We start from the raw sequence: 72089 nt of genomic DNA on the forward strand, positions 1-72089 counted from the left end.
ATGTGAAAGCTGGATTACTCACATTATTAGGATCAAATAATTTGGAAGATAAACCTAAAGTATTTTTTTCGCATAATAGCTCAAGTGAATCAGCTATAACGCGAATAATATCCGTAACGAAAAATATAGTTTTAAAGAACAACAAAACAAAAAAAAACAAACAAGTGAATCATGATGAAGGCTTATACCAGTGTTCCAGAAATAAATTTCGACCATCCACCTAAATCGACTGCGGTCTCCAATACAGGCTTGTAATCAGCATCACCAGTGATGAGTGCCAAAGTAGCAGGCACATTGTTAAAAAGGACTTGATCCCGATTTGCATATCGACCATTTTTTCAAAGCCTTGATCATTTCGAGGAAACGTTTTCACATGGAATCCTTCGGCTCGGACAAGATCCCATAAAGAATCGGCTGGTGGAACGGATCCAACAACAATTGGATCACTGCCCAATGTACGACCATTTTGAATTCTTTCGTGGTCAAACGAACCCATATTTTCATATTCAGCGACTACATACTTCCCTTCGATGTATAAATTCGAATCGTCAACAAAAATGTATAAGTTTTCCTTGGAACCGGACAAAGTCCTTACTATAAGAAAAGGTCTCCGTATTAAGATTATAACACGACGCAAACAAGAATAAAAGAGTGACTATGCCTAAACGCGTTCACTCGCGTTGACCAAATTTATTATGACTTCACTTACCAGTGGTACCGGGTTGATCTGCGATAACGTAAATGTGTTTTTTGGGCGGGTTTGACGATAAAAAGCAGGAAAGAAAAACACAAGAATAAGTAAGCATTCGGTATTATTGGCGAATATGACATGGTGTGAGCGAGAATGAGTTTCACTTAAGTTGTACGATAATATGTGCATGTTGTAGATTTTGCTGAGTGACAAATTCATTGTTAGACATCGAAATTGTTGGCAGTTCTACACCACCAAGTTCGCCTCTGATATTAATATTAACATTTGTGCATTTATTAATGAGATCTAGTTTTTGTTCCTCATTGATACCGATAAGGGGAAAATCAACCCTCCATAACTTGACTTCTTTGGTTGCAACGTTAAGTTTCTGACTCGTTATGATAGCATCCTTAAGTAACCCTATAGTCTGGATTTTACTAGTATCAAGATAAAGCTGAAAAATTTTTTCGAAGGGATCCTCGCCTAACACAAATCAATTTAGAATATAAGACATGATTTATTTATAAAATTTCGTACTGCAAAAGAAGAAAAAAAATGGGGTATATATTTAAGCAAATTGAATCTGTCTGTTGATCCAATTTTTCCGATGCACAAAAAATTTTGGCAGCACTATAATTGAGTCACTGAAATGATCGGCAAAATGATCGGCGATAATGTGATCGTGATTTGAATAACGCGAACGCGACAGTCACGTGAACGGTGACGGTTAAAACGGCACATCCCGTTTTAGTTATTGAAGTGTATGAAAAAAGGGATGCTACTTATTGATGATGCACGAAAATTATTTCTTACATGTATCTTATATTAGAATAGTTCTTTTGTATTTATACCCTATCAATGTATAGATCTCTGATCACTTCTCTTTATGAAACTATATTCAGTAGAAATTGTCCCAATTGGTGGACTAGAATCACGTTTTACAATATTGCATATAAAAGATCGGTCACAATTTGACATCACAGGTGAAAATCTTTATGGTACTTTATTAATATATGAAAAAAAAATGAGATTAAATGATGACACAATTGTGAACTTGACTTTAATGCTTGAAGTATTGCAGGTAAAACAATATTCCAGCTTATCTTGGAAATACAGTCGCACCTCCATAAGTGCACGCACCTGGGGCCCGACTATGCACATGCAGTTAGGGAGGGTGTGCACTTAAAGAACAGCCAATAGAAAAATCAATATTAGTAGTTTGAGGGAATATTTGTTAATTCACTTTTATTTTATATTTTCATTTTAATGAAAGAATTGCATGATCTGTGGTGTAAAATAATTTAATAAAATTAAAAAGATTGAAAAATATTTTTTATTAAATTGTCAAATTTATCTATTTTAAAGAACCAAACAGCTATCGATGATTGGTCAATATTATATAGTTATCACGTGAATGCATTTATGGAGAGTGTTTTGTTATACCCGGAATTCAGAATTACATGCACGTGTAGAACATAGAGAGTGTGCACTTAGCTCTAAGTCCTAACTTGGGGCCAAGCCATGGCGTGCATATAGCAGCGCACAAAAAGTTTTTAGAAAAATTCCAGAAATCTTCTGAAAAATACTGAAATCTGCAGTAAAATGTCCGAAATCATTCAAGATTTAAAAAATTTTACCAGATTTTTCAAAAACCTTTTGGAAAATCTGGCAAAATTTGAATAGATTTTGTGCGCTGGCATATAGGGAGGAAATGCACTTATAGAGGGTGCACTTATAGAGGTGCGACTGTACAACTTTGCTAATTCAGGATCATAAGGAAGCTGGTTTCCATTTTTGTGATACTATGAACCATGTAATCTATAATTGCAAATAGGACATGGTGAACTCTACAGTTGAGGTAATGCAAAATTATAATTATCAATCCCTCTAAAGTTATTTCTGGCTTCGAAAGTGATAGACTTGAAATTAGAGGCTTGAGATTTTTCTGATATACTATTATGACTTCTGATAATTGCCATAGCTTATTTTCAGTTTCTTTTTTATATCTTTTATATAAATTGGAATGAATATTATCTATCAAAATGCTTGGTAACCCACTTAATTTGGCATTCCAATTCAAATATTCAGCAGTTAGTATTTTATCAGACTTGATTATTTTCCTTTTATATGACTGCAAACAATTTAAATCCTTTTTTGCTTATCAATTCAAAAAAAGATTAAAAATTTTCAGATAGAAAGCTGTCTAATATTTCTTATTATACTTCCAAAAAAATAGTTAGATGACTTAAATCATATCTCATGCTCATAGAGCAGGAAGGACTATGCAGTTATCTCAATTTCATGCTGTTCATATTTAATAAAGTAAGATCTGGCTTTATACTTACCTTCTATTTCTTTATCATTATGACTTAAATTGCATAAGGGCAGATAGTCTTTCTTGAGATTCTACATGATGTCTCATCAATAATTCCATAATAATCAAAATTTTCACTACTACATTCTCTATATAGACTAGGATATTGATCTAATATCTTTTTGTGAAAATAGGATCAGTCATAAGTTGGTTTAATTTTATTTGCTTAAAGTGTAACTGATAAAATCATTTCTGGTGAAATATTTATCTTGATTTCTTTTTTATTAGATGAAGATCAGCATTTAATGTAATAAAAACCTTTTATGCGTCGGTCAACTATCTTTTCTTTATCATGCTCTTTTTTACATTCAGAGTATAAGCCAAAATTTTTAAATTCATACTTATCATTATGTCTGTCACTATTGAACAAGAATAGGTAGAGATATTCTTTCAAGGTTACATTAATGTAGAAAGCACGAGTATTATATGAAATGACCAGCATATTTTTATTTGGTTAAGAGAATACTAGTACTTCAGCTGGTGTAGTTTGAAATACATTTATGATTTTTTCACTAGTCATACAATCCAAGCTTAACGGTGCAGTAGTAATCATTTCTAAAGTTACACTATGTAGTAAGATAATTTTTAATAATATCAATTTGCATATTAGTTAACTTTGAAAGTTTATTTACACTAAAAGATTTGATTTACATAATCTTATCTTTTCTAATTTTGCTAAATAATATATATATAAGCTTAGTTAGTTGGTGTTTTTTTTGCGCAAATTTACATGAGAAACTCCTGAAAGATACTGTAGCATTTCATCATAAATCTGCCCACTTGCAAGTTTATAGGCTTTTTTGTTCATAATAAGTCTATTCTTTAGAGTTCCAGGTAAAATCTCACTGTGTTTTTTTTCAAAATACTTTCTATAACAATACCAGCTCATGATTTTGTCTTATTTAGCTTATATAATCCTAATTTTAGCAAATTTCATTCTTTTATATACAGTAGCTTCCAAAAGTAACGTAACTATACTTTTCATCAAAATGACAAAATACTAATTAAATTTATTTTAACAGACGTAATTAAAGTTCCAAATGGGTTAGGTTAGGTTAGGTAAATTGATAAACCTGACCTGAAATTTTTTTTCAGGTCAGGTCAAATCAGATCATATCAGGTTATCTATTTGACCTGGCCTGAACTGAAACCTGAAAATTTTCAGGATTTATATTAAAAATATCAAAAAAAATGGTGCAAAACATTTTTTTTGAAATATTGCGATTCAGTTTTTTATATTAAAATCATATAAAAAGGTGAATTGCAATACCGCAACCTTTTTAAATATAAAATAAATATAAAAAAGTGAATTCTGATACTGCAATTTACTTTTTATATATAAAATCAATATAAAAAAGTGAATTCTGATATTGCAATTCAACTTTTATATATAAAAAAGTGAATTATAATACCATAAACTCACTTATTATATAAAATCATAGTTTCAGGTCAACAGGTCATTCAGGTTATATTGATGTTACAACCTGAACTGATGCTGAATTGCAATTGCTAAACCTGACCTGAAAAATTCAGGTCAACCTGTCAGGTTATCTGAATTTGGTCAACCTGTTTGGAACTCTAGACGTATATAATTCATAGTAATTTTATAATAAATAGTAAATTAGTCTGTTCGCTAAAATACGACGTAATTAATTAGCGAAGAAATATAAACGCAACACCTGTATTGCTGATCATTAATCATGCATTACTTTATCATATGATATCTGATTAAAATAAAATTTGGTTTATAATTAGCTTATTATATGACCTTACAAAATATACAAAATTTATATATTTTTAATTAATTAGATTATTTAAAAATTATGTAATTTTAATAAAATTTAGTATTGCGTTGCTTATGGCACTTTTTACAATATAAATTTTATTGAATAAAAAATCATATAAACTTTACTAAAAATGGCCAATTTTTTGAAATGATTTTGTAATAATTTTAAAATACTACAAAAATACATTTAATACATCAAAATGTTTTTATTATACTTTTGTTATTATTTTGTAATTATATTGTATTTAGGTCTATAAAAATAACTCAAAATAATATCACAATAATTTTTTTAATGTATTATAATATAATTAACTTTGATATTATTTTAATATTTTAATCTCAAAAATACCTCAAATATATCTTGATATATTTTAAAAATTTTACAAAATAATTGCACAATTGTTTTGAAAACCATTGTATCTAGGTCTATAAAAATATTTCAAAAAATTGGCCATTTTTAGTAAAGAAGCTATATAAAAATTATATAAAATCATATAAACTTATATAAAAATATAAAAAAATAATTATAATAAAAAAAATAGTCACCATCATATGTAATTCCCTTTTGTTTTTAATATATTATTAATTCTTTGCGACATAGTTTCAATAAAATTTGTATATACCTCCAAAGGGATTTCATTCTATAACTCAGTAATATATTCCCCAAAGTTGTTCTTTACCCCTAATTTCAACATTTAACAACCTAAGCTTTCGATCTATATCATTCCATAGATGTTCGATCAGGTTTAAATCTAAAGATTGTGTAGGCTAAGATAATACCTGACTGTTATTATCAGAAACTACTTTCAAGTTAGTTTTGCAGTATGCTTCAGGTCATTATCTTGTTGAAAGATAATGTCCTGAGCATTTAATTCATAAAATTCCAACGTATTTAAAAATTCATCATTAAGTATTTGACGATAGAGATCTCCATCTAATCCTTCCTCAATTTGAATAAGATATCCAACACTTAAATATATAAAACATTCCCAAATAAAAATACTTCTACCTTCAAACTTTACCATAAGTTTCATATATCTATCATTTAGCGACTCACCATCTCTTTTCTAACAATATTTCTTACCATCAGACCCAAATATTTGAAATTTGGATTCGTCTGACCAAATAACTTTTTTCCAATCTTCAACAGTCTAGTTTTATATTTTGTTGCAAACTCTAAACGTTTTTTTCAGTAAGTTTTAGATAATAGAAGTTTTTTGCACTTTACCCTTGAATTTAGACCATTTCTTTTAAGAGTTCTTCTAATTGTATTAGCACTAATCTCTATTTTTTCATTAACTTTCAACGATTTTTGAACATCAACGGCCGTTGAACATTCATTTACCATAATTTTATGTACAATTTTTCTCTTATCTTTTTCTGTTAATAGACAAAGTTGACCTTTAAGTAGTTTATTTTGTACTGTACCTGTCTCGTCATATTTTTTCTTTAATCTTAGTATTGTTAAAGGGTGAACATTATTATAACCTTAATGTAACAGGACCTTGAACAATACTGATACTAAGGTTGCCTATCTAAATCTCTCCAAAATTCTATGATTAGTTTCTCCAAAATTTTACTATAGTTTTATTATAGTTTTGGCAAGGTTTTAGCAGTTTCAGCATTTATAATAAGTTTTGTTAGATTTCGCTTTTTTCCAGAGTTTCGCCAACTTTTTAATAAGACTTTCATATAGTTTTAGCAAAGTTTCACCATTTTGGCATTTCGCCAACTTGCCAAAACCTTCTAGTTTCTCCAGCAACCTTAACTGATACAACTCACATTTGAGTTTGCGTAGAGTTTATATTAAAATTTTTTAAAAGTTGCGTATTATAGGAGTATTTTCAAAATTTCGTTATCCTACATACCTCTGTTTTTAACATTCAATTTTAACAAAATTTATATTATTAGATTCGTCTTGATAAAAGGATTCTAATGATAGTAAAATTGAATTTTTACCTTCAATATTGATAGAGTTATGTTGTAAAATGTATTTTTACTTTAGTATTTAAAGTTTACTTGTGAGTTATATTAGTATTATTCGGGATCCTAATGCAACTTGACAATAGCTATAGCCTTCTTCAAGTAGCGTAATGGCCTTAATTCTATCTGGATAAATTAAGATGAGTAATAACAATCGGCTAATTCCTCAGCAAATATGATAGTAAAATGTTGGTTTGAAAATCAAATTCAATGTAGTAGAAGGTGGTTAGAAAATCAAATCATTGGCAGATGATATATATATATATAGTGCTACGTATAGCTGGAAAATGAGCAGGGTTTTACAAACAATATGCAAGTAATTAAACTTGAAGGTTTGATTTATTTTTCTTTATTTTAAATGTTTTCATACTTTAACAACTGCTTTTCAAATAGAATGTTTTAAAAACTTTCTTAGTAGAGAGGCGAAAGGCATAACTCATGTTACTCTTTGTATGAGATATCAACATGGCCGGCCATTAGATAATACACTTAATGAAATCATAATTTTAGACCAATATATCAATAAATTTTGGAAGCTCTCACTAATTTTAGTTGTTGACTCTAAATGTTTTAATATATGTAAATTTGAAATTTAATGCTCATATGTAATTTATGATAATTTATGATTAATTAAATGGTCACTTAAATTGGTTCACAAAGATAGTATAAGAAGGCTTAATCAACTGTAAACTTTAATTACAATCTCCTCAGTTGAGAACTTAAAATTATAATGAAAAGGATCTTTGTCTTCTTGATTAGTCCATTTCTTAATAGAATCAATTGTGATTTGAAAATCCGAATGGTTCTCATTCCATCATGCAACAAATTTTCAGAGTGGTAAGTACTTTCGTCTTGAGATCAAACATGTATTTGGGATCAGGAAATTCATGAATTTCTTCGTACATTCTCTTGAGCGAAACCTAATTTTAAAACGAAATATGAACAGTTAGTTTAGCAGTCTTCAAGAAAACTTTCTGAATCAGAATCGATCAAATACAATACGGATGTTATGTTTAATTGTTAACGCTTTAGACTCTCCAGAATCACTAAATCATCGTCAGGCAAGTAGTAGGACAAATCATCCTCTAAAAATCAATTCTAAAAATTTCAATATTTAATAACATCTGAAAAAAAAACTATTGTACTCTCAATACCTTGTATCTGATTCTTGTTAGTTAAATCCATAAAGTTATTTTGATCAGTTTCTACAGATACAGTATATTTGAGCTTTGATGTTCATTTTCACGTTATAAGATGAACGTACAACTTGTGGCTTTGTGTAGCATCAAATTGTCTTCGAGGCTGTGCAATAGTATAATTACTAGGGCTCCAAACTTGGAGAATTCATCGAAAACGACTGGTCATTATATGATGATTGGAGAAAAATAATAAAAAATCAATGTATGTTATTTTTATTTAAGCTGAAAAAACTTAGATACTAACAAAAGGTCGATTTCGAAAAGTTAAAAGAAAGCGCACAGCTCAGGCCACATTCATGCTCAATTAGACAATCTTGATGTAAGGGGTAAGTTAGTTATTTTATCGATTTTCTTCATGAGCAACAATTGATATTTTTTGCTTGCTTAGAAACGAACTGATGAAACCTTGTCAGTATTCAGTAATACCGAACGAAGAGGCCAGAGTAGTAACAATAATACGTATCAGCAGGGAGGAAGTAGGAAGGGAAGGTGTATCCGTTGGATATTGTTTCCTGTATAGGAAGGACATTATTTCATCATCTAATGTTGGTTTAGCTCATTCATAGATCTTCGGCTAAGTTCAGAATTCTTATTTTCTCTGGATCAAAATTTACAGGATCATCATAAAGTTTTTGAAGGGATAGACAATGATTATGTTATAAATGAAAGGACTTCTTTAATGCTGACCATGGACATCAAGGATGGTGCGAAGTGGTTCGAAGTATAGTAATTTGGGATAAAGATTTAGAACGTTTAAAAGATACGTAGTGGTTGTTAAAGGAGACACTGGGGCGACTGTAAGTTGGAAATTATAGTTAATTTTATTCCGCAAAATTCATTTCAAACTACTTATACTATAGTGTAAACTGTAAAGGCCTTTGTTAGATTCATTGAACCCACTGAGAGATCAACTTTGGATAGACCTCGTTTACACTGAAATTATATTTTTGCAGCTGACTCTCTTTAAGAAATAAAAGATATGTTTAATAGTAACCTATAATTTATTTATATTATTTTCTTTTTTTGTTTGTTTTAGTAAAATGATATTAAATTATTAAGACAATTAAGACAATTAAAATTTTTATTAAAAAATACGTAGTTAAAAAATTAATACATTTCTTTCTTTCTACAATTATAAATTTAGTAGTAGTAACAATAATAAAATAACATAACTTTAATGTTTTTAAGATAATCTTAGGCTTTTCTTTCGACAGAACGTACAGTAGGATGCATCTGTAATCCTATTATTTCTGGATTAAAACTTACTGGATGCATCTTTCTTAAAAGAAGTATCCTAATACTAGCATGAATCAATATATATACACCAAATGCAATAGGAATTAACCAAAATAAAGGACTAAGCGTATAACTTGTATTAAATGCAACGTTAAATGGTTTAATATACACAATGCACATGCCCAATCCTGCACCAAAAAATATTCCAATAAAACTGCGAGGATTTGAGAACATAAATTTACCAAATGGAAACCGGTGTCTAGCTTTACAAGCAAATAAATTGAATATTTGTTGAATCATGATAGATAAATATACAATAGATTGTGCTTCGAAATAAGCTGTAAGTTGCTGATCCTTAGTTATTACTTGATTATGAATAGTTGTATAATCTTCTGCTCTATCTGTAAAATAATATTTTTCAGGTACATCTTGTTGCATTATTCGTGCATCATATGGAGTAATACCATGATGATTCAAAACAACAAAATATGCGACCAATGCACCAATAGCTTCTATAACACCAATTTCTAAATATGCCCAGGAGAGAAGATTTCCATCAACTAATAATTCTTCATCAGTACTTTCAAATAATTCAGCCCAAAAACTTGCTGTAAAAGGTTTTTTCATATTGTGCAAGAAAATTGAAAGCTTTGAAGGAGGTATGGGTCGACCTTCTGAATCTCTAACGGTTGGCGTACGGTTAAGAGCAATACGACGCACACGTTGTATTGAACTAGAAGTAACAGGCTTTCTAGGAGGTAAACTCATAAGACCTCTCTTGCTTTCAGGTTTATCCCAAGCGAATGTAAGAGCTAAAAATAATTCAAATCCTAAATCTGTTACTAAGATAAGGATTGGTGTTAACGGTAATGGAACGGGTACTACAACGAATAATAATGAAACAACAACTTCTGGAGTTGAATGAGAAATAGTGTATTGAATAGACTTTCTAAGATTTGCAAAAATGAGACGACCCTCTTCAATACCCTTTACTGTAGAAGCAAAATTATCATCCATTAAGATCATAGCAGCCGCTTCCTTAGAAACATCAGATCCAGATTGATTCATAGCAATTCCTAAATCAGCTTTTTTCAAAGCGGGAGAATCATTTACACCATCACCAGTCACGCCAACAATATGACCTAAGGATTGTGCATGTTTAACAATTTCAAGTTTATGTGAAGGAGAAGTACGTGCAAAAATAATTTCATCTTTAGAAAAGATGGTATCCCAATCATTTTCACTTAAAGAATCTATTTGTTCACCATGAATTACAACCGCATTATATTCATGTTCACGAATTGACTCAATAGGTCGACCAGTTCTTTTAGCAACAAGAGGTTTGGTGTCTGATATCATTAAATTAATTTTTCGACCAATTGACTCGGCGGTCAAAGGGTGATCCCCAGTCACCATCATTACTCTAATACCAGCACGACGACAACTTCCAATAGCTTCACGAACACCATGTTTTGGAGGATCTTCTAGTGAACATAATCCAACAAAACAATAATCTCCAGTTGGATAATTTTTATCTTCTTTTTTAAATTCATAATTTTCAGGATATTTATCACTTGGTAACAATAATCTTGCAAAAGCCAAAACTCGATGTCCTTTTGAAGCCATAAACTCATACATTTCATCATATTTTTTTTTATGTTCATCAGTTAAAGGAATTGCATCGTTATCTGATAATATCGTAGAACAAAGTCTAAGAACTCGCTCTGGTGCTCCTTTAATATATAAAGTTAAATCACCCTTATCATGTTTCTTTTGATGAATCGTTAATGCCCATTTTGTTTCAGAGTTGAAAGGAATTTCAAAAACTTTTGGATATGAATTAATAAGTCCATCATAATCATCCACATTTTGATAGGCAAATCTTATTAAACCAGTTTCAGTAGCATCACCAAGAATTGCACGTTCATTAAATGGAATATCAGTACGATCAAATTTAGCACGGGAACATAAAGAAGATATATGAATAACTTCCTGAATACCCGTCACACTTGGATCAAAAGGATTATTTTCGGATTGTGCACTTCGAAATGCAGAATACAAATTTAAGGAAGTCCAAATATAAGTTACAGTCATTTGATTTCGAGTTAAAGTTCCAGTTTTATCTGTAGCCAAAAGGGTAATTGCCCCAAGTGTTTCGACACCCTGAAGATCCTTGACGAGAACATTTTGTGCTGCCATCCTTTTTGCTGCTATAGTTAAAAGTATAGTAACAGTAGCTGGCAATCCTTCGGGTACCCATGCAACAAGTACAGAAATAGCGAAAGCCACGTTGGCAGTAAGATTATTTGGCATAATCCTCATACCAATTCCGAAAAAAATAACACCGCATAAAATGGCAATAGTAGCTATAATTTTTACGAATTTATCAATTTCTATTGCTAAAGGTGACTTATTCTTTTCTTCCCCTGCAGTAAGACCAGCAATTTGACCCAATACAGTATGATCTCCAGTTCTGATAACGATGCCATAACCTTCACCTGATACTACCAATGTACCATTAAAGCAAAGATTAGTAGCTTCTAATGGGTTGCTATGAGTATTAGTTTTCACTCTTTCTTGTGGTTCTGATTCACCAGTAAGAGAAGAATTATCTACTTTCATATCAGTTGCTGAAAATATAAATAAATCTGCGGGAACTTTATCTCCCATCCTTACAAAAACTAAATCACCAACGACTAAGGTAGATGCTTGAATTTGTGTGAGTTTACCTTCCCTAATAACATAACATTGTTGTGGGATCATATTTAAAAATGACTCTAAAATTGCGGCCGATTTTTGTAATTGATAAAATTCAATAAATGCGTTCAAAAAAGCCACTCCAAAGAAAATAGCACCAAGGTAAGTCTGAAAATAAAGAGAAGAGAAGATTGTTATTATTTATACAAATCCTTTTGATAATTAAAAAAAATATAAATAAATAACTAACATTGGGTTGATTATTAGCTGGATCAATAGCAAATAAAATATACATCAGAATACCAGCAAGAATTAATAATATGTTGAATAAAGTCATTAAACATTCAAAATATTTCAATATGGGATGTTTCCTCTTAGGAGGTGAGAGAATATTTGGACCATGATCTTCCAATAACTTTTTAGCTTGATTAATATTCAATCCTCTAGAATCTGATGGTTTATAAGTATTAATATCAACATGATATCGTTCGGCGACTTCTTCGGGCTTAAATAAATGTTCATCCTATATTATTGGAAAATAAATGAAACGATTAAATGATAAGAATAATTGATAAGAAATAAATGATAAGAACGAATTAAAACAAAAACCATTCAAAAAGATGGATATTTACAATGTCTACATGTTTCTTTTTAGAATCGCCTTCTTTGGTTTCTTTCGTAGCAGGTGGACTTCTTGTAGAAGGTTCTACAGTAGATGAATTCGCCTCGGATTTAAAATGATCTGGTTTTTGTTGTTCAGTGAATTGAATCTTTGGTTGTGATGAAATTTCACTAATCTCATTATTAGATTTTTCAGAAATTTCAGGATTATCCTTTTTAGAATTATCTGAATTATCATTTGTATGGGTTGTCAAGGTTGTCTTTTCGGTAGTCTGAGCTACAGTAGGAGCTTCGACAATTTTACCATCTACTGGCTTCTCTAATACAATACTTTGCTCTGTAAGGACACTTGGTGATTCTTCATAGTTAACAGAAGTAGGAACTTCAGTTTTCACTGTTTCAACAGTTATAGTGGTTTCGGTAATTTCTTCTGGAGTACTCGAAGTTACCACTTCCTGATGAACGGTAGGTTCTGAAGTTGAGTTTCCTGATTCGCCCGACATGATATAATTGATATTATTTCTTATATGAGAAAAACAAAAAGCTTAAAGAAAAAAAAAAAATTTCATATATTAAAATACATCAGTACATATTTCTTTTTTATTAAAACGCGAGAGGAGAAAGCGTTTGGACTCTTAAAAAGCAGGGAGGAAGAATGATTTATATAAAATTTGACACATGTGGTGTAATAATTAATATGTCGGCGAATTGAATCGTATCAATTATGTACTTTATCTATACCTCAAATGATTTAATGATAAAAATGTCGTACAACATTTCATATAAACTAACGATAGCATTTGAAAATTTCGGGTTAATTTCTTGATTACAGATTGAGGGCGTAAAAAATTTGGCAAAAAAAAAAACTTTGTCCGACAAATTGATAAACGGAAAAACTCTTGGCAGTCCATTTTTATCAAGTTTTATGCAAAAAAAAAAAATTTCGGATCAAGTTAACAAATTATTTTTTTTTTTTACAAGTAAAAAAAAAAAAAAAAAAAACGGATTAATTTAACAACTTAATTTTTTTTTTACAAAAAAAAAAATCATAATTTTTAATTATGTAAATTTTTATTATTATTTTTTACTTTTTCCTCCCTCTTAATTATTAAGTAAAAAAAAAAAGAGTATATAAAATAGAATAAATTTCGATTAATCGATTGAAAAAGTTTAATTTTTATGGGAAGAAAAAGAAAAAGTTCAGAAAGGGTATTTATGAATAATTGGATAATGACTATATACAAAGGTTTTTAATTGTTTTTTTTTAAAAAAAAAATTTGCAAATAAAAAATCATAAAGAATTTGAATTATTCCTCATAAGTTTGTTAAAAGACCAAAAATTTCTTAATTTTTTTTTTTAAATATGCGGTAATTTTTTTTTCGTTGTGTTGTTAAAAAAAAATAGCACCTCACGAAAGAATGAAATAATAATAAAAAAAAATAACTACAAAGAAAAAATGTACAAAGAAAAAATAATATAATATAAAGTTCGAGAGGTGAAACGAAATTTATAACGAATTAAAAGAGTAAAATAAAAATTAAAAATGTTCATTTTAAAAAAAACGAAGATCGGAAGTTAAAAAATTCGAAATCGAATGAAAATATTCATGATTATGAAAATGAAACGAATAAAAAGGAATATTTTTTTTTTAATATTAAAAATAAGTGAAAAAAAGAAGAAAATAAAGAGATTTTAACATTTTCATTATAATGAAATAAGTTAGCCCAAAAATAAAAAAGTTGAATCATTTCAAGGCCAGACTTTTCCTGTCTTAAATACTATACCATCATTACGACTAAATAAAATAGGTCTCCCACTATTCACACCAACAATTCTTCCATGAGAAAGAAGATGTAAGTGACGACCTTGAAGACTAGCATTAACAATGTCTCGGTTGATATTGTTGTGACGGTCCAGTTCATACATCAATTCTTCAGGTAATAAGCATACAAGACAGTCTTTAGATCTAAATTCCACCCTTGGGCTTGGTAAATCTCCAAACCATACCATGAGATCACGGGTAAAATTTTCCCCATATATAGTTATGGTATTGGGGGTAGTCGAATTTTGAATTTGTGATGATGTACCAGTTGATGGTGAGGATGTAGCTGTTATTATATTTGATATAATAGGAAGTGGTGTGACTGGGGAAGATGATGGTAATGGTGGAATAATATGTGATGTTGAACTAATTGGACGTCCAATCATATTTTGCGGAGAATAAAATGTGTATGAAGCACAATCTGCGTAAAAAAAAAATAATAATAAATAAATAAATAAAAATGAAATAAAATAAACAAATAAATAAAAATCATCTTTATAAAAGTAATTTTAATTTACCCGTTCCAACAATCGTCCATACTGCGGCATCTGTAACATCTTCAGTCCATAAAGCTCCAGCATTATCATGACCATTACGATGATGACCACTAATTGCATTTCTTGTTGTAGCAGCATACTTAGCTAGATCAACTTCACTAGCAACACCGCTCAAACTATTTACTCTTCTCCTATTCTTAGCCAAAGTAGATTTTGATAATGTAGTAGTAGGTCTGATAACAACTGATGATGAAACTCTACGCTTCCTAATAACTTTCCCACCTTCAGTAGATACAACTGCAGACTCAGATAATGGTGTCGAATCAAAAGGAAAGTTTGTTTGTGAATTTGCTAACGCTACAGCAACAGCTGGAGGAATTTCAGAAGTGGGAGAAGGTATTGGTGAATTAACTTTATCTAAGAAACTTGTATTAACTGGAGTTGTAGGTTGACTTATTATCTTTCGACCTTCATTTGCTCGTTGCATTCCAACTACATCACCTAAACAGGCCAGGTAAGTACCAGGACCTGGTGGATGAGCCTGACTTGGGGATTGGAATGTGGGTGAAGTGGTAGGAGTCATATTAACATCCTTAATTTGAAATGCGACTTTATGTAATTGTGAAACTGGATCACCAAGAGCTGTTTATATGAATAATAATTGATTTAATATTCTAATTGTTAATTTTGATAAATTTCATATTCAAAGAAAAAAAAAAAACCAACCTTCTTCACCTTCACCATAACCGTTCAATGGTTCAAGGATACCTCCGCCTATGACCATACTACCTTTATCCACTTTACGAATGATCATAACTGGACTAGTCATTCCAGTACTCAAACATTGTAAGACGATTGGTTGATTATAATGAATTGGTGTAGGATTATTAGGATTTGATTTTATAGCAGCAGGTGGTGGACGAGGGAAATTTGGATGCGGTGGATGTTGAGGATGATCATCTTTACCCTTAATGTGATGTGGATCTACAATCCAAATGATGAAAGGATCCCAACTTCCCGTTCGCGCAACAAAACATGGATGTGGTTGATCGTTTGGATTCGATGATGTATTACTATTATTTACATTTCCATACCAAGGTCCGAATGTTTGATTTGCGTTTTGCATTGATACACCAAGATATTTTGTCGAAACAGTTTGTGAACGGATTCGATTAAATAATGAAATAGTAGTTCCATGGTGTATACACACTATAAAGAAATAAATTATTAAATAAAAATTGAAAAGTGTACATTTTTTATATTATATGTTTAAAAATTGTTACTTACATTCCATGTTTTTAACGCTTTGTCTTTTTTTACTTGGTTTACTAATAACTTTGATAGGTTTACTAGCAAAAGTACCAAAGTTATGACCCATTGGACTGTGAATATTAACTAAAACTTCTACTCTCTTTCGTTTTTCATCAGCATCATTAATATATAAATGTTTTGAAACACATTTTCCACTAAATGCCATCTCGGAACATGAAGTAGGATCAAGTGGATTACCAGAAGGACTAATCCATTCAAGAATTCCTTGTTGGTGACCTTGTTCACCAGAAATACCCACAGAAATTTTTGGAGGACTAAATGTAGTTGAAGATGAATGTCCTATACTATGTGGTGATGGACACCACCAATTTGATCCCAAAATCAATGTAGTAGGAGGAGGACATAAAAATCTAAATGATAATAAAAATCAGTATAAATGTTTTTTTTAAAAAAAAATAATATATATATATTTATTTATTTATTTATTTTAACCTTTTTTCCGTTCCATAAGACTTTTGAGCAACCTTTGAAGTTAAAACCATTACGGTTTTTTCTCCCAATGCTGCTGGGTTATTAGAGTTCAAGTATTGTTGAATAATAGGTCTCATAATATTAACCGCAGTATTTCTTGGATTAACATTGGAATTAATGTTATGTACATCTGAAACATAAGGTGAAGGAGTAACCATTGGAATAGGTTCTGTCGTGTTAGAAGAGTTTGATCCTACAGTTTCCTCCTCTTCCTCCATGATAGTAGGGCTAATTGACATTCGACGCATATAATTTGGTGTTTGAGGAGGTGAAGGAGAAGGTGGAGATGATGAATTAGAAGATACAGAATCTCCTGGTGATTCAGGTGGAGATAAAGCTGGAGTTCTTGGTTCAGATTTAATATTTGGAGGATTGGATAAAGTTCTACTTCTCGTTTTTCTTACGGTATTATTATTACTATTATTAATATTATTATTATGATTATTAGCTTGTTCACAATGATTTTGACGTCGATGTTGTTTACTATTAAAATAATCAGTTTCCATATCAATAGTAGATGAAGAAGTAGATTGAGAAAGCATTGGAGTAAAATCAGGTTGTGTAATTGAAATAGCTGCAGGAGTTACAGTTTGAGGATTTTCAATAATTTTCTCAGAAGTAAAAATGTTATTTTGTTGTGAAGAAGAAGAAATACTATCAAAACTATGAGATCTTGATACAGAAATTGAATTATCATTTTCTATTAATTGTTCTGAAGAAGTTAAAGTAGTAGGATTAATTCCAAAATTAAACCCTTCTGACATAGTATTAGTAACACCATCAAGAAATTCAGGTTCAAAAAATACAGGAGTTGGTGGCATGGTTACAACAGGAGAAGGGGAACTTGCAATAGAATCGGTAAAATTAAAATCTGAACCCAAACGATACACATTAGATTCCGTAGTAGTAGTAGTAATATTTAAAGGCATTAAATGAGGTCTATTACGATTATTACGAATATTACCCTCATTTATTGAAGAAGTTCCCACACCAAAAGTAGTAATTTGATCAGAAGATTTATCATTACGAGAATCAACAAGAAAAGCGGCAGCAGCGGCCAATTGACCAAGATTATCATAATGAATACCATTCATAGTATTTTTACGATCATCATTTCCATTCGAATTATTATGATTATGATGATGATGATGATGATGATGATGATGATCATTAATAGAAGAGGAATTATCATCATAACCAAAATTGACGGTAGGAGTATAATCCGAAGTAGTATTCATTGGAATTGTTGTTGGATTAATAGAGTAGGAATTATAAAGAGCTTCCAAACCAAAAGTATTATCAGAAGTTGATAAAGCCAAATTTCCAGCCAAATTTTCAGTCATAAGATAATCATGTATATTATAAGTACCATTAGAAGAACCATCATTATTATTTGAATTTGCATCCACATTTGGAGGAGGAGGAGAATTTGTTGGTGTTGAAGGGTTTGAACGAACAAATTCTGACCATTCAGATTGATTTAACATAATTTGATGTTGATGATTATGTTGATAAGATACATTAACTAAATGTTGTTGATGTTGTTGATGTTGTTGATGGTATATCAATTGAGGTTTTTGATGTTGATTAGATAAATAATAATCATGAGATATTGGATAATGATATTCTGGCTTTCTTTTCTTGTTAATTTTATTTTCGGTACCGTTACATGATTTTGAGGACATGTTATCAAGATTATAATTGTTTGCCAGTTGAGGATTATGTACTACGGGATAAGAACTATAGAAATCTGTAGATAATGGAGAATGTACCATTCTTTATTTTTATTTCTAAAAAAAAATAATTGAAATTTAAAAATAAGTAATTATTGAAAGAATGGGGATTGATTTAAAAAGATATTAAGAATAAATGGTAAATGAAAAAGGAAATGGAGAAATATAATAATATTTTATTTAAAAAAATATGAAAAGCAATTTAATATCGATACTTACCTATTTAATAATATATATTATATATATAAAAATATAAATATAGTAACAAATTTTATCGGTCGATTTCTTTTTTCTCGTATAAAGTTTGATTTTTTTCACAAAAGAAGAAAAAAAGGTCAAGATCTCAAAAAAGTATTATTACCTTTTATATATATATATATATATCTTTGTCGGAATTTTACAACGTTAAAAGGAAGTTTTTTGAACTTTACGAAAAATAAAAGATATTTATGTACAAGGTAGAAATTCCCGAATAGAGAAGATATTATTGGGTCAGGAATAAGTAATTTTGTTGGGTGGTTAATTTTTATTTTTTTACTATAATTTTTTTTTTTGAAATGTAATTTTTTTTTTATAGTAAAAATTAGTCGTTAAGAGGGGGGATAAGAAATTTTTTGTTGATAAAAGTACCGATATATATATAATTATATATTAGTGATTTTTAAATGATTTATACAAAATTGTGTATAAATAAATAAACAAATAAAAAATAACCGATAAACAAAAGATTTAGGGGATATTAAAAGTAAAGTGAGTAAAGTGACCGAATATGTTGAAGTAAACGTGTAAAAAATACGAAAAAGGAGGGGTGAAAAAATTTTTTAGGGTAATAAATTTTTTTTAGTGACAATATAAAAAAAAAATAGTGATATACCGAATAATTACCCAATATATCAAGTTTTTTTTTAAAAAAAAGTGGCAAAAAAAAAGTGGAAAAAAAACTAATTCAAAAAAGAAAAAAAGCGAAAGTTTATATATAATTAAGGAAAATGAGATAATGATAAAAAGATTATGGAGATAATTTAAGTTCTGAAATTTTGTCGGAGGCAATTAAAAAAGAAAAAACGAAATTTTCTTAAATAAATTCGTATGTTTACCGTTTTTTTTTGACGTTTGATTTGATGCTAATATCGTATGATTTCAATAGTCCGTTATGAAAGCAATTTTCACGATATATAAAAATAAGCACTAATAAATTTTAACAAATAAAAAAAAATAATAATAATAATAAATAAATAAATAAATAAATAATAATGTTAGACATATAATTCGTTACAATTGTACAATTTGTAACAAAATAAAATAATAAAACGGGAAAAAAAAAGAAAAATAGGAGGAGGAAAAAAAAAGAAAGTAAAGTAAAAAAAAATAACATACCATCAATAACGAAGAAATCTTCCTCGGTTAAGATATTTTTAAAAAAAGAAAAATAAAAATAAATTTCTGAAAACAAGAAGTTTTTAATATCTAAACCAAGAGAAGGTTTTCTCGTAAAAATTTCGGAGAACTCAAAGAAAAAGTGGAGATAAACTTTTTATTTTCAAGTACGATTTCTCAATTATTTTTTTTTGACCAGAAAGACGACAATTTATAAAAAAATTTATTTTATACAAATCCGGGCTGGTTTGATTTACAATAGAAACAACAATATAAACCACTTTAATAATACTATAAATATGTAATGGAAATCACTCAATTTCTAAACTTTAAATTTTTTTTTTATGCAGGAATTTTATGGGTTTTTTATTATAAAAAAAAAATATTTAATTTAAACTAATTAATAATGACTTTTTAATTTTTAGGGACTTTTTTTTTTATATTATTATCTATATTATAAAAAATAACAATTTATATAGTATGTTGTAATAAACAATTTACGTTTACGTTACATTACATTTTTAACATTTCTACAATATAAAAAAAAAAAATTATGGGATAAACAAAAAAGCTGGGGAAAGTAATTATCACTAAATGTAATCGCCACTTTTCAATTGGATGAACGCCCAAAAATGGTTTTCAAAAAAAAAAAAAATTGTGGCTTGTGGCAACGATTTTTCAAGGGTAACTATTATGTGACCAAATATTATATATATTTTATAAAGGGACCGGATATACCAAGAAATCTTAAAATAAAACATAATAAGAAGACAAAGGAAATTTGAAAAATGTTTAATGTTTAGGGTGTTACACAATTGTACGGACCAGCTGATAATACAACACTACAACTGTAAGTCTTAACTTAAATTGTTATCATCATGTGTCAATTGATTTTAAGTTTATCATTTTTATGGTTTAGTTAAATTTAAAACTTGTTCATGAATGTAAAGAGATGCAGAATCCGATCATTAGAAACAAATATTTCGTAAAAAAATATCAATATCACGCAAATTTGAATCGCGATGTTATCATACTATGACAATATTATAATACGCGTATACTGTATTTACTGTATTCTCGCCTAAATGGAACTTTTATCGTATTTTAATTATAAAATTTATAAAATTCTTTACCTTTTATTATATATATAACCTTTGATTACTTTTATATTACCTTTATGTATTTTATGTACCCTTTTATTATATATTTTTATTAAGGTGATATTTTTGGATGGGAGATCTAGAAAAATCCCGGATTCACTCGCTTAAAATGATTGACAAAGATGTCACTTTCTCCTTTTTTGTAATAATTTACCCAAATTAGACAAATGGTTTTTTAGACATGTCATTCGATTCTAAAAAAGTAAATTCCGTTATTATACATTATACGCCATAGATCTTCATTTCTTCTGAGAATCGATGCTAGGACCTCCTTCTATATTAAGAAATTAAAGTGTAACGTAATATTTCAAGATGATAAATAAAAATTTCGCGTGTCATCCTTCCATCAAAAGATCATTACTTTTGGTTACCAAGGTTAAATTTTAGCGTCATTATTTATTATCTACGGCGGATCTTGTGATCATTGTGTAACCAATAAGGTACAAGGAAAAGGATCGTTTGAAAAAAAAAAGGTAAAGTACATTTTTATTCGTGTTACTCAACATTTATAACATTTATAATCAAAACGTTTTTCTCTTGTTGGATAAAAGATAGATTCGCGTTAAAATGTTAAATGAAATCATTATGAATATATAAAGTCCGTATACGGTTAAGATGTTGTGTAATAAATAAATAATAAGGTGGCGATGGTGGCGTCCACGTTTAAAATATGTTAAATAACTATCTCAGATATATATATATAATTATCACAAAATAATATGGACCCTTTTTTTTTATATTGATTTTTTTTTTTAAGGGTTATAAGGTTGGGGTGAGATTCTACTGAGTCCACCATTACTACTAGAAAATGTTTACGTATATATGTTTGTGTATGTATGTGCGTGTGTGTTGTTAATTATGACACGGTTTATACCGTTTTACCAAAAACGGAGTTCTTTTAATTAATGATTCTTCATGCGTTTTTGTAAAAAGGATTTAGTTAACGTGTAATGCAAAGTCACGTGAACATTGATAAAAAAAAAAGATATATATATATATATATAACAATATTGTAATTCAAAAGAATTTATTTTATTGAACCGGTCAACTTGACAAGTTTATTTATTGTTTTATTACTCAAAACACACTTGGAAATGAATGACATTCAAAAAATCTTTTTTTTTGAAAAATTTTAATTTTATTTTATTTTATTTTATTTTATTTTTTTGAATTACCTTCAAAGAAAATTTCATATGTACAAAGCATTATAATTGTCACATAAAAAAGAATTAAAATATGAATCTTGCATGAAACCAACATATTGTATAATACATGATCGAAATCTAAATGACTAACAAGAAATAATATTTTTTTAAAAAAAAAGTGGGCTGAAAATGGATAAAAAAGTAAGTTTGTAATATACTATAAGTTTGTGCAATATGCATTGTTCGGGTAAATGTGTTGGCTTGTGCACATTATATGTGGTATAGTATAAGATACTATAAAGTAATTATTGAACAAAAATGAAAGAAAATAACAAAAAAAAAAGTCACATTAAATATATTCGGATATGTTGTGAATCTCCGCAAAAAAATAAAAAAATTTACAAAAAAATTTTCCTTTAAAAATAAACAAAAAAAATGAAATTCATTACCATTAATGAAATTATAGACAATGAAATTACAAGATTTGCGAAAAAAAAAAAGGATTTTCATAAAAAAAAAAAGCTTTTATGCACAACATTAAGTAATTTTAATCTATATTTAGAAGTTGACTTTTTTTAAGTGACATAAAAAAAAAATTTAAGACTTTTTTTTTCTTTTTTAATTTTTTTTGGCTCACATCAAAATGTCACAGATAATGATTATCATCTGCATTGTAATTTATGCACACAATAACTCGGACGTTTTTGATAGGCTATTTAACCAGTTATTTGAAATTTATTTGTTGATTTTATGGGTTTTAAGCATATGAAAATCATCGTAAATATCGAAAATTATTTAAATATGAAATAAAACTTGCTGTGTGTATCGCATTACAAAGCCAAATATGATTTAGTTATGTATTCAATGAACACGTTTTCATTTTTGTAGTCGATTTTAAAGATAATGGCCTACGTAAAAACCAAAAAAGAAATAATATATATTATATTATATATTATTATATATATATATATATATTTTTATATATTTTATATAAAATATATATACATATATATATATATATATTTTTTATATGTATTTTATATATACATATATATATATTATATATACACCATATATTTATACTGTATATATACAATTTCTATGAACGCGTAAAATCTTTATACGTCCCGATATCAATGATTTGTCATTATCATTATTATATCGCTTTTTATCGTGTAATTCATATTATCAAAGCATATGACGATGCAAAACTGTTTATTCTTTTTTTCCCCAAAAAAAAATCACTTTATAGATAATTACAATGGCGCGCGTTAAACCAAAAAATCCATTCAAGAGGTTTCTGATAAGCTATATAAGGTTTGGTGTTACACGATAAATATTTTTTCTTATCAAGGTTATTATATAACTAACTAATTCATAAAATAATTTTGTATAACATCTAATGTATATTTAAAGATTAGTGAAATTTGTAACTAATTTGGAACTGATAAGAAAAAAAATTAGAGTTCAAAAAAATTATTATTTGTTTTATCAATTATTGATAAAAGGGTACAGAAATTTTTTTTTTTTTTTTAAAAAAAAAAATAATTATTATAATTATAAATAAACAGTGTATATTATTACATTACTATACGAATAAATTTATATAAATTTATATAAATTTATAGAATGTTAAAATAAAATAACATAAAATAAAATAAATTTCTTTCCTCTTCTCTATTACTTGTAGAATTCCCGTGTCAAAGTGACACTACAGATATCGGGATAATTTGTGCATTGTCACCTTAAAAAAGTTTTATTTTCAATGAACGCAATCACACATTTATTTTTCTTTTTTAACAAACATCACCGTCGATTATTTCTTATATATTATCGTTATGATTACACAACATAATACCCCACTCGAAAAGAAACGCCTATAAAAAGGTAAAGTGAAAAAAAATGTAATAAACAATGTTTCTCGCATTACATTTTGTTTTCTTGTAACGTTGAACAAAAAAATTGAAGAAAAAAATTACTATATTAAAAACAAGTATGGCGTAACATGAGATGTTTATTGCATATCATCATTATATACTGATATATTAAAATACTAATGCTATTTATATGAGTCTTATAATTGGGTAAAAATTAAAAAAAGGTCAATTTTTGAATTAAGTATATTGTTCTTTTTTGGTCATGTATGTGGCTTATACTCGGCTTATTCCTAAGTTTGTATTCCAAAGAAAAAATGGCTAATTATAAATTTCACCATATTTGGGTTTAATGAAGCATTGAAAATTGGCAAACATAAAAAAGAACAATAGTGAAATATTATTTTATTCTGCATATAATTATTACATTTTTTAACAATCATTTAATTTACAAGAGGATGTTATTAGTTTAATTAATTATAATAATAATGATGAAAAAATAACTGGGTTTTTGTTTAATTCCCGGATAATGGAAAGGCGTTTTATTCTCACAAATTTGGTTGGTAATTTAATTAATATTTATCTCAAGATACAAAGAGTTATTATTTATATAAATATTTTGTAATTATTTGTTAGTTAAATTGGAATATATGGATATTTGGATATTGAATATATGGATATATGAATATTATATTTATATTTTATATACAATATTCCAATAATACAATATCCATATATTCAATAATACAATATCCATATATTCAATAATACAATATCCATATATTCAATAATACAATATCCGTATATTCATATATTCCAATAATACAATATCCATATATTCCAATAATATAATATCCATATATTCCAATAATATAATATCCATATATTCCAACTCCATACAAATATACTAATACTAATATACTCTATACATAATCATTCCACTTTATCCATTTATCCATTCCAATTTCTAATATATCCACTCATGTTAAGGATTTTCTCAACCTTCATTTTAAACAATTATCATTGTACGTTGTACGTAATCAAAAGCATATTGCATCAATCACATATATGTTAAATGATGATCAAGGTTTCATATGATGAACGTTAAAATAACAATTCCTTTGAAGTTCGTACGGCGAATAACATATTGCCGAATATTTATTTATAGTAAGTTATATTACGTAAACTTGCATGAATCTGAAAAGGAAAATGATTTTTGTGGGGTAGAAATGGGGTTAAAACATTAATGCAACTTTATTATCGGCTATTAATTTATACAGCCGATCATATTTAGTTATAAATATAGAACATACCCCAAATTTATATTTATTTGTGAAACATTTATCTCTTTTTTTAAATAGCGTTATCTTATCTTTCTACCTTACTGTATATACCATTACTGCGAGAATATTATATAAAAATGGTCCTTTGGCTTTATAATTTACCCCACGACGCAGTTAAATATAAATGGAAGAAACTTTTTAGATTATCATGATCTTTTTGATAATTTTCGTCTAAAATTCAAGGGTACATCAATTTCACCAATTGTTATCACAATTTTTCTTCTATAATTGATCATTTGTTTGCGGGGAAAAAAAGAAATGTGTAGAGGATTTTTTTTTTTTCTTTCTTTGTTTTTATTATTTACTAGTGATCGGTAATTATTAAACCTTAAAAGGTTTTTTTAGATAGAAAATAAGTAACAGGTAACGCCAAAATTTTTTTTTTTCTTTATTAAGTATTTTATATTTTCTTAAATTGAAGAATTTTTATGTTACACAATCGTAAACATTATGCTTAATTTTCAATGTATTGCAAATGGTTAATCATTTTCTAATCTGTCTCTTAACTCGTCAAGTTGAAACATGCAAATTGATGCAAGGTCTACAATATAAACCCATTGTTTTCATCATATGTAAACTACATAAATAATAAATGACAAATATAATAAAAAAATTTTAACTTTAAACTGAAAAAAAAAATGAGGTACGTTTTTTCTTAAATATCCTTTTCTTTAAACCCTCGATAATTAAATTGCATAATTATATTTGTTACAAAATTAAATGAAAGGAAAACAAAGTTATCGATTGTTCATTTCAACATTGTTGGTGGCGTTTTGGAAAAAAAAAGAAAAAAAAAAAATATTTTTATTTCCGAATATGGATTAGTTCTCCACATAAAAAATATTCCAAAATGAGGAGTTTCTTCCAGATTAAGTATGTATTGAATGTGGGGTAAAAACATTTGTCATTGATTTCTTTAAAAATAAGAAATCTAATCAAAATCAGAAAAATCAAAAACATCAAAAACCAATTATATTTAGGTAAAAAATCGATTTTAAATTTTTATTATTTAAAAAGATTGTTTCTTTTTTTTACTGTCAAAATTTTTCAATTTTTTCAAATTTTTCAATTCTTTTCAATTCTTTTCTTTCAAAATTCTTTTCTTTTCTTTTCAATTCTTTTCTTTTCTTTTCTTTTCTTTTAATTATAATTTATTTTGTCATCACCTTTCAGCCTATCACCTTATGCAATAAACTTTGTTTGACGTTTAGATTGATAACTCCGATATCTTCAACACAAAAGCCACCCCCACATTAAAATCTTTCTTATTTAGGTTATGCTTATTACCAATCTTGAATTAAAATAAAATACTTTGATTACTATTGCTCGTGATAATTCTTTAAAAAGATTAGTGGTTTATTTCATCAGTGATCCTACCTTTTTTTTGATTTGAAGGATACTGCGCCTCTTTTCGCTATTTATTTTTTTATTATATAAGAATTAATCAAACATGGAAAATATTATTGATTTCTAAACGCCCAAAAAGAAATTATATAATATTTTGCCACTTGCGTAAAATTTAAATGCTTATCGAAATTTAATCGCCCCAGGTTCTTTATCGTATATTTTTAATTGGTACAAGATCACGTGTTTATTATTCCATCATTTTAACTTTTTATGAACAATATTTTTTTTTTTCAAAAATGAAAGTATTTTATTCAGAAGTTTGTTTAAAACATGCTCCAAAGCATGAAATAATATCCGGAAATCTAATTGATTATTTAGGTAAGTACTAATTACTAATTACTGGTTATCGTTAGTAAAATATTAATTCCAATTAATTACAGAAAGTCCTTCTCGTCTAATTATAATAAAAGAATATTTAAATTCTTTGTCAAATTTTGATTTCGTATCCCCAAATGATTATGGTTTGGATCCAATATTATCAGTACACTCAAAAGATTATGTTGAATATCTTCAAACTGCTTATGAAGAATGGGTAAAAAATGGTGGTAATAAGAATGGTATATTACCCGAAGCTTTTCTTCATCATAATATATCTTCTTCTTCTTCAATTAAACGTAAAGTAAAAGTTACTTCTCCATTTGCGAAAGCTGGATTATATTGTTCTGACTTGTCTTGTTGTATAACAAAAGGTAAAGAATTTTTTTTTTCATTTCATTATTAGAAACTTAAAAAATTTTGGTTGCTTTTAGATACTTGGGAATCAGTTTATGAATCAGCTCAAGTGGTAATAAGTGCCACAATGGAACTTAAAAGATTTGTTGAAGAATCATCATCTGAAGAAATAAATCATTTTCCTGGTATATTTGCTTTATGCCGTCCACCAGGGCATCACGCAAATTCAATTCTTTCTTCTGGTTATTGTTTTTTAAATAATGTTGCAATATCAACCAATGTCCTTAAAAAAGATAATAATAAAGTCGTTATATTAGATATTGATTATCATCAGTAAGTATCAGTGATTATTAATATATTAATAATATTTTATATATTTAAATTTTTTTATTTGTTTTATTTCTAGTGGAAATGGAACACAGGAAATATTTTATCTAAATTCGAATCCATTATATGTATCATTACATGGTTCACCTGATTATCCTTGGTTTACTGGTGATGAATCAGAAAGAGGTGAAGGTGAAGGTGAAGGGTTTAATATTAATATACCATTATCCAGAGATACTGATGATGATGAATACTTGAAGGCATTAAAAAAGGTTATTAATGAGAATATAATACCTTATAATGCAGATTACTTAATCGTTTCTCTTGGTGGTAAGTTTTTAAATATTGAAATTATTTGAAATTAATTTATTAATTTATTTTAATTATTTTAGTTGATACATATAAAGAAGATATAATAGGAGCATTACAGATCACTACAGAAGGATATAAAAGAATAGGAGAAATGATTAAATCTATCAATTTACCTACTTTATTTGTAATGGAAGGTGGTTATCATTTAGAAACTATTGGAATTAATGTTGGAAATGTTTTATTAGGTTTCAATACTTAAATATTCTTTATTTATTGAAAGCATACAATTTATAAAAAGTATATATATCATAATTTTGGCAAGTTATTAAAGATACTATTTTTTTTAAACGAATTATTAAATCTAATTTCTAGATGGAACTTATATATAGTAAATATATACATACAGTGCTGGCAAAAAGTAATTGGAATTGCAAAAAATGCAATAAATGAGAAACCAGCGATTGAAATTGCTTCAAATTTTACAGATTTGTTACCAAATAGATCAATATTAAGTGTATAAAATTTCAGCTTTTTATCTCATTTCCTTGTCTCACAATTGATTTTTTTTTTTTCAAAAAAAAAACCATTAAAAATTTAAGCAAGGTAAAATTTAATAAAGATTTTTAATATTATCCTCAGTCATTAACAATTAACATATATAATTATAATAAAAAATTATAAACATAAAAATATATTTTTAATTGATTTATTAAAAAAATTTGGTTATTACTTAATTAGTTAGTTCAGTTTTTCTATAAATTGACATTAATGTTGACTCAAAAATCATTAAAATAAAATAAATTTTAAATACATTACACTTGTTTAATTGATATTTTCAAAATTGCATTTAAATCTTTATCATCAATATTTAAATCGTCATCATCTCCTGTATATTCTGTGTCATATATCATATCTGGTTGATCAACATATAACCAATCAGGAGCATCATCCGGTGGTACTTTATCATAGCATTGTATCTCATCGTTATAGTTCCAAGGTCGTAATTGCTGCACCGTTTGTCTCACTCTTACATGTTTATTGAAAACATTTCTTAATAAAAGTCTCAACTAAAATGTAAAAATAAGTAAAATCAGAAAATGTAAAAATAAGTAAAATCAGAATTAGTGAAAATAAGTAAAATCAGAATTAGTGAAAATTTATAGCAAAATAAATTATCAAGATAAAATAAGTAACCTCTTCTAAGTGCTACGATAGATTATAAACATTAATGACTGATTTTGAACCTTCATCTTCAGTTTCACTCACTTCCGGTGAATGATATATTGATATGCACGATTTGCCAGAATTTTTAACAGATCCCATTTTCCATAACTCGTAATTCAGCTATTCTTTTTATTAAAGAGATCTTTCGCAGCCTTTATCCTTCGCAATTTTTTCTGATTGATAAATTTAAAATGAGTTAATATGGATTATTAATTTGCCGCTGGACTACATTACATATATCATTTAATCTATTATTAGCATAAACTCGTCGATTGTCCATGCTTTCTTTGCCAGATATCTTCAAACTCAACTTAAATTGTCGAGATTTATGTAGGCTACTTAACCATCTTGTTACCTGGTTAAAGGATGGTTGATAATTTGGAGCAAGTGATTTTTGGATTTCGAGAATTAATTTACGTTAAATTTTAATGTTTTTTGCACTGTTAAACGTTTCATTGTAGTTTAAGTTATATTTATCATTAAGTGTTTTTAAGATTGATTTCATTTCGATCTAATTGATATTTAGAAAAAGAAAAATTAAAGAAAGTATTATGAAATAATAAAATTAGCAACAAACAGATATGTTAGTAGAAAATTCAGTATAAATTTGTGGAGCCAAAAATGTTAGTTATTGAAATTAATAAAAAATTGGTATAGTGCAGAACCTTTATACTCAACTACTTATGTATAATAACAATTAATTGATAAAAAAAAAATTTTTTATATTAAATTAAAAAATTTAACTGATAATTTTTATAGATATGACCATTAGCTTTAAAAATTATCGGTTATTTTTTTTCTAAATTAAATTTTGGCTGAGTTTTAGCTGTTTAAAAATCTGTAATTTAAACATATTGATTAAATTTAGTTAAAATTGAGACTAGTTTAAATTTTTGTATTACAGGTTTTTTTAGCCATATTTAATGTACAGATTTTTTTTTTTAATATACCAAGAAGAAAAAAAATTTTAAAACTGCAAAAAAAAATTTAATAAATAAGGTTGTTTAAATATAGGTCAATTTAATGTTATAGATGATAATTATATACCATCAAGTGAATATTTAAAAGATAGTTCAGATGAATTTATAAATGAAAAAATTCAAAAACTAAGTAATTTTACTTTAATTTGGTCAAAAAATACATATAATAAAATACAAATCTCATCATCATATATCTGATTTATCAGTTTATAATGAAATACAATAAATAAATATATTATATAAATTTTAATATCTAAAATCCTAATTTCTGATTGGTTAATATATGTATCACGTGATGCTTATATAATCTGAAAAATTGAGACTTTTTTTTATTTTATAAATCAATTCCTTTTAATAAATAGAGTTTAATTTTTTTTATAAAATTAAAATCCAATCATAAAATCAAATTTTATTCAATTTTTTTTAAGTTCCTATTATAGAGTGCTCTCACCGTAATATGTCGAATTTTCTAATTTGACATCCAGGAGATTAAAATAATGCCAGACGCCTTTAGCAGAAAAATTAACGTTATTATATGGCCATATTAAAATTCGATCTGAGAAGATATTTCCATTTGCTAGTATCAGAAATCAATTAGCATCAATGTATTGGCGGCCGGAATTTGAAAGAAATTTATGTCACTGGTCTGAACATAAACGATTTGATGATATTTTAACTGATATCTATGACGGTCAGATCTGGAAAAATTTTAAAGAAACAAGCAATGAAAATTCATCAAAATTTTTTTGACCTGAAGTGGCTGATTCTAATCTTGGTTTAATGTTGAATCTTGACTGGTTTCAACCTAGTGCTCCTAACAGATCAGATCAGATCAGATTTTACTTAAATTTAATCTGATCTGAAATTAATTAAATCTGATCTGATCTGATCTGATCTGAATCAGATCGGTTTTAAATTTAATCTGAATCTGATCTGATCTGATTTGAATCTGACCAAATCTGATCTGATCTGAATCCGATCTGATCTGATCTGAATCTGATCTGATCTGATCTGAATCTGATCTGATCTGATCTGAATCTGATCTGAATCTGAAATAAATATAAGACCCAGACAACTTTTTGCAAATTGACTCTAAATTTCAAAAAAAAATCAGTTTTTTGCGATTATCTTGGTATCTAGTGATCCGATTCATGTGAACTTTTTTTTATTTTGTAGCTCTCATCGAGCTCTACAGAATAAAAAAAAATCCGCATGAATTGGATCACTGGATACCAAGATAATCGCAAAAAATCGAAAATAAAAAAAAAGCAAATTGGGTCTTTTTTGGCAAAAAGGTAGTTAGTTATGAATTATATAAGAGATGTCCAGGGTCCTATAAATATATTATAAAATTAAAAAAAAATACATTTTATTAAATATCTTACTATTTAGTAATTTTAAAAGTTGAAATACAGTCCATTTAAATCTTAATAAAATGAGTTAAATGGTAATAGTTTTGTATTTTTAAATGTAATAAATAGTGAGTTATTTAATAACTATGGTGGCTGTCACCTATAAACCACACTAATATTAAGTGACTTCAAATTTTTATAAATTGTAAATTGAATAGTAAAAAGAAAAAACTAAACTGATAAAATGATATAGCAACATATACTGAACATTTCTATCGGATTATTTTATAGAATTTAATAAGAATTTTAATTAATATTATGGGTTAAAGTTGGATAATTTTAATAAGTAGCAATAATAAAAATATAAAATTTCGGACTAGTTTTCATGTAATTTTTATGGATTTTACAAAAATTCCATGGAAATCCACAAGAATTCCATGTAATATGGCAAAAAAAAAATTTTGCCACTCACGCGGCAATTAATATTTTCGACAAAGTACTTTAAAACATAAGTTACACAATATAAATAAATAAATTTCAAAATTTCGGACTATTGTTGTTTATAGGTGACAGCCACCATATTATTTTACAATTAATTAAACTAAAAATTACTTAATTTATTTAACTTTAATTTTGAAGTTAAAGTTTATTTTATTTAAAATTTTAAAATTTTAAAAAAGTAATAATATATATGTTATTCACTTAAAAAAGTAGTTCACCAAGACTGTAAACACATACAAATTCTTATTATTTTACCTGCTAAACAATTTTGTTTATCTGTAATTAAATTTTTTCCTACTGAAAAACTTTGTTCAGAAGGAACACTAGTAGCAGGTATTGGTAAGTAATCTCAAGCCATTTGTGAAAGATGAGGAAATTGTGATTCATTAACTTTCCACCATTCCAATGGATCTGTTTCTTCATTCATTAAAGATAAGGAAAGGTATGTTTGAATTTCATTAATATATTCTATATTACGCCGTTTAAATACACGTGACATAACTGATTTTTCTTTAATTTCAGAAGTATTATTAAGAACTTCAGGTTTAGTAGAAGCATAAAATTTGTTGTAAATATTAACAAATCTAAAAAAAACAATAATAAAATTAATATATTATATTAAAAAAAAAAAATATATATATTAAATTTATATTTACTTTTGATAAATAGTATTAACTAATGTTTCTTCCCAATTATGATCTTTGTAATATTTTAATTTCAATCTTGGATCCAAAATTATTGAAATTAAATATGTATCATTGGTTTTGTTATAATACTCAAGTAATTTTACTTTACACTTTTTTGCTGCTTTTTTTACTATTTGATTCCATTTTTCATCATCATCATTTTCTCCATCATTTTCTTCATTATTTTCTTCATTTTCTTCTTCATCATCTTCATCATCATCATCTTCTTTATCATTACTAATAACATCTTCAACATGATCAATAAGTATATTATATAAAGGTACAGTTAATGAAAGAGTTGGATAATGACTTCCTGACATAATTACAGTAACTTCTTTAAAAATTTCAAGAAAATTTTTGATTTGTTCAAATATAGCCCATTTTTCTTCTGAAAATGTATATTTTTTAAGATCTTTATCATGAAATACAATATATTCAAGTGCCTATTAAATTTAAATTTATAATAATTAATATTTAAAATTATTTAAAATATTAAAAATACAATAAAACTTACAACTTTTAATTGTAAAGTTTCTCTTTATCATGTCAAAAGTTGAGTTCCATCTTGTAGGAACATCCAAGATGGGCTTTAAATCATTAATATCATTATTTTTGCAGGCATTACTTAATTTTTCTCTTCTTAAAAAAGAAGCACGAATTTTAACAATTAGTTCTCTAAGCTAAATAACATGAATGAAATTTTATTTTAATTATTAAAAAAATTCAATGAAAAACAAATTAATAAAAATAATTAATAAATTTACCAAAGAAATTTCACCATCCAAACAACTTAATGCTTCTTTTACACTTAAATTGATTGAGTAAGCAAAACATCTAATATGCTATTCTTTTTTATTAAAATTAACAACATTTTCTGCTGCCCAAATTGATAAAGAAGTCATAAATGTTGAATTATTAGAAGCATTATCTGTTGTTATTCCCATAATCTAAATAAAATAAAATAAATAAATATTAATATAATTAATTAATCTATTTTTAATAAAAAAATAAATAAAATAAACATTAATTTACCTTACTTTCAAGTGACATATTACTTATACCTAATAAAAATGCATCCTTTATATTACTTCCCGTATGTGAATCTTGTGTTTGAATAAAATCAATTATAATATTTTGTAAGTTCCATTCTTTATTGATAAAATGTGCAGTTATTGATAAAAATGATTTGGTTGAAGGGCTGGTCCAACAATCCATGGTAAAAGAAACTTTACCAGGAAGATCCTTAAGAAGTGCTTTCATTTTTACTTTATCTTCCTCATAATAAGTCATAATTTTATTTTTTATTGTATCAGTACTAGGAATTTTTGCTGATGGATGAAGGGAATGTACAAAATTAATAAAATAATTTTCTTCAACAATTGTGAATGAATGCTGATGAATAACAATCCATCTAATAAGAATCTTCATCATTATATCTTTATCATATGACCATTAGTTACAATATAAATTTGTTATTAAAATTATTAAAATAATTTTTTTATAAAATAAAAAAATGGTGTATTTACCTTTGATTCATTAAACATATCTAAAATACTTTTATTGACTTTTTGATTACCTTCAGTTAGTAATTTTGTAACGTGAAACTTCTTTAAATGCTTTGAAATTCCAGAAGTAGCATCAGCAGAACATATATGTTTTATGGCAGTAATTACAATTAGCTTTTTTATTATTTTTATAATCTGGATCTTTTGTAAAATGATTCCAAACATAACTTCCTGAACTTGCTGTAATTTCTGACAATTGCAATTCCATGACATCACTTAACCTTCTTGAGGTTGTAGCTTTTGATTGATCTACTTCATTATCTGAAGTATGTTGACTTTCACCATTATCTGAATTCATAATATCTTTAAACGAACAATTAAAAGTATATTTAGAGTCAATTAAAAAAGAATAAAGGATCAAAATGAAAAAAAAATAAAATTCTTTTTTTTAAAAATGAGAAAAGATGGAATGGAGATCAATCTGAAAAAAAAAAATTTTTTTTTTTAAAAGATAAAGGGAAAACGAAAAAAATATATATAAAGTATATTTTTAAAGATGAAAAAAAAAATAAAAAGAAATGAGAAAAAAAAAATTTTTAAAAATTTTTAAAGGAAAAACGAAAAAAAATAAAATATTTTTTTTTAATAATACTGATGAGAGAAAGAAAAATGAAATAAAATATTTTTTTTTTAATGATACTGATGAGAGAAAGAAAAACGGAATAAAAAAAATGAAATTAAAATAAAAGAAAAAAATAAAACTTTTTTTTTAAGAAAAGGAAATACCGAAAAAAAATATTTTTTTTTTTAAGAAAAGGGAAACGAAAAAAAATTTTTTTTTTTTAAGAAAAGAAAGCCGAAAAAAATATTTTTTTTTTAAGAAAATTTTTAATGAATGGAGAGGAACTACTGCAAAGGAAAAAAATAAAAAAAATAAAAAAAATATATATATATATATTAAGAATACTGATAAAATAAAACCAATTTTTTTAAAAAAAAAAGATGGAGGATCAAAATAAAAAAAAATAATTTTTTTTTTTAAGAATGAAAGAGATCAATAAAACGAAAAAAAAAATATATTTTTTAAGATGAAAGAAAAAGATAAAACGAAATGAGAAAAAAAAATTATTTTTTAAATTTTTAAAGGATAAAGGGAAAAAATGAAAAAAAATAAAAATATTTTTTTAAGAATACTGATAAGAGAAAAAAATAAAACGAAAAAAAAATAAGAAAAAAAAATAAGAAAAAAAAATTTTAAAATCTTTAACGAATGGGGGAATTGTAAAGGGAAAAACGAAATTAAAGTAAAAAAAAAAAATAAAAAATGTTTTTTTTTAAGAAAAAAACTGCAAAGAAAAATAAAAAAAATAAAATATATGTATATATATATATTTTTTTAAGAATACCGACAAAATAAAGGGAAAAAACAAAAAAAAATAAAAATATTTTTTTTTAAGAGAAAAAAATAAAACGAAAAAAAATAAGAAAAAAAAATTTTTTTAAATTTTTTAACGAATGGAAGGAATTGTAAAAGGAAAAACGAAATTAAAAAGAAAAAAAAATATTTTTTTTTAAGAAAGGAACTGCAAAGGAAAAAAAATAAAATAAAATATATGTATATATATTTTTTTTTTAATACTGATGCATGAGAAAAAAAATAAAACGAAAAAAAAATAAGAAAAAAAAATATTTTTTTTAAAAATTTTTTAACGAATGGAGGGAATTGCAAAGGGAAAAACAAAATTAAAGTAAAAGGAAAAAAATAAAACTTTTTTAAGGAATAAAGAGAAAACCGAAAAAAAATATATTTTTTTTAAGAAAATTTTTTAACGAATGGAGAGAAACTGCAAAGGAAAAATAAAAAAAACAATATATATTTTTTTAAAAATACCAATATAACTACACTCCGGACTAATAAAAAAAACAATATATAAAATTTCTTTTTAAAAAAAGTTGGTGTTTAGACGAAAAAAAAAAAACCTGATATATTAGGTGGGCAGCGTGGCCAGAAATGAAAGCCACAAAAGCCAAATCTGAGATCTGAATCAGATCTGTCAGATCCGATCTGAACAGATTCAGATTTGAGTAAGTCTGATCTGAATCTGATTTGACATGATCAGATTTGATCCGAAGCTAGTCTGATCTGTTCAGATCAAAAATTTTTTGATCTGAATCCGAATTGCGCATCAAATACAATTAATCTGATCTGAGTCTAAGGTTGCTTGCCGAAACCTTCTTAATAACTGCCGAAACCTATACGGAAAATGCCAAAACTATATTAAATCATATTAAAAATCCTGCCGAAACTTTGCCGAAATGCCAAAACCCCCATTTGCTAAAACTGCCGAAACCCTGCCGAAACTATAGTAAACATATAGTAAAATCTTGCCGAAATTTATCGCAGGATTTTGGAGAGGTTTTGGCAAGCAACCTTATCTGAGTCTGACAGATCAGATTTGGATCAAATCTGATCAGATCAGATTTTTTTCAGAGCACTATTTCAACCATATGATGGTGTTATCCATAGTACTGGAGTAATATATGCCGCAATTTGTAATTTACCACGGGATATGTGGTTTAAACGTGAAAATATGTTGGTTCTTGGTTTGTTGCCCAGCCTAAACGAAGTGAGTCTCCACCAAATTAACCATTATTTAGCGCTAATTGTTAACGAATTAGTATTACTTTGGGACAGAGTGACGTTTGATAACACTTTTGAGTAACAAGAACCAAGAAAAATTCGAGTGGCACTGAAATTCGTTTCATGTAACATTCCTGCGGCAAGAAAAATATGTGGGCATATTTCAGCCCTTTAATCGTGTTATAGATGTGAGAAGAAAGCAAATTACGAAAATTATAAACATAATTTCACTGAAATAGATAATATGAGCGAATGGTTCATCAATCGAGATTCAGCACAATTTTGCAAGAATGCTCTTATATAGCATCGCTGCAATTCAAATGCTGCAAGGAATCGCTTTGTAAAAACTACTGGCGTAAGGTGGTCTGAATTGCTGAGATTACCATATTTTTACCCAATTCGGTTTTTATTAATTGATCCAATGCACTGCCTATTCTAAAGTGGATTGTTAAGCGGATTTGGGTTGATGAAAATATATTAAAACTGGAAACTCTAAAAGAAATTCAAAGAAAATGAATCAATTCCAAGTACCAGCTGACATAGGTAGGATCCCGGGAAAGGTGGAATGTGACGAAAGTTTTGCAAATTTTATGGCCGATCAGTGGCGAATATTTTTTAACATTTATGCTACAGTGTCATTTTGGAAATACCTTTCTGACGTAGATAAGAAGATTCTTACACGCTTTGTAAGAATTTGCTTGATTTTGGTAGGATGAATTGTTCAATCCAATTTAATGGATGAAGCTCACCAAAAATTGGTTGAAATCGTAAAAATAATTGAACACAATTACGGTCGAGATATAATAATTCTGAACCTTTACCTTTCACTCCATTTATACGAATATGCAAAAGATTTTGGGCCTCTTTACGCTTTTTGGTATTTTTCATTTGAGCGCATGAATGGCATGCTAGGTAAGATGCTGACTTCTAAAAATATCCTTTTTCTTCTAAAATTAATTTTAAATTCCATTCCTTTATTTATTTTTTAGGTTCTTTGCCTAATAGCCATCGGAAAATTGAACCAGAGCTCATGCGCCAAATTATGAATGATAAACAAATAAGTTCTGGAATAGTTGATACAAAAGGTTTTGATATACTTGATACTAGACCTTCAGTTGGTTCAATTTCAGAACCTGACGAATTTACTTCAGTTGAAATAGAGTGATATTTGCTATACTCGCAAAATATTAAAGAATCTCTGATTGCTGGATGCGAAACATTTCCAGGAGAAATACTAGGCCCTTCCTCAGAAAAAGTTATAATATCAAGTGAAATGCTTGACATAATGGTAAATTATTATAATGCGACTTACTCAGCAAATAACTTTTGAAAACCATTTGGAAAAGGACCCGAAGATTCAATTATTATTCGCGTTAGAATGAATCAATTCAGAAGATGCAGAATTAGTTCTGAAATATTCAGCTCAAAAATGTCATCTCGTTATGTGAAAAGTTCATTTGTTATAGCCAAATTTATAATGATTGACGATGATGTTAACATTTACCCTGGTCAAGTTCAATATTATTTTACTCATACAGTTGACCTTCTGAATGGCCCTACTGAACATTTTTTGGCTTATGTCCGATGGTATAAATATGCAAGCTCTAGAAATATTCAATATTATTCAGTAATGATAATGACATTAATATTTGTAATGTTGAGCTATGGTGCGCCGAATTTTATCAAGAGTTACGTGATTGTATTATTCCGATTCATCATATTCTTAGTTGATTTATTCCAGTAAATTACTGAATTTCAGACCAAAGGAATGCAAGAGAATATTTAGCCATAAATCAAATAAATAGAAAATACCATATTTGCTAATAGATTCTTATTTGTCAATTTATAGATTAAAACTGGATTTATTATGATTTATCTGGATTTATTGGTATTTAATCGAGTTTGGGAGGATAAGAATTAACTTTAACAATTTTATCATATGCTAATTTTAAATTAAATGTCAAATTTATTATAATTTATTATATTTATTATGATTTATCTGGATTTATTAGGTTTGGGAAGATAAGAATTAACTTTAATTAAAGTTCATAATTTATGTTGTTTAATGATTTTATCATATGCTAATTTTAAATTAAATGTCAAATTTTTATTGCCATAAATTGGAAATGCCGAATTGTGTAAATTGTCTGATTGTTTTAAATCGAAAATGCTGAATTTTGTAAATTTTCTGATTGTTATAAATCAGAAATGCCAAATTGTGTAAATTTTCTGAATTTTAGCTGAATTTAGTTTGATTTTCAGCTGATTTATCACATGTCTGATTTGCCTTATTTTGACTAGTGTAGATGTCTATAAAAGTATAATTTATATATATCAATAATTTAAAAATATTAGAAATATATAACTTTTCACTGGTTAAAATTAAAACTTTTGGTTATGTGACAAATTAGCAAAAGTTCAGCTGATCTGTCACACATTTTGGCCAAATTTTGGAAATTATTAAAAATCGGCCAAATTTTGACATACAGTCAACTCTCTCTATAGTCACACATTTGGGACAGTCCATATTTGGTGATTATAAAGAGATGTGACTATATAAAAAATTTCTTATATTAGTATATCATAATTCTGGCCAAAAATTAATATAATTTTAGCTAAAATTATACTCAAAACTTTATTGTATCGTAACTCCGCCAATATTAGTCGTAGAGAGATGATTTTACCGCCATTCGATTCGTCTTGATGAGACGGTTCTAATGGTATAAAATACATCGAAATCCAATCACTAGATTAATTTCCGAAATTAAAAAAATATTAATGGTTTTTGTGTAATAACTCTGCCAATATTGATCACAGAGAGATGAGCTTACCACCATTCGATTCGTCTTGATGAGGCGATTCCAACGAGCTATTAATCGTCTTTTTACAATCACTAGGTACTGAGAAATTTAGCAAAATGTTAAATGGCGCAGTAAACATAAATCAAGAAATATACTAATAATGCTGATGCTTAACATTTTGTTGAATAACTCATCAGCCAGTGGTCGCAAAAGGATAAAACTACCACCATTTGATTCATCTCAGTGAGACGATTCTAACAAGCTATGATACATCTTTGTACGATTATTAGATGCCAAGTTATTTAATATATTCTTTATATAACTGTGATTATAAACGGTTCTTTTTAATATAAGATTTTTGAGGATAGGTGTGATAGTGACTATAGATAGATTGTGACTACAGTGACACCTCTCTAAGTGCACCCTCCTTGGGACCATAGTAAAAAAATAGTAGAATGTGCACTTAGAGAGGGTGTGCATTTATAGAGAGTAAAATATTAAGAGTCTTTATAAGTTGGGGCCAGGAAGTACGTCGCTTAAAGAGAATTTATATAGTGCGTGCACTTATAGAGGGTGCACTTATAGAGGTGTCACTGTATATAGGATAGTTTTTAATAATAAAGTGTTTTGAACATTCAACTGGTGTGACTATATAGTAGAATGCGACTATAACGGGAACTATTATAGTAGGAACACTGTATATGATTTACAGGTCGATTTATTGAATTATGTTAATTAAACGTTATACGTTATGCATTATGCATTATGCGTATTAAAAGTTTAGAAAAGGATCATCTTATACATCCTTTTTTAAATTTTTTAAATTTTTTTCTTCCTTTTTCCTTTTCCTTCCTTCGTTCTTCTTCCCTGTTTTCTTTTCTTTTCCTTTCCTTTCTTTCGTTTTCCTTTCTCTTTCTTCCCTTTTTTTCCTTTCTCTTTCCTCTTTCACTTTTTTTACTTCTTTTTTTATTAGGTTAGGCTTTCAGGTCAACTTTTGAAGTACAAAAACTTCAAAGATTCGTAAATACGAATTCTTTAGAGATTTTTTTTTATTTTTTTTTAATATGAACAGTTAGGGCAGTGACATTTATTATGTAATATCCATTTATTATAAACTTATACCCTCTCACCCCATGTAATATGTAAAATCTTACGTTACACTTATATATTATAAGACCCCCTCACTCCTAAAATATTACATAATAAATGTCATTGCCCTTAATACTAACTATTCTTTTTTTGCTTTTTTTAGGTTCAGCTTTCAGATGGGCTTCTGAAGTACAGAAACTCTAATTCTAAAGATTTGTAAGTACAAATTCTTTAGAGATTTTTTTTATTTTTTTTTAATATGAACGGTTACTAATAGTGCTCCAAAAAAAATCTGATCTGATCAGATTTGATCCGAATCTGATCCGATCCGAATCTGATCCATCAGACTCAGATCAGATTAATTGTATTTGATCTGCAGATCAAAAAATTTTTGATCTGAACAGATCGGACTAGCTTCAGATCAAATCTATCATGTCAGATCAGATTCGGATCAGACTTACTCAAATCTGAATCTGTTCAAATCAGATCCGACAGATCTGATTCAGATCTCGAATTTGGCTTTTGTGGCTTTCATTTCGGCTACGGGCTCCACCTAATATATCGGGTTTTTTTTTTCGTCTAAACACCAACTTTTTTTAAAAAGAAATTTTATATATTGTTTTTTTTATTAGTTTGGAATGTAGTTATATTGGTATTTTTATATTGTTTTTTTTATTTTTCCTTTGCAGTTTCTCTCCATTCGTTAAAAAATTTTCTTAAAAAAAATATATTTTTTTTCGGTTTTCTCTTTATTCCTTAAAAAAGTTTTATTTTTTTCCTTTTACTTTAATTTCGTTTTTTCCCTTTGCAATTCCTTCCATTCGTTAAAAAATTTTTAAAAAAAATATTTTTTTTTCTTATTTTTTTTTCATTTTATTTTTTTTCTCTCATCATCAGTATTAAAAAAAATATATATACATATATTTTATTTTATTTTATTTTTTTTTCCTTTGCTAGCTTCCTTTCTTAAAAAAAAATATTTTTTTTTCTTTTTAATTTCGTTTTTCCCTTTACAATTCCCTCCATTTGTTAAAAAATTTAAAAAAAATTTTTTTTTCTTATTTTTTTTCGTTTTATTTTTTTTCTCTTAAAAAAAAAATATTTTTATTTTTTTTTCGTTTTTTCCCTTTATTTTGTCGGTATTCTTAAAAAATATATATATATATACATATATTTTATTTTTTTTATTTTTCCTTTGCAGTTTCTTTCTTAAAAAAAAAACATTTTTTATTTTTTTTCTTTTACTTTAATTTCGTTTTTCCCTTTACAATTCTCCCATTCGTTAAAAATTTTAAAATTTTTTTTTCTTATTTTTTTTCTTATTTTTTTTTTGTTTTATTTTTTTCTCTTATCAGTATTCTTAAAAAATATTTTTATTTTTTTTCATTTTTTCCCTTCATCCTTTAAAAATTTAAAAAATAATTTTTTTTTCTCATTTCGTTTTATCTTTTTCTTTCATCTTAAAAAATATATTTTTTTTTTCGTTTTATTGATCTCTTTTCATTCTTAAAAAAAAAATTATTTTTTTTTTATTTTGATCCTCCATCTTTTTTTTTTAAAAAAAATTGGTTTTATTTCATCAGTATTCTTAAAATATATATATATATTTTTTTTATTTTTTTTATTTTTTTTTGCAGTAGTTCCTCTCCATTCGTTAAAAAATTTTCTTAAAAAAAAATATTTTTTTTCGGTTTTCCTTTTTCTTAAAAAAAGAAAGTTTTATTTTTTTTCTTTTGTTTTAATTTCATTTTTTTTATTCCGTTTTTTTTCTCTCATCAGATTCATTAAAAAAAATATTTTATTTCGTTTTTCTCATCAGTATCATTAAAAAAAAATATTTTATTTTTTTTTTCGTTTTTCCTTTAAAAATTTTTTAAAATTTTTTTTTCTCATTTTGTTTTATTTTTTTTCTCATCTTTAAAAATATACTTTATATATATTTTTTTCGTTTTCCCTTTATCTTTTAAAAAAAAAAATTTTTTTTTTCTTTTTTTTCAGATTGATCTCCATTCCATCTTTTCTCATTTTTAAAAAAAAGAATTTTATTTTTTTTTTCATTTTGATCTTTTATTCTTTTTAATTGACTCTAAATATACTTTTAATTGTTTGTTTAAAGATATTATAAATTCAGATAATGGTGAAAGTCAACATACTTTAGATAATGAAGTAGATCAATCAAAAGCTACAACCCCAAGAAGGTTAAGTGATGTCATGGAATTGCAATTGTCAGAAATTACAGCAAGTTCAGGAAGTTATGTTTGGAATCATTTTACAAAAGATCCAGATTATAAAAATAATAAAAAAGCTAATTGTAATTACTGCCATAAAACATATATATGTTCTGCTGTACTACTTCTGGAATTTCAAAGCATTTAAAAGAAGTTTCACGCTACAAAATTACTAACTGAAGGTAATCAAAAAGTCAATAAAAGTATTTTAGATATGTTAAATGAATCAAAGGTAAATACACCATTTTTTTATTTTATAAAAAAATTATTTTAATAATTTTAATAACAAATTTATATTGTAACTAGTAGTCATATGATAAAGATATAATGATAAAGATTCTTATTAGATGGATTGTTATTCATCAGCATTCATTCACAATTGTTGAAGAAAATTATTTTATTAATTTTGTACATTCCCTTCATCCATCAGCAAAAATTCCTAGTGCTGATACAATAAAAAATAAAATTATGACTTATTATGAGGAAGATAAAGTAAAAATGAAAGCACTTCTTAAGGATCTTCCTGGTAAAGTTTCTTTTACTATGGATTGTTGGACCAGCCCTTCAACCAAATCATTTTTATCAATAACTGCACATTTTATCAATAAAGAATGGAACTTACAAAATATTATAATTGATTTTATTCAAACACAAGATTCACATATGGGAAGTAATATAAAGGATGCATTTTTATTAGGTATAAGTAATATGTCACTTGAAAGTAAGGTAAATTAATGTTTATTTTATTTATTTTTTTATTAAAAATAGATTAATTAATTATATTAATATTTATTTATTTTATTTTATTTAGATTATGGGAATAACAACAGATAATGCTTTTAATAATTCAACATTTATGACTTTTTTATCAATTTGGGCAGCAGAAAATGTTGTTAATTTTAATAAAAAAGAACAGCATATTAGATGTTTTGCTCACTCAATCAATTTAAGTGTAAAAGAAGCATTAAGTTGTTTGGATGGTGAAATTTCTTTGGTAAATTTATTAATTATTTTTATTAATTTGTTTTTTATTGAATTTTTTTAATAATTAAAATAAAATTTCATTCATATTATTTAGCTTAGAGAACTAATTGTTAAAATTCGTGCTTCTTTTTTAAGAAGAGAAAAATTAAGTAATGCCTGCAAAAATAATGATATTAATGATTTAAAGCCCATCTTGGATGTTCCTACAAGATGGAACTCAACTTTTGATATGATAAAAGAGCTTTACAATTAAAAGTTATAAGTTTTATTGTATTTTTAATATTTTAAATAATTTTAAATATTAATTATTATAAATTTAAATTTAATAGGCACTTGAATATATTGTATTTCATGATAAAGATCTTAAAAAATATACATTTTCAGAAGAAAAATGGGCTATATTTGACCAAATCAAAAATTTTCTTGAAATTTTTAAAGAAGTTACTGTAATTATGTTAGGAAGTCATTATCCAACTCTTTCATTAACTGTACCTTTATATAATATACTTATTGATCATGTTGAAGATGTTATCGATAATGATAAGATGATGAAGATGATGAAGAAGAAAATGAAGAAAATAATGAAGAAAATGATGGAGAAAATGATGATGATGAAAAATGGAATTAAATAGTAAAAAAAGCAGCAAAAAAGTGTAAAGTAAAATTACTTGAGTATTATAACAAAACTAATGATACATATTTAATTTCAACAATTTTGGATCCAAGATTGAAATTAAAATATTACAAAGATCATAATTAAGAAACATTAGCTTAATACTATTTATCAAAAGTAAATATAAATTTAATATTTTTTTTTTTTTTAATATAATATATTAATTTTATTATTATTTTTTTTAGATTTGTTAATATTTACAACAAATTTTATGCTTCTACTAAACCTGAAGTTCTTAATAATACTTCTGAAATTAAAGAAAAATCAGTTATGTCACGTGTATTTAAACGGCGTAATATAGAATATATTCGATGAAATTCAAACATACCTTTCCTTATCTTTAATGAATGAAGAAACAGATCCATTGGAATGGTGGAAAGTTAATGAATCACAATTTCCTCATCTTTCACAAATGGCTTGAGATTACTTACCAATACCTGCTACTAGTGTTCCTTCTGAACAAAGTTTTTCAGTAGGAAAAAATTTAATTACAGATAAACAAAATTGTTTAGCAGGTAAAACAATAAGAATTTGTATATGTTTACAGTCTTGGTGGACTACTTTTTTAAGTGAATAACATATATATTATTACTTTTTTAAAATTTTAAAATTTTAAATAAAATAAACTTTAACTTCAAAATTAAAGTTAAATAAATTAAGTAATTTTTAGTTTAATTAATTGTAAAATAATATGGTGGCTGTCACCTATAAACAACAATAGTCCGAAATTTTGAAATTTATTTATTTATATTGTGTAACTTATGTTTTAAAGTACTTTGTCAAAATATTAATTGCCGCGTGAGTGGCAAAATTTTTTTTTTGCCATATTACATGGAATTCTTGTGGATTTCCATGGAATTTTTGTAAAATCCATAAAAATTACATGAAAACTAGTCCGAAATTTTATATTTTTATTATTGCTACTTATTAAAATTATCCAACTTTAACCCATAATATTAATTAAAATTCTTATTAAATTCTATAAAATAATCCGATAGAAATGTTCAGTATATGTTGCTATATCATTTTATCGGTTTAGTTTTTTCTTTTTACTATTCAATTTACAATTTATAAAAATTTGAAGTCACTTAATATTAGTGTGGTTTATAGGTGACAGCCACCATAGTTATTAAATAACTCACTATTTATTACATTTAAAAATACAAAACTATTACCATTTAACTCATTTTATTAAGATTTAAATGGACTGTATTTCAACTTTTAAAATTACTAAATAGTAAGATATTTAATAAAATGTATTTTTTTTTTAATTTTATAATATATTTATAGGACCCTGGACATCTCTTATATAATTCATAACTAACTACCTTTTTGCCAAAAAAGACCCAATTTGTTCATTTTTTTATTTTTTGATTTTTTGCGATTATCTTGGTATCTAGTGATCCAATTCATGCGGATTTTTTTTTATTTTGTAGAGCTCGATGAGAGCTACAAAATAAAAAAAAGTTCGCATGAATCGGATCACTAGATACCAAGATAATCGCAAAAAACTGATTTTTTTTGAAATTTAGAGTCAATTTGCAAAAAGTTGTCTGGGGTCTTATATTTATTTCAGATTCAGATCAGATTCAGATCAGATCAGATTTGGTCAGATTCAAATCAGATCAGATCAGATTCAGATTAAATTTAAAACCGATCTGATTCAGATCAGATCAGATCAGATCAGATTTAATTAATTTCAGATCGATTGAATTTAAGTAAAATCTGATCTGATCTGATCTGTTAGGAGCACTAGTTACTAACCATTTTTTTTTCTTTTTTTATAGGTTTGGCCATTCAGATGGGTTTCTGAAGTACAGAAACTCTAAAGATTCGTAAGTATGAATACTTTAGAGATTTTTTTTATTTTTTTTTAATATGAACAATTACTAACTGTTTTTTCTTTTTTTTATAGGTTCAGCTTTCGGGTGGGCTTCTGAAGTACAGAAACTCCAAAGATTTGTAAGTACGAATTTTTTAGAGATTTTTTTTTATTTTTTTTAATATAAACAGTTACTAACCATTTTTTTTTCTTTTTTTATAGGTTTGGCCATTCAGGTGGATTTCTGAAGTACAGAAACTCCAAAGATTCGTAAATACGAATACTTTGAAGTTTTTTTTATTTTTTTAATCTGAACAGTTACTAACTGTACTTTTTTTTTTTTTTTTATAGGTTCAGCCATTCAGGTAAATTTCTGAAGTACGAAAACTCTGAAAATTCATAAGTACAAATACTTTAAAGTTTTATTTTATTTTTTTTTAATAGTAACGGTTAATACTAACCATTTTTTTTTTTACTTTTTTTTAGGTTCAGCTTTCAGGTGGGCTTCTGAAATACAGAAACTCCAAAGATTTGTAAATACGAATTCTTTGGAGTTTATTTTATTTTTTTAATATGAACGTTCTTTTTTTCTTTTTTTATAAGTTCGGCTATTCAGGTAACTTCCAAAAAATAGAAAAAACCAAGTTTCATAAGTTCAGAATTTGGTTTATTTTTTTTTTAATATTATGAACAGTTATTAACCATTCCTTTTCTTTTATTTTTTATAGGTTTGGATGGTTTCTGAAAAATAAAAACTCCAACACTGGTCAAAAACTAATATATCGGGTAGCAGATATGTATCAGATATGTACCTGATATGTGTAGTATTAATGCTGAAAATTGGGTACCCGATATGTGTAAGATATATGTAAATATATATATCATATATATATCGGGTACCGATATGTATATGATATGTAAATGATATGTAGACGATATATATATTTACATATATCTTACACATATCGGATACCCGATTTTCTGCATTAATACTACATATATTGGGTACATATCTGATACATATCTGCTACCAGATATATTAGTTTTTGACTAGCGTTGCTTATTTCATTTTGTTGGAATAATATTATTGTTTTAAGATCTGAGAAATTTAGTGTAATGCGATTTTTCTTTTAGATTAATTTTTTACTTTATTTTTTCTTAGGAGACTATATAGCTTTGTTTTTAGTTAGTTTTATTTTTTATTTTTCTTTTTATTTTTTGTAAATTGTAAAGTTTGAATAAATTTAATAAAGATAAAGGCTACTATGCCACGTTTACCTAGTTTTTGACTAGTGTAATAACCATTCTTTTCTTTATTTTTTAGGTTCAGTGGACTTTTAAAAAATGAAAACCCAAAAATAAAGATTCATAAGTATGAATCTTTTATAATTTTTTTTTTTATTATGAACGGTTATTAATAACCATTCTTTTCTTTATTTTTTAGGTTCGATGAACTTCTGAAGAATGAAAATTCAAAGATAAAGATTTATAAATATGAATCTTTTATAAATTTTTTTTTTAATAAAATATTATGAACAGTTATTAATAACTGTTCTTTTCTTTTTTATAAGTTCGGGTAGACTTCTGAAAATTGGAAAAATGAGAATCTTTAAGATTCGTAAGTAATATACTTATGAATTTTTTTTTAATGTTATAAAACGGTTACAAACCGTTCTTTTTATTTTTTTATAGGTTTAGCGTCTCAGAGTTTCTGAAAAATAAAAGTCCAAAAGATTCATAAGTATGAATCCATATGTGCCGATTTTTGGAATTAGTCTAAATTAAGATTTTTATAAAAATTTAATATTTTAGTAAGATTAACATTACACAAATCTAAATTAAATATGTGTTACATATTTACGTAACTCAGATTTAATAAAAAATAAAAAAATTTTTTTAATCAATATTTAAAAATAATGGTAATAACCACTTCTTTTTCCCCATCACTGCCCATCACTTTTCCATCATTTTTCTATTCATTTTTATTAAATATGACAAAAAAGTTTATAAGCAAATATAGCAGTTATTTTTAAGTGGTAAGTAAAAGAAAAAATTTAATATTTTATATACATAAATAAGACATATTTTTTCATAATTTTTAGCTTTAATTTATTGTTTTTTCTTTGTAAAAAATACATGCAAATAAAAAATAATTATGATGTAAAATAGTTGTAAAATGAATAATAAGATATTTTTTTTTTCAAAATAACTAATTATATATTTGTTTTTTATCTTTTAAAATTATTTTATTAGATTTATTCTACTAAAATCCTTAAATGGCAAATAAAATCTTTTAAATAAAGTAAAAGAATTTGGGATTCTCTTATGAAAGCATTTTTTGGTAAGAAATAAAATTTTCAGATCAGACTTTATGCAGGTGACAAAATCGTGCATTATTATTCCTGGAGATATGCTAACGTCATCATTTTACATTCATTTGAAAGCTGAGAATTTGCTCTATCGTAAGAATCAAAGATCAGGAAAATTGGATCACTGGATGAGGCGTAATTAACGATCAAAGTCAAATCAAATTAAAAAATTAAAAATAAATATATTAGACGTAATTATTTACAATCCAGTGATTCAATTCATTTGATTTTAGGCTTATTAGATAGACCTCAATTTTCTCTTTCAAATGAATATAATTTCATTCGTGTAGCTTGCATCTACAGGTATTTAATAAATTTTTTTATATCAGATTTTATCAAACTTATAAAATTTTATATTAATAATATAATTGATGATTCCTAAACATCTACATATATTAAACGAATTATTTTAAATTTATTTTAAAGATAAAAGTTGGCATCACCTTAGGGAGCAAAGATCATTCAAATTGAATCACTACATGTGAAGTAATTAATGATCAAATTTAGATAAAATTCAATAAATATACTGAACGTGATTACTGAACAACTAGTGATTCAATTCACTTGATTTTAGATTCATTAGATAGATCTCGATTTTCTCTTTCAAATGAATGTAAATTTATTTGTATAGCTTATTTCTACGAAGAATTATCAATGATTTTGTCATGAGAGTTATATTTGATCTTTTAAATTTTAATGATATCTTATATTAAAAAAAAATTAAAAATTATATAATTAATTAGTTTTTTTTGCATTATCTAGTATAAATTTATTATTCTTATATAAATGATAATTTATATTTACTTTAATAAAATTATTTTTGTATAAAAAAATTAGATTTCAAGAATCAGCCCATATGCTTTACTTTATTTTTTTTATTATTATTACGAACAGTTTACTAACCGTTCTTGTATTTTTTTTTATAGGTTCATAAACAGAAAACCAAGATTTGTAAATACAAATCTTGGTTTATTATTATTTTTTTTTTAATATTATTATAAAAGGACCCCGGATATCTAATATAAAGGTTATAATGGACTTTTGGCTAAAAACGCCCCTTTTTGCTGAAACTCAAAAAAATCATTTTTTGTAAACATCTCAGCATCCAGTGATTCAATTTTAATGAACGTTTTTTATTTTGGAACCCTCATTTAGCTCTACAATTTAAAAAAAAGTTAATCAAAATTGGACCACTGGATGCCAAGATATTTACAAAAACTGATTTTTTGAACTCCTGAAAAATGGACCAATTTGCCAAAAGTGTGACTTATGACCTGTTTTGGAGATATCTGGGGTCCTATTATAAACGGTTACTAATAACCATTCATTTTCTTTTTTTTAGGTTTTAGGATCTCTGGAAAAAGTGGAACCAAGATTCGTAAGTACGAATCTTTGGTTTATTTTTTATTTTTAATATTATTATGAACGATTATTAATAACCATTCTTTTCTTTTCTTTTTTATAGGTTTAGTGTCTCAGATGAATTTCAAAGAACAGAAAAAAACCAAAGATTTGTAAATAAATCTAAGTTTTTTTTTGCTTTTTTTTAATATTATGAACGGTTACTAACCATTCTTTTCTTTTTTTATAGTTTCAGTGATTTCCAAAAAATTAAGATTCGTAAGTATATATTAATACATGAATTATGTGATTGTGGAATTGTAGATTAGTAATACTTATTTGTAATATACATTTATAAATAAAGTTGTGATTTTATTGTGAATATCAAATAAAATGAATTGTGGCTAAATATTAATAAATAAATGTAAATTGAAATTAGTACAAATTTGCAACATAAATTAAGTAACATTTGGAAAACTATTCACCAAAATTTGCTATCTGAAATTGTTCTGAATGTTAACTGAATTTTGGCCGAAATTTCAAGTTGAACTTTAAGCGAGTGATAGCGAATTGTAGCCAAAAAATTGGCTAAAGTTTGACCAGCATTAGACTATAAATCAGCCTAAAATTGGCTGGCTGAATTTTGGCTGATTTGACCAGTATTTCTTTTTGTTTAAATGTTGTTGACTTTACATTGATTAGTTTTTGAATAATAAAGTACTATTGTAAAGTTCTAAAAAGATAGTATTAAAGAAAAATACATGTCATAATAAACTTATATGATTATTTACAAATATTGTAAAATGATTTATAATTTGTAAAAGCTCCTTTTTTATAAATTCTTCAGCTCTTTTATATTCTTTAAATCTATTTAAAGCAAAGATTTTTAACTTTTGCATTATAAACTTTCCATAATTTGTAATATTCTTTTTTATTCAAGCAATAAGTTAATTGGTTTTGAAAGTATTGGTAGTGATTTCAGTGGAAGATTAAGAATAATATAATTGTCAAATATATTAGATAATAAAAAATGATTTAGTTAACAGTTAACACTAAAATTTGGTAAATAATTTGGTGATAATCTACAAATGATCAGCAAATAGAAGTTTGTTTATTATTTATTATGTAAAAGATTATATTTTATTATAGAACTTTATCAAATTTACAATGTTAGGAATTTAATAAGAATTAAGATGAACTAAAGTGAATTAACTTATAAAAAAGAAAAAACTAATGTTTACTTTTATTATATAGAGTATGTAAAAAATTTTTAGATGACAAAAAAAAATCTCACAGAAATATATTGTATTCATAAATTTATATATAAATGTTTGATGCATGATATAATAATTAATATAATCGAAAATATCATATTAGTTTGCAGATTTTTTTAAATGTCAATTTTACAATTTGATTGAATATTATTTGCTATTTATACAGAAGGATGATGAATTGAGAGCATATAATGGAGATTCTGAGAACAAAAGTTTGAACTTCAATATTTAAATTTATTATTGCATCTTCTGTATACTTATAAAGTTTGATTTAAATATCAATTATTTCTGGTTGTCTGTGTTTAGCACAAAATTTGCCCTTATTTGAGCCAATAATATTAAAAACTGCACATGTATTACATTCAAGTTCTAGGCATTTTCTGATCTATTAATTTCTTATTTAAATAATGGTTTACAGAATAAAAACAATTATTAAGTGAACTAGTATGGTAATCAAATCCATCTAGTTTTTTTATAGCATAAATAAAATGGCACAACTGATCTTTTAACTTATCTTTTAAATCCACTTGTTCTATTAACTCTGGATACTAACAATTAGATTAAAATCTTTTTAAAGTATGAACCTATATAAAAGTGGCATTCTTGCAATAGTTACTATCAATTAAGGGTAAGCCAATATATTTTTAAAGTACTTTTAGCTTGTAAGCTGACTTACAAGAAGCTTTATTACTATCAATAAGCTTTTCTATATCATCATTATTAGGTTTTTTCATATGTAAATTTTGCCTAAATAATAAATGTTTAAATTTTAATATTTAAATTGGCCAAAAGTAAATAAAGTAATATTACTAATGACTTTTTGCTTTTTAGCTAGTCTTCCATCATTATAACTTGCCAGTTCAATATTAAGATAGATAAGAAATGGAAAAAAAAATATTTTAAAATAATATAAATGAAAAAAAAGAGAGTAGTATTATTTAATAATTAAGTTTTTATTTGACTATTTAAGCTTTTATTAAACTTTGACATTATAATGTCACACAATAATTTATAAATATGAATTCAAAAAATTAATATACATTATATAATTATGAAATTTCAGCACATTTTGAAATAAAAGCAACATAGAACAAATAAAAGAAAAATATTATTGGAAAAATAAGTTAATTTATGTTAAATCTTGTGATAGTTGTTAAAGAAGAGGAAAACCAATTGAAAGAAACAAATTACATTCAGTTATTAAAGTTAAAGAACTATTTTATCAGATTGGAATAGATTTTGTTGAACCATTACCAATTACAGAGTTAGAGAATAGATATATTATTGTTATACATTATTTTACAAAATGGCTGAAAGTTAAAGTCATTAAAAAGGATGATTCAGAAGAAGTATTGACATTCATTTATGAAGATATTATTTGTAAATATTAATGTTCTCAAAGGATTTTAAGTGATAGAGGAATGTATTTTAATAATAGAAAAGTTAATGAAGAAATTTGAGATTAGGCGGTACGCGTGTGCGGTGTACAAGACGACACGTTTTCTGGGGTTGAGGATCTTCACAATACATGAATATCAACTAATACATTATTATCAAGAGTTAATAAATGAAAGAAGAATAGAATCCGCACAATTCCTCAAACTGTGCCTGCTGTTGTTTTGTTAGGACATCCATCACTTACGATGCCCTTATATTTGGCTGTATTATCATGATACTTTCTGTTAAGCGCTCCAGACTCATTAGATAATTGATTTGTTTCTATAATGTCATCTTTCTTGAAGCGCAACTCCATGCACCCCGAATTGTAATAATTATTATCAGTTGGAATTTGTTTAAGAGCACCTTCCACGTATGACCAAAGGGAGTATTTATTTGCCGAACCCTACATAAAATATAATTTTTTACGTTCGAGCATTTTTTCTGTATACACACTCTCTTTACCTGAATGGTCCACGAATTCCAATATCAAATCTTTCTGCAATTTCTCTTTTAAATTATTTAGCCGATCAAAATAAACCTATCAATTGCCACATTATCATGGTAATCATGGTAGAATATTCTAATATACAGATCTATCATGACGTATCCTTACATAAAGTTGTATCACATGATTATTACGGTCGTGATCCATAGTATATTTAATAAAGGATCTCTATAAAATAGTTTATTTAGAAGTTTAATGAAAAGATTTATTTAAATTAGAAGTTGATTTATTTTTTAAGTTGATTCTCTACGGTAACTTAGTTTATGCGGATTAAATTTAATAACTAAGTATGGGATTTCTATTTGATAAATTTGGATAATAAATGAAAAAAGCAACCGATTGCTTTTGTTTTACATAAAATCATTCATTGTTAATTTAACTATATTGAACTATATTGAAATAATGATATATGGCGTAGTCAAATTTTTATTGATGACTCACAAAAACAAGTACACAATAACTTTTTAAGGAAACTTTCTCCTTATCTTTTTTATTTGCACAAAAATATAAATACTATGAAAGTTTCAAAAGTCCCTTAAATTTTTTTTCTCTAAAATATCTTCTCGCTACAAGTAAATTTCAAAATGGAAAAAATGGAACAAAAAAACGGTTCACAACAAAGTGTAAAGGCACTCTTATATTTCGCAGTAATGTCAGTCTTTTTAAGAGCATCATTATCAGGACCAAATACTATCAGTCCACAACACAACATACACTATGAAACTCTAGTTGGCACATCTGAACCAACGACTGAAAACCTGTTGGCAACGAACATAAGTTTAACACCAAACGACGAAGAAACTAAAGCAATTTATCAGGTTGCTTTATTACCCACGAATAACGCTGGTGTATTCAGTGTTGTATTAGCAAGCGCTGCGACATTTTTAAATCTAACATGAATTATCTTTAAAAAGATATCAGAATTTTATTAAAGATTTTACTCTAGATTTTTGTTTTACTTTTACTTTTCCTTTTAACATCATATTTACATATAGATTGTATATACATTCATAAAAAAATTAGTATACTATTATACTAGTAGGTGGGTTTTATGGTTTATTTATTACGTGGCTATAATATGTTGGTTATAATATGTTGGTTATTTCGTCATCCAAAGGAATATTCTACATAGAAAGTGTGGGCAAATTTTACAATCCCCCTTATTTCTAATATAAATAAATATCATGTGAGGTTTTTTGGGTTTGTAAATATCTCGTTTGCGTGTGACCTAACAAATATGTCGTACTCTGATAATATGGATAAATTGTGCTGAATACGTAATTTTTAATTAGAAATGGCGGCAAAGATGGTTGGTGGCCAATAAAAAAATTATAAATTACATTTACGGAAATTTAGTCACGTAAATATTTAGAATTTTTGATGGATTTGTGCGAGTATCCCAATTTAGAAAAGTCTTGTTAATTAGTTATTATTAGTCTATAGAGTATAAATTATATTAATGTTCCTAAGAACATAACTGTTAACCTAAAGGTAACCTCTTTTAGATTACGCAATAACGTGATTCTTATAGGGCTTGATGTATTAACTGTACAGGTACACAATCAAGAAATTTGTATAACCAACTGACGAATTATTTATGTTTATTAGATAATATACATATGATTGTGTCTATTTTATATAAGATTCTAAACGAATCCCGTACAAAAAGTATATCAATATAACAAACTTTCAAATACGAATCAGCCAATTAAATTCTTTAAATACTTTGCTCTGTATTGTAATGTGTTTAATGTGTTTACTAATTTTAAATAAAGTGAAAATATAATGACGGTTCTAAACATTTTCATAACAGTAGATGGTCAATTATATGTACTTATTTCAGTATTCTATTCTTTTTTTTTCAAAGATTGTAATTACTTTATTTGATAAAATATTTTGTAATATACAAAATATATATATATATGCTCTAATATTATCCATTCTGATCAATGAGATGTGATCAATCAGTTTTTATATTCTACTTTAAGTATTTTATATAATTCAAATTTCAATTGATAATGTAATTTTAAGATGGTGTAAAATTTAAAAAAAATTCAATTTTCAAAAGTAATTATTTTATAATACATATAGTAATCTAAGAAATATATTATGATATATAAAAATATATTTATTATGAGATTTTTAATGTATTTTATTTAGTATTCTAAACAAGTTAATTTAAGTTGAATTAAGAAGTAACTTATATTTAATTCAAAAAAATTGAATCAATCCAAATTAAGTTGAAATAATAATAATTTCAGCTTGACTTATTTGAATTTGAATCTTTTTTTATAAAAATATAAAATAAATTTATTATTTTAATTAAATAAATTGATAGATTTTAATATTCATTAATCATTCAATCAAAATAATTTAAAATTTTTTTTTGGTTTATTTTTCAAAATATTTATTTATTAATATTTTTCTTAAAAAATTTAAAAAACAGATTATTTTTAATAAATTAGCTTTCTAAAAATTTTAAAAATCATTTTTTTGCTAATTTAAATAAACTTTTTATTTTATAATTTTTATTAAACTTTATAAAAAATTTATCAAAATTCAAAATTGAATTACTAGATATCAAGAAGAAACTTTCAAAAAACAATTTAAGTTTAATAAAAGAGTATAGTTAAATCCATTATAATCTATATACAGTGGACATCAAAAAAAACGTACCAAACTTTTTTAAAATTATTAATTGTTCTTATTAAATCAATTTAAATTCAATTAAAATAAAATTTAAAACTTAAATAATATATGGTTTGGCTTACTAAAAAACATAAAATTTAATATTAATTTACTAATTAGTTTTTTAATTACATAACATTAAATCAAAACAACTTGGTGCATTCTTATCATTTCTATATGTAAAATGAAGATCATTGCCATACTTTAACAAGTAATATCTCACTATCTAAAGGTCCGTTGCACTCCATTTTTTTTTTCGCAAATTCCCCTTAATTAGGAGAATTTAATTTTGGGTATTATTTTACTATAAAATTTTTTGATTTAATGTAGTTTAAGAAAAACTGTTATAATAAAAACTGTAAAATCTATATGTTTTATAGTAATTTTTAATTATATCCATTAAATAAATTAATCAATTTATTACTAAAAAGTATTGACTTTTTTTAATTTTAATTAATAATTTAAGCTATTTAATAATTAATTTTACATTTTTTTTATTATAAAAGCATAATATAATTTTGTGAAAATTTTGATTTTTTTAAAAATTTTAAAAAGTGGCAAAAAGAATGCACCAAGTTGTTTTGATTTAATGTTATGTAATTAAAAAACTAATTAGTAAATTAATATTAAATTATATGTTTTTTAGTAGGCCAAACCATATATTATTTAAGTTTTAAATTTTATTTTAATTGAATTTAAATTGATTTAATAAGAACAATTAATAATTTTAAAAAAGTTTGGTGCATTTTTTTTGATGTCCACTGTATTAAATATTCAGATTCTTTTTTCTTACTAATTTTTTTAGAGTATTTCTTTGAAGAAAAAAAACATTTTTACATGGATGCATAGCAACACATTCTCCTTTTTAGTAATTTTCTTATAATAAATATGTCTATTTTTTATTACGTTGATATCATTAAATTTTTTAATTTTTAAATAAATATTACATAAACTTTATATATATATTATAAAGCTTTTAAAAGATACTTACCGTATATCGCGGGCCATAATACCCCCTATGCATAGTACTCCTCTTGAAAAATTTCATAGAATTGTATAGTACCTGGGAGATATTTTACAATTATCCTGTGATCCAGTGATCAGATTTGAGCCATCTTTTTTTTGTTTAATAGCTTTCATTGAGCTCTTCAAAATAAAAAAAGATCGTTCAAATTGGACTAGTAGAACGTGAGATATTCACAAAAAATGGAATTTTTAAGCTTTGTTTAGTACGGTACGGGAACAAAGCCGATTTTTTGTAAGATCTCGGGGAATATCGACGTAAGATCATATATACAGTACTATGTGTATTTTTGCTTGTTTTACAACTTTACTTAAATACCAAAATATGGTTTAAAATGGTATTTTTACTTTTATTATGAGATATTATAAAGGATGTATTTTAATGTATCTGCATATATATAAAATTTAAACCCTTCTTTGAAAACTGAAAAAAATTAAAACTATTAGTAATATTTTTATTATTATTTTTTTAAAAGAAACATTTATTAATATTTTTTATTGAAAATTTCTTAATTTATACTAAATATTTATATATATATCATATAATTTTATTAAAAATAATTATAATTAGTAAATTATTTACAAATAAGATTTTTAATAATAAAAAATTTTTAAGTTCTCAAATTAATTAACTAAAATAATAATTATAAGAGTGTAATACTAGTGTAATATATTATAATAAATAAACCTAACTTTCTAATTTAACTTTAATTTAATTTTAATCATAACTTCTAATTTTAATAAATATTAAAGAAGGAAATTTCCCTTTTAATTAAATATAGTTATTTTTATTTAATAAAATATTAAAAATTAAATTTTTATAACTATAACGGGCGGTTAAAATCATCGGATCACGTAATATTAATAAATTATGTGACTTCGACACTTTGCGATTAAAAAAAACTTTATTTTTTTTTTTAGAAAAAATTCAAGAACACATTTTACTAGCATTATAAAATAAACAAATTTCAAATTTCTCTGTACTATAACAACTGAATCTCAACTTTTATTGCCTATATTTCATTGATTTATTTATTACATGTCCTAGCATTATGACCCGATTGTCCACAAATTTTACATAAATACACTTTCTGTTTTAATGTGTTTTCATTTGCTTCATGTCTTTGTATACCAAAATCACTATTATTAGTTAGTGTATTTAAAGGAGTTCTTGATGAAAATGCTTGTTGAGAATTTTGTTGCATTTCGTGTACATATAAATTAGGATCAGATGGATTAATTGCGCTATTTTTTGTGCTAGCATGACATGAGTTTGATTCAGAAGCTGATTTAATCCATTTATTTGGTGGTCGTCCACGTTGTTTTTGAACTATAGGATCCAAAATTTGCAGATTTTCTTCTTTATTTTCATTGTTTGTTTCTTCAATAGTGTTTTTCTTGCAATTAATAAATCCATTAATCATATTAAAAATTTCATCTTCACAACCCAAATCAAGTGCCAAATTAAGTGCTTTCTTCATTTTTCCGAACCCATATGCATACTTAACCTTCCTTTGTAAGCATTGTTTAATATCAATTGTAAATGTATCTGGCATTCTAAATTGATTAAAGATATGCAAATCAGCTATTAAAATTTCATTATTATTATCTTGTTGAAACTGTGTTACTATTCCAACAGTTTCATCTTGTAAACTTTCGTGAATATATTGATCTTGAATATTCTCCAGATACCATCGCCTGGCAATAAGGCCAATATTAAATTTTGCAACTTTTGAATTTATCATAACATGAAAAAAATGTGAACATACAAGTCCACGATTAATTATAGATAAACAAGTGCATAAATAGCCACCATCAATTAGAAGAATAATATAATGCTTATACGATTTTGTGATTCCAAAAAGTTTTCAGATTTTAACGATATCAGATAGTTGTATTTCTTCTAGTAGAGAAAAAAGGTTCGTCTGTGGCATATCTAAGGTTGCTTATTTAAACTTCTTCGTTAAAATTTTACTATAGATTTATTATAGTTTTGGCAGAGTTTCGGCAGTTTCGGCATTTATAATAAATTTTGGCAGTTTCGTCTTTCTCCAAAGTTTTGCCAGTTTTTTAATATAACTATATAGTTTTGGCAGAATTTCGCTTTTTGGCGAAATGCCATCTTACCTAAACCCCTAGGTTTTAGCAAGCAACCTTAGGCATATCAAGTTAATCTTTAAGAAATCCCTTGTTATAGTCATATTGATCGTCATTCTATTTAAAAATTTAGTAACGGTTAATCATTTCGCATATAATCATATGACCAGCATTGCATCAGTGGCTTTTTTCCCACTTCGTTCAAAATTTTTAATTCCTAATGCATATAATCAAACTATAATGCTAATTTTTTTAAAAAATTCCATACCTTTATTGCTTCAATTGAGTCTTTAGAAATAGTTTTAGCACAATATAGCAAAGAACCAAGTATTTGTTGTTGTTGAACTGATAAGATATGTGGAGTTAAGTATTTTTTCATCAGTTCAACAACATTAAAAAATATAGAACCAATAATGATGGTCTGCAGGTTTGGTTGGAAGACTCTGAAGATGGCATTATGTCAAGTCTACTGTGCTTCATTATCTAATAATTTTTGAACTTGCACATGTAAATTGCACAGTGAAGAAGTACTACTGGTGCTTTCTTTAATTAATCAGTTCATAACTTCAACTCTTTGTGTACTTTAAATACCTGCTATGAAAGATTTAATTTGATAGCACCTTGCCCATGCCTGATAACACTAGTCAGAATAGTCCATTTCAGCAAAATTTTAAATTGCCGAATGTTGAACGAAATTCGGTTTGACCTTAGCCGATCAGTACCAAAAAAAATTGGCAACTAATTTTATAGGCGATTTGCACCGTAACGCCTGCCACTTGTCAACAAATTGATCAGTAGAAATTGGCAACAAATCGGTAAAATCAAATTGACGATTATTAATAAACCTAATAATTTATTACCGATTTTTGTACATTTAACTGATATTTTATAATAATTTATTAATTAAATTTTATTAATTCGTTTATTAAAAATTACATATTAAATTAATATCTATCTATCATCTATATACACTATCCACCGTTCACCATCCATCATCCATCATCCTCACCTAACCTGATAAAAGTCCGTAGAAAACCTACAAAAAAAAGAAATAAATTATGTAAGACCTATTTTTTAAATAAAAACGTTGAAGTTTCAAAAGAAACTTACCCGATCTAATAAATTCTGAAGGGGAAACCTATAAAAAAAAAGTAAAGAAACAATTAGTTCATTTCTTTAATAAAAAAAATAAAGTTTCGAAAAATTCAAAACATACCCGCCCATCTAATAAAGTCCGAAGGGGGAATCTACAAAAAAAAAAGAAGAAACAATTAGTTTAATGTTTCTTCGATAAAAAAAAATCAAAGTTTCAAAATATATTTGAAACTTACCTCCTTTACCCTCAATTCGTTAATGGAAACCTACAAAAAAAAAAATAAAGAAAACGGTTAGTCTGTTTCTTTAATAATAATAAAAAATAAAGTTTCGAAACACATTGAAACTTACACGTCTATTTCTCAATAATAGTACAAAGAAGAACCTACAAAAAAAATAAAGAAACGGTTAGTAAACCGATTCTTTAATAAAAAAAATTGGTTATGGGTCAAAAGACTGACAAACAAAAGACCAATACAACATAATCCCGATCTACAAAATCGCAAAACTACAAAATTCCGACTAGGACAAAATATCGACTAGTTCAAAATCCCGAAATACAAAATCGTCTAATACAATAAAAATTTTATAGATTGTAATTAATAGAATTGTTACAATTGTACAAACATATATTTACTATTATAGTTAAAGAACAAATAAATCAATAAAATTGCATAATTGATTATTTAAAGTATATTGTGTAAATCATTTAATGTACATACAAATTAGTTAATATTCCATGTTCTCATGCTCTAGCTTACTTAGTAACATAGCATATTGAAAATTCATATGAAAATTTTTTTATGGTTATGTAATCATTCTGATTAACAAATTGCGTGTTGCATATTATTATTTGACAAATTTGATTTACACGTAATTATAAATATTTATTTTAATTAACAAAGAAAAAAGAATCATGACGATCATCAGTGATAAAGAAAACCGTTCAGTGATGGAGTATCTTCGTGGTATTGCCTATAATCTTACATTATAAGTCTTACATTATAAGTAAATTTACAAAAATCTAGTTCTTTTATCTAGTTCTTTTATAAATTACAACAATTAATAAATAAAATAAATGATATACAATATTTTGCACAATTTACTTATTTTAATAATGTCTAAAGAATAAAAGATTTCCAAATAATTTTTACTCAATAATATATATAAATAATATAAATATTCTAAATATTCTATTAAATTATTTTGCAAAAGACAGATTGAAACAAATTATTAATAGTATCTAATCTGTCAAGATTTTGAACCGTCAAGATTTTATATTTCGGGATTTTGAACTAGTCGATATTTTGTCCAAGTCAGGATTTTGTAGTTTCGCGATTTTGTAGATCGGGATTATGTGGTGTCAGGATTCTGGATTTCGCGATTTTGGATAGATCCCAAAAAATTTTAGTTTCAAAATATTTCAAAACTTACCTAACCAAAAATTCAAAGTGGAAACCTACAAAAAAAAAAGAAGAACGATTAGTTCTTGAAAAAATTAATTTTGAAATAAAAATTCCTTTCTGAAAAATGAAGTTCGAAATTTGAAACCTCAAAAAAAGGAAAGAAATGATTAGTTTTTTATTAAAAGTTTCCGAAAGCGAAATTTAAACTCAACCTAATCCGAAACCGAAATTTAACCAAAACAGAAATTTAAAACAAAATAAAAAGAAACAATTAAAAAAATGTTTTTTTTTTAAAGTTTCGAAGTTTTACTTCGAAACTTACCCATATATCCAAAGCCCAAGAACCGAAAGTTAAACCTACAAAATAGAAAAATAAAATTAAAATAAATTTAAAAAAAAAAATATTTTTTTTTAAAAAAAAAACTTCAAAGTTTTCACTTCAAAACTCACCCATATATCCAAAATCCATGAACTGAAATCTATAAAATAGAAAAAAGAAACAGTTAAAAAAATATTTCTTTTAAAAAGTTTCAAAGATTTTACTCCGAAACTCACCCGTATATTCAACACCCAAGAACCGAAGGCCAAACCTACAAATAGAAGAAAAAAAATTAAAATATTTTTTTAAAAAAAAGTTTCAAAGTTCACTTCGAAACCCACCTATATATCCAACGCCCAAGAACCAAAAAAAACCTACAAAATAGAAGAAAGATACAATTAAAAAAAAAATTTTGTTTAAAAAAGTATAAAGATTCGTACTTACGAATCTTTGGGTATTCTGTTCTTCGGAATCCCACCCGAGACACCCGAGACCTAAAAAAAAAATAGAAAAAGAACGGTTAAAAACCGTTCATAATATTAAAAATAAAAAATAAAAAATCAAGATTCATAATTACTTACAAATCTTGATTTTTTATTGTTCTTCGAAACTCAAAAGCCCACCGAACCTAAAAAAAAATAAAGAAAAGAACGGTTATTAGTAACCGTTCATTAATAAAATTAAAAAAAATAAATAAAAAAATAAACCAAGATTCATATATATTTACGAATCTTGGTTCTTTTCCGATCTTCAGAATTCGAAAGTCCACCGAACCTAAAAAAAAGAACGAACGGTTATTAGTAACTGTTCATTAATATAATTAAAAAAAAACAAAATAAAAAACCAAGATTCATATATAATATACTTACGAATCTTGGTTTTTTTCATTCTTCGAAACTCGGAAGCCCCTCCCGACACTGAACCTATAAAAAATAAAAGAAAAAGAACAGTTAATAACCGTTCATAATATTAAAAATTAAACAAAAAAAAATAACCAAGTTTTAAACTTACGAAACTTGGTTTTTTCCATTTTTCAGAAGTCACTCCAGTGCCGAATCTAAAAAAAAAGTAAAAAAGAATGGTTAGTATTAACTGTTCATATTTTATTAAAAAAAATAAAAAAAATCCAAAGAACTTACGAATTCTTTGGATTTCCAATCTTCGGAAGCTTACCCGAGAGCTGAACCTAAAAAAAAAGTAAAAAGAACGGTTATTAGTATTAACTGTTCATATTTTATTAAAAAAAAATAAAAAAAATTTAAAGAATTCGTACTTACGAATTCTTTGGATTTCCAATCTTTGGAAGCCCACCCGAGTGCCGAACCTAAAAAAAAAAGTAAAAAAAGAACGGTTATTAGTATTAACCGTTCATATTTTATTAAAAAAAAACAAAAAAAAAATCCAAAGAATTCGTACTTACGAATCTTTGGATTTCTTGTACTTTGGAAGCCCACCCGAGCACCGAACCTAAAAAAAAAGTAAAAAAGAATGGTTAGTATTAGCCGTTCATATTTTATTAAAAAAAAATAAAAATAAATCCAAAGAATTCGTACTTACGAATCTTTGGATTTCTTGTACTTCAGAAGTCCACCCGAAGCACCGAACCTAAAAAAAAGTAAAAAAGAACGGTTAGTATTAGCCGCTTCATATTTTATTAAAAAAAATAAAAAAAATCCAAAGAATTCGTACTTACGAATCTTTGGATTTCTGTACTTCAGAAGCCCAACTGAGTGCCGAATCTAAAAAAAAAGAAGTAAAAAAGAATATATTTTATTAAAAAAAAAGGGACGAAAGGAAGGAAGGGAAAGAAAGGGAAGTAAGGGAAGGGAAGAAGGAAAGAAAGAAGAAGAAAGGAAGGAATAACAAGTGGAAAGAAAAGAAGAAAGGGAAAGAAAATAAGAAATTAAAAAAGTTTAAAAAAGGATGCATAAGAGATCCTTTTTTAAACTTTTAATACGCGTATTACGTAATGTGTAACATTTAATTAGTAACATAATTCAATCGTAGATCATCGAATATAGGCCAATTTGTATTAAGGCTGAATATTCCAAGTCGATCATGTTGTTAATAAAAAAATCGACCAGTTGATTTATGCCAAATTTTTTCTGATTTTTGTAATTAACCGAATGTGTGATGAATCATGTGATCGATTTGCCGAATTATTGCTGAAAGGTCTTATTGACAAAATAAATGATTTCGACCAGTGTATATAATAATCGGTATAAGTCAATTTTTCACCAAAAGACTGAACGAGTTTTCGTTTAACAATCAGTATCAGTCGATTTATGATTGATTTTACCGATTTTTGCCGTTAGTCAAAAAATGTGACAAAATCGGCAAAAATTGTGCCGAAAGCTCTTAACGGTCGAAAGTTTTGATTTCGACCAGTGTAACAATTGTTTAACATTCTATTAAAATATTCTTGAGTTTGTGGATATTTTTCAAGTAATTGTGTCCAACAGCGATAAAAATTATCTACAAATGAGCTATTTCAGGTGTGTAAAAATTCCTTGTAAAATGATTGGTATTCTTTACCTAATTTGCCTGCTAAATTTTTTCGTAGGTTTTCTTAAATATGAAAAATATAAAGATAATGATGTGTTTCAGGAAACTTTGATGATACTGCATTTATTAAAGCAGAATCTGTGTCAGAAAATAAGCAAACAGGTGGATTATTATTAGTTGCTTTAAGAATACAATCAAGAAACTATTTGTAACTCTTAGTTGTTTCATCTTTTGATAAACATTGAGCAACAAGACGACTTTTAGTATTATTGTCAATTATAACTAAAAGCGTTAAATACATATCAAACCAATTAGTTTGACATGTGTTATCTGTTTGTATAACATCATTATATCGTAAAAGGCATTGGTATTGATTGGATAACATCTAGAACAAACCCATAAGACGATTATCAAAAGGATCAAGCCTTGTATAAATTATCCACCCAGGTTCATGGTCTTTTAACTCAAATAACTTATTAATTGTATTTTGAGCATCTCCATATCGATTAGTAAGTGGTGATTTAAACTTTTGTATTGCATTATAAAGATCTCTTTTGTGAATATATTGATCTGGAAAACTTGCAACTAATAATGGATAGATTTGCTTTGATCCCATATTTCCTTTAGTAACATAAAATTCAATCCTTTCAAGAATTACTTCTGATAATCTACAATACTTAGATGCATACAAATATATATCAGGGATCATAGAATGATTGTGTTGGCCAATAATACTTGTAATACCTATTTCTGTTGATGATTTGGGTTTGGTAAGATTTATGTGCCATGGACACATAATCTTTTTAGACACTCTTTCCCGTTGGTGAGTTATATCAATAACTTGATTAGAAACTGCTTTACCAGAGAAACTGCATTCAAATGTTCTACGTTGTATTACTCCATCTTTATCAACTTCAACGCATTTTCTTCTTAAAGAGAATCCAGAAAACTTTGCATATTGATTAAGTTTTATTTCTGCATCCTCCCATGTGGAAAAAGTAGTACCAACTTCAATATCACCAATAGATTCATCTGTTATTATACTACCTTCTATCAGAGTAGTATTATGATTTTCATCATTTAGTTATTGTCCATTTAGAACGTCAGATATAGGTCTTTCATTATGTTTGTTATCATCCATAGTACTTATTTATTATTATGGTTAAACAAGTATGTATAATAAGTGTGTAAGATTAAACTTTAGCGAGAGGTAGTGTTTACAAAAAAACAATATTTAACGAGAGAGTAAGAAAATATAAGCCACATTTAATTAACATAAATTTTAACAATAAACATCAGAAAATACAATAAATCGCATTACTAAATTTAGATATGCAATAAGCCACTTTATATTAATTATTACTAAATTTAAACAATAAACACGAAATTTCATAATAATAAATCATGTAAATAGTGTCACATGATATCGGTGATTTTAACCGCCCGTTATTTGAAGTAATTATCTTAAAAATTAATATTATAGAATTTACATAAAATATTTTATTTAAAATTATTTTTTTTATTTAGAATTTATATATAATTTAATAATTTTATATTTTATATAAATAATTTAAAAAATATATAAATATATAAATAATTACTATTATAATTGAATAAAAAATAAAAATGGTCAAGTAATATACATGCCACCCAAATTATTTTGAGCTGCCGTAATTATAAATAAAATTCCAAATTTAATTATGACATCCCAAATTATTTTGGCACTTTACATAGTAAATTATATATAAACTGAATGAATTACAGCATCCCAAATTATAATTATGACATCCTAAAATAATTTGGATAGCATGTATATCAAGCAAGTCAAAAAAATAGATAAGTTCTTGAATGGTATTTATAAATTTACAGTTTTAGCTAAATTAGATTGATGCTAAAAAAAAACTGGAAGTATCTTATTAATAAGTTTAAAAGAATATTTGGATTGTTTTGGTTTTAAAAATGTAATAATTGGTAATAGTTTTATTGCTAACTAATTTTATTTTATTTTATTTTATTTTTTGTTTTTTATTTTATTTTTCTAGTTTGTTTAATATTATTTAATGCTAGTATATTTGAACATTTCTATTGTATAGTAAAAGTAGAGGTCTCAGAAATTTTGGAGTTGAATATAATTTATTTATAAAATTTAATAAAGACTTTATTCAGTTATTTAAAATAAAAAAATATTTATTAAACTATAATCTTATTATGATACTGAAAATCTATACTTAACAATAAAATGTAATACTTAAAAATCTTTTAGATTTTTAAAAAAAATACAATTTAGAAAAAATAAACTGGTAACTTTATTTTTTAAGATAAGTTCTATTAAATTACTGGTTAGATTTTTAAAAGAAAATCTATATAAAAAATTATAAGCATTTGAAATTGCATAATTTTTATATAATCAGCCTAAATTTGAAATAAAATATGTTGGCCAGAATTTATGATAAATTAGGCTAACTTCATATATTGTGATAATACCAGCCTGAATTATCATAATAATTTGAATTAAATGTAATTTTTTTTTAAAAAAAATTTTATCAATATATAATGGTTTTATTGTTAAAAATTGCATTTTATTAGTACTTTATATAAGAAATCATGAGTTTTTATTGGCTGAATTTCAGATTATATAATATAGAATCAGCTTAAAAATTGAAATAAAATTATATAATTGTAAACTTTTAGCATCATAATATAATATTATTTGATTTATTTTATATTCTTATCAAAATAATTTAATTGATATTAAAATTATTAACTAAATTAATCTTTAAAATTATATATATATTTTTTTAGTAAAAAAATAAAAAAATATATACAAAGTAAAATTTCCTAATAACTACTCTAATATAATTAAATTACAAACCACTCGTCATACCGGTAATACCCCTACGCGTGCATGCGATCGTCGAGGATTGTTTAATCTCATAGTAGATCTTTAAAATTATATTAAATAATTTTTAATTATATTTTTATTAATATTAATTTATACATGTTGCCAAAACTTTTTTACAATTTCAGTTACAATTTAATTCTAAAATATAGTTACTTATAAATATATTAATAAATTTTTTAATTTAAGTCAGATCTGCAGCAACTTTTAACAAATTTCAGAAAATTTTGGCATAATTTGCAATAATTTCAAATTAGATTTTAAAGTTTTAGCCATATATTAATTATAGGTTGTTTGAAATTCCAAAGTTTTGCTAAAATTATGTAAGTTGATCAAAATTTTTTAAAAGTTCTTTCATAAGTTTTTCAGATCTAAATTATCTATTTGAAATTTAATTTCAGTCAGATCTATAAAATCAGAAGATTTTACTTTAAAGAATTTGTCATGTAGCCAAAATAGCTAAAATATTTTAGCAATATGTATATATTAATAATATATTTAGGCTAAGATAATTTGGTTCGTAGTTTATTAATTATATTAGGGTAGTCGATAAAAATTTACTTTATATTTTTTTGTTTTTATATACTTTGTTATAAGATAATTTAAATAATACTAAAATTGTTAAAATCTAATTATTAAATAGTTTTTGAATTATAAATATAATTTTACTACTATTCAATTTATCTTAATAAGACAATTTAAATAATACAAATAATACTAAAATTATTGAAATCTAATAAAAAAGTTCATATAATTTTAATTTTAACTTCTTTTAAAATTTTATTTATTTACTATATCATATAATATTTTGCTAAATTATTTGGTATTCAGTAATTGTAATATAATAATTAATATCTTGTTAAAATTGTTTAATTAAAATAAATTAAATAGTAGTAAAATTATTATAAAATATTATCTATAATATTCTGGATCTTTTACATTTAAAATTTAAATAATATTTGTAATACTTTATAAAATTGAAATTTATTTTAATAAGTAAAAGTAAAAGATAAATCTCTTTAAATAAAATTTATTTATATTAGTAATGTATTATTCTGCTAATTAATATTTATTAACTTTATTTTTAATTTTTTATTTTTATTTATTTTTATTTTTATTGAATTATATAGTTTTTTTTCTTTAAATATTATATTTTTATTTTTTAAAGATTAAGAATTTTATTATTATAATAAAATTTTTATTATAGTATATACTATAGTGATAAATATTTATTTAATTAATTATAAAATATTATATAATTTTAAATTTTTTTTAAATTAAATAATTAAGAATTCTAAACTTATTAGTTTAGTTAAATATTAGTATAGACAAATTAAAAAAACAAAAAAATTATGAAAAATTACAATCTTTTTTTTCGTCAAAAAAATATTAATAAAAACTTTAAAAAAAGAAAGTAAAATTATGCACGTGTTTGTTCTGATGTAAATTTTAGGACGCAGGACTGCGATCACGCGACATTCTTGTCGTCTTGTCTCAAGCTTTTAGCCAAGATGTTATTAAAACATCCAAGTATCTTGGATTTCTTAGTATTGTAATAATGATGGCATCTGATCATGTAGCACGAGTTCTTGAGTCCTACAACACGCCCAGCATTAGCAGCTAACATCCTTATAAGAACACGCTTCATCCACCTGTCCCACCAAATTGAAGATACTAGTGCACCAAATTCTATAATAGTATTCCCACCTTTTTCCCCTAAAAAATTTTTTTTCTTCAAGCAAACAGCACATTGCTGTAATATTATATATATATATACAAGTATAAGTTACTCATAAAGGTTTTCACATGGAGGACGAAGTTGCTGCTGTACGTTAAATTCTTATTTTGTCCAGTATACGAACTAAAATTAAGATATATTATATGATTTGAGACTAATCTTACATTTAAATTTTCATCTCTCAATCTATACAATAGCTTGTCATTGACAACGGTTCCGGTATGTGCAAAGCCGGATTCGCTGGTGACGATGCCCCACGTGCCGTAAGTTAAATTTATGCATTTTTTTATACAATAAAAGTCGTTTAAGATCTTTATTTGTTTTAATTTTCGGATCAATGAGCCTGATAAATTATGTTATAAAAGTAGATTTCAAAACCTGGAATTAATTTTTTAATGTAGAGTTCTTTATATGCATTAATTTTTCAAATATTGTATAAAATTAGGTTTTCCCATCCATTGTTGGTCGTCCTCGTCATCAGGGTGTGATGGTTGGGATGGGTCAGAAAGATTCATATGTAGGCGACGAAGCCCAATCTAAGCGTGGTATCCTTACCCTCAAATATCCAATTGAGCATGGTATTGTAACGAATTGGGATGACATGGAAAAAATCTGGCATCACACGTTTTATAATGAACTTCGTGTTGCGCCTGAGGAACATCCCGTACTTTTAACTGAAGCACCCCTTAATCCTAAATCTAATCGTGAAAAAATGACCCAAATTATGTTTGAAACTTTTAATGCGCCTGCTTTTTATGTTGCAATTCAAGTGAGTTGTTTTTTTTATTATAATTTAATTATTATGAAACTATAATAACCTGGATCATATTTATTTATTTATAGGCTGTACTTTCATTGTATGCATCTGGACGTACTACCGGTATCGTTCTTGACTCTGGCGATGGTGTCACCCATACTGTACCAATCTACGAAGGTTATGCCCTTCCTCACGCTATTCTTCGATTAGATTTGGCTGGTCGTGATTTAACCAATTACTTGATGGTTATTCTCATGGAGCGTGGTTATTCATTCCAAACCACTGCTGAACGTGAAATTGTTCGTGATATAAAAGAAAAACTCTGTTACGTTGCTTTAGATTTTGAACAAGAAATGCAAACTGCTGCTCAGTCGTCAGCTTTGGAAAAATCATATGAATTACCTGACGGACAAGTCATTACCATTGGCAACGAACGGTTTGTATTCTTTGTTACTTTAAATGGCCGATTGAAGATGGTATCCGATTTTAATAAGTATATCTTGTAACATTTCTAATAATAGTTTCCGTGCTCCTGAAGCTCTTTTCCAACCTTCGTTCTTGGGTCTCGAGGCGGCAGGAATACATGAGACCACATACAACTCTATTATGAAATGTGATGTTGATATTCGTAAAGATCTTTATGGCAACATTGTCCTTTCTGGGTAAATAACTCAAGATTAATATGAATATGTTTGATTTTTTCCTTTGATATTAAAATAAGTTTTATATGATCTATAAATATTTTAGAGGTACTACTATGTATGCTGGTATTGCTGATCGTATGCAGAAGGAAATTACAGCGTTGGCACCTTCCAGTAAGTTTCATCAATGTGATTTGTTCATTTGTTTTGTAACAATATTTATTTGTTCTAAAATTTTTTGATTTACCAATAAATTAAATTTTAGGCATGAAAATTAAGGTAATATTATTTATGAATTAATTTTTAAAAGGGAATTATTTTACTAATTTTGATTACAAATATTTATAGATCGTCGCTCCTCCAGAGCGTAAATATTCTGTCTGGATCGGAGGATCCATCTTGGCTTCGGTATGTATACTCTTAACGTGTATTTATATTAATTATCGAATTTATTGTAATGTTAAATTTATTTTTAATATATTTTTAGCTTTCCACCTTCCAACAAATGTGGATCAGTAAACAAGAATACGATGAATCTGGTCCCTCGATTGTTCACCGAAAGTGTTTCTAGATAAATTATTAACTTATATATATATATATTTTTTTTATGTTTTTTTTTGTAACAATAATTGAAATGAATGAATGATTCAATTTGAAATTTCTCATAAATAAAGATTTCAATTTAAATGGTTTTGTAACATAATAATAAAACCAGAACATTCTTAAATGATCATTCTATATCCATATGGTTGGTTTAAATTGTGGTACATTTGATAATTATTAGCCAATTCTTTGTGTACATTTTCCTTTATGTTCTTCTTGATCTAATACTTACTATTTTACAATATTTTAACTTCAAATAAAAAAATGATATGTAAATAGCAAAATAGTACTTATATATAAATAATTATTAGAGATTAATTGTAAACTAAATAAGATTTATAACCCGTTGCCTTGTAAGTTGTAATGGTAAAAAAAAGCATCATATAACTAAGCCACATTAATAACACAACTATATTCGAAAACAATTATTATGTAGTATAAATATAGATATAGATATATAGATAAAGGCAATTTAAATTACATTTATTCTAAAAAAGTAAATTTTGTATACAAATTCATCATTTAATTCTTCCTAAATTTATGTTATAATTATATATAAAATATAATGGAATTTTATAACAAATATATTCTTTTATTAATACAAAACATATTTATATTGGAGAAAAAGCCAGAAATCGGACCAATTATATGATTTTTGTGCAATAATTATATACTTATGAGTTTAATCATCTAAAAAATAAGTTTTTCTATTTATAATTTCTATTTATACATTTTTTTATAAGTTGTTTTTTTATTACTAAATATCACAATAATTTTATTAAAAATATTTAATATATAAATTCCATAATTTTAATTGAAAATATGATAAAAAAAAGCTTGAAG

The 72089-nt window shown here is 25.8% G+C and overlaps 11 protein-coding genes across 11 annotated transcripts; 3 read left to right on the top strand and 8 right to left on the bottom strand.

Annotated features, from left to right (window-relative positions):
* Nucleotides 1–220: 220 nt before the first annotated feature.
* On the bottom strand, nt 221–496 carry OCT59_003112 (uncharacterized protein; the record flags this gene model as incomplete). The annotated part of the gene is made up of 1 exon (XM_025310720.2): nt 221–496. One exon carries the CDS (start codon nt 494–496, stop codon nt 221–223), a length of 276 nt encoding a protein of 91 aa, XP_025179528.2.
* Nucleotides 497–5657: 5161 nt separating this feature from the next.
* OCT59_003113 (uncharacterized protein) lies at nt 5658–6199 on the bottom strand (the record flags this gene model as incomplete). The annotated part of the gene is made up of 3 exons (XM_025308866.2): nt 5658–5860; nt 5936–6002; nt 6080–6199. 3 exons carry the CDS (start codon nt 6197–6199, stop codon nt 5658–5660), a joined length of 390 nt encoding a protein of 129 aa, XP_025179527.2.
* A 2861-nt stretch (nt 6200–9060) lies between these two features.
* Nucleotides 9061–13090, bottom strand: OCT59_003114 (uncharacterized protein; the record flags this gene model as incomplete). The annotated part of the gene is made up of 3 exons (XM_025331122.2): nt 9061–12134; nt 12217–12489; nt 12599–13090. The coding sequence occupies 3 exons, from the start codon at nt 13088–13090 to the stop codon at nt 9228–9230; spliced, it is 3672 nt and encodes a 1223-aa protein (XP_025179526.1). The 3' UTR covers nt 9061–9227.
* A 522-nt stretch (nt 13091–13612) lies between these two features.
* OCT59_003115 (uncharacterized protein) lies at nt 13613–18485 on the bottom strand (the record flags this gene model as incomplete). Its single annotated transcript, XM_025316900.2, has 5 exons — nt 13613–14831; nt 14929–15549; nt 15634–16116; nt 16195–16589; nt 16672–18485. 5 exons carry the CDS (start codon nt 18483–18485, stop codon nt 14338–14340), a joined length of 3807 nt encoding a protein of 1268 aa, XP_025179525.2. The 3' UTR covers nt 13613–14337.
* Nucleotides 18486–26981: 8496 nt separating this feature from the next.
* OCT59_003116 (uncharacterized protein) lies at nt 26982–28541 on the top strand. Its single transcript, XM_025316899.2, has 5 exons — nt 26982–27067; nt 27130–27438; nt 27499–27754; nt 27828–28078; nt 28141–28541. The coding sequence occupies exons 1-5, from the start codon at nt 26986–26988 to the stop codon at nt 28317–28319; spliced, it is 1077 nt and encodes a 358-aa protein (XP_025179524.1). The 5' UTR covers nt 26982–26985; the 3' UTR covers nt 28320–28541.
* A 331-nt stretch (nt 28542–28872) lies between these two features.
* On the bottom strand, nt 28873–29383 carry OCT59_003117 (uncharacterized protein; the record flags this gene model as incomplete). The annotated part of the gene is made up of 2 exons (XM_066145410.1): nt 28873–29127; nt 29327–29383. The coding sequence occupies 2 exons, from the start codon at nt 29381–29383 to the stop codon at nt 28873–28875; spliced, it is 312 nt and encodes a 103-aa protein (XP_065996134.1).
* A 23744-nt stretch (nt 29384–53127) lies between these two features.
* Nucleotides 53128–53622, bottom strand: OCT59_003118 (uncharacterized protein; the record flags this gene model as incomplete). Its single annotated transcript, XM_066145411.1, has 2 exons — nt 53128–53373; nt 53584–53622. The coding sequence occupies 2 exons, from the start codon at nt 53620–53622 to the stop codon at nt 53128–53130; spliced, it is 285 nt and encodes a 94-aa protein (XP_065996135.1).
* A 390-nt stretch (nt 53623–54012) lies between these two features.
* Nucleotides 54013–55123, top strand: OCT59_003119 (uncharacterized protein). Its single transcript, XM_025316898.2, has one exon. The coding sequence runs from the start codon at nt 54060–54062 to the stop codon at nt 54372–54374; it is 315 nt and encodes a 104-aa protein (XP_025179522.2). The 5' UTR covers nt 54013–54059; the 3' UTR covers nt 54375–55123.
* A 3091-nt stretch (nt 55124–58214) lies between these two features.
* OCT59_003120 (uncharacterized protein) lies at nt 58215–58742 on the bottom strand (the record flags this gene model as incomplete). Its single annotated transcript, XM_025325801.2, has 1 exon — nt 58215–58742. One exon carries the CDS (start codon nt 58740–58742, stop codon nt 58215–58217), a length of 528 nt encoding a protein of 175 aa, XP_025179521.2.
* A 4245-nt stretch (nt 58743–62987) lies between these two features.
* Nucleotides 62988–64245, bottom strand: OCT59_003121 (uncharacterized protein; the record flags this gene model as incomplete). Its single annotated transcript, XM_066145412.1, has 8 exons — nt 62988–63026; nt 63115–63160; nt 63243–63289; nt 63381–63427; nt 63524–63570; nt 63661–63708; nt 63797–63842; nt 64227–64245. 8 exons carry the CDS (start codon nt 64243–64245, stop codon nt 62988–62990), a joined length of 339 nt encoding a protein of 112 aa, XP_065996136.1.
* A 4924-nt stretch (nt 64246–69169) lies between these two features.
* OCT59_003122 (uncharacterized protein) lies at nt 69170–71369 on the top strand. Its single transcript, XM_025316897.2, has 9 exons — nt 69170–69334; nt 69443–69508; nt 69691–70014; nt 70089–70438; nt 70524–70664; nt 70750–70817; nt 70909–70922; nt 70992–71051; nt 71131–71369. The coding sequence occupies exons 1-9, from the start codon at nt 69314–69316 to the stop codon at nt 71212–71214; spliced, it is 1128 nt and encodes a 375-aa protein (XP_025179520.1). The 5' UTR covers nt 69170–69313; the 3' UTR covers nt 71215–71369.
* The last annotated feature ends 720 nt before the right edge of the window (nt 71370–72089 follow it).

The sequence above is a fragment of the Rhizophagus irregularis genome, chromosome 11 (assembly GCF_026210795.1).
Source record: "Rhizophagus irregularis chromosome 11, complete sequence".
NCBI lineage: Eukaryota > Fungi > Glomeromycota > Glomeromycetes > Glomerales > Glomeraceae > Rhizophagus > Rhizophagus irregularis.

Excerpts from the sequence above, each read along its gene's own strand:
- OCT59_003116 (XM_025316899.2), top strand. The coding sequence starts at position 26,986 with ATGAAAGTATTTTATTCAGAAGTTTGTTTAAAACATGCTCCAAAGCAT. Across the intron at positions 27,068-27,129 it reads AAATCTAATTGATTATTTAG|AAAGTCCTTCTCGTCTAATT; the intron begins GTAAGTACTAAT and ends AATTAATTACAG. Across the intron at positions 28,079-28,140 it reads CTTAATCGTTTCTCTTGGTG|TTGATACATATAAAGAAGAT; the intron begins GTAAGTTTTTAA and ends TAATTATTTTAG.
- OCT59_003119 (XM_025316898.2), top strand. The coding sequence starts at position 54,060 with ATGGAAAAAATGGAACAAAAAAACGGTTCACAACAAAGTGTAAAGGCA.
- OCT59_003122 (XM_025316897.2), top strand. The coding sequence starts at position 69,314 with ATGGAGGACGAAGTTGCTGCT. Across the intron at positions 69,509-69,690 it reads GTGACGATGCCCCACGTGCC|GTTTTCCCATCCATTGTTGG; the intron begins GTAAGTTAAATT and ends GTATAAAATTAG. Across the intron at positions 70,015-70,088 it reads CTTTTTATGTTGCAATTCAA|GCTGTACTTTCATTGTATGC; the intron begins GTGAGTTGTTTT and ends ATTTATTTATAG.